Below are 72,089 nucleotides of genomic sequence, written 5' to 3'. Positions count from 1 at the left end.
TTTAAAAAAAAATGATAATGATGTGACAAGCTCTGGAGAGGTCAATAAAAAGTCAAAGGCTTCGGTTATATATATATATATATATAATAACTAATAGCTGAAATGTTTGACTTTTTGTTGACCACTTATTATTGCACCACGTGGCTAAACAAATTTATGTCATATATACAATTAAGAACACCGAACAGTTACCTTTTGAACGAAAAGGTGTCTATTGACTGAAAATGTGTCTATTGATTGAAAAGGTACCTGTTGAACGAAAATGTTCCTACTGAATGAAAATGTGCTTGTTAAAGAGTCATAATCCTTTGAGTATAAATAATGGTTTATATTTATTTAGTAACTTCTTCTCAACTTCTTCCATTTCATCTTTTTTAAAAACACAAGAAACTTATAGGTTAATAGTGAAGAGGTCTAGGAATCAAGTCACACCAACGGTAGCAAAAATAATACTAAACGATTTCTTCATTTGGTAACTTATTCTCTTTAATCTTTTTTAGAAACATAAATTACTGCCACATCTAAAATTAAAATCAATTAAAGGTGTAACTTTTCATTTGGCAAACCATACCAGCCTTATTTTTCCTACTGTTGGTGTACAATGGCACCATTTCATTGGGTAGTTATTAATTTTTGCAGCCCTCCTCAACTAACCACGCAAGAAATTAGTATATAATGTAGGGTTGGAGGCTCTAGGGTTTTGGTACATTATGAGAAGATTAAATTTTTTTTTTATAATATATATGGGACCCATTAATTGAATTGATGATAATATATATATATATATATATTATCTTGAATTTAGCTTCATCCTATCTGATTCTAAAAAAGAAAAAAGTCTCATCCTGTCTAAAAGACTAAACAATTAAAATGGCATTTTACTATTCATTTAACTACTATTATAGTATATATTCATTTATGAGATAAGCAAGAAACTTAAATACTTGAATAGTGAAATGGGTAAAAAATGTTAAATGTGGGACAAGATGAAAAAAAATAAATAAATTAAAAAAAACCAGAAAAATCTAGGGTTTTGGTACATTATGAGAAAATTAAGTATTTTTTTAATATATATGAGAAAAATCCAGGGTTTTGGTATATTATCTTGAATTTAGCCTTATTCTATCTGATTCTTAAAAAGAAAAAAGAAAAATGAAAAAAGTTTCATCCTATCTAAAAGACTAAACAATTAAAAGGGCATTTCACTATTCATTTAACTACTATTATAGTGTATATTCATTTATGAGATAAGCAAGAAACTAAAATACTTGAATAGTGAAATGGGTAAAAAAAGGTAAGGACGGCTCCTTCTTTTTTTCTCTGTTTCAGGAGGGGTCAAACTGTTTTGAAAAATCAGAATACATATCAAAATAGTGGCTCACATTTAACAAAACAAACCCAACTTACAAATAACAATTTTAGGAATACTCACAGATTTTTTGTGCTTTTAAGAAAGATGAATGAGAAGGAGTTGAAAAGAAGTTACCAAATAAATATGAACCATAATTTATACTACTCGAAGGATTATGATCCTTCAATAGACACATTTTCATTTAATATACATATTTTCATTCAATAGGCACATTTTCATTCAAAATAGACACATTTTCATTCAAAATAGACACATTTTCAGTCAATAGACACATTTTTCGTTCAATAGACATTTTTTGGTATATTAAATTTGAATGGTTATGACATTTCAATAGACATCTTTTAGTATATATATTACAATCTATCTTATATATACAACACAAACTAAACTAGAAACACAACATTATGTCTCTTATACCTTTCTAGCAAAAGCTAATAAATAAAACAACATAGTTTTTTTTTTTTCCCTGAAACTTATCCAGTAGCTATTCCCGTGCACGGGTTAATGACTAGTATATATATATATATATACTAGCCTCTGAGCACACACTTACGCATGTGCTTAGAGACCCTTTTATTTTATTTTTTTGTAAAGGTTAATAATTTGCATTTATTATAATTTAGAAATATTTTTTTTATTTTTCAAACAAATAAAAATGATAAACTTTAGAGATCAACAATAGTTTTAATTTCTTTTTTGAAAGTGAAGGAAAAAAAATCATAAATTTTAGGAATTCTCTTTTTGAATTCAAAATGAATTTTTTTATTTGACATTTATGACTCTATTTTTAAATGAAGTTACCCTTCATTAGTGTGAGTATTTTTAAACCATATAAAAGTCCATTTGAAAGAGGTGAATCCTCTTTATATATGTATATATATAAATAGATTAACATTTTTGATAAAATCAAATACTCCATAATAGGTAATTGAAAGAAATTAAGAGAAAGTTTGGTGCTCAAAATTTCGTCAACATGAGAAGTACCTTGGTCTTCCATCTTTGGTTGGTAGAAATAAAAGGAATACTTTTAACGTTATTAAAGAGAATTTGGCAAAAAAATTGGCGGGTTAGAAGGAGAAATTACTTTCAAAGGCTACTAAGGAGATTTTAATTAAAACGGTTGCTTAAGCTATCCCAACATACTCCATGAGTTATTTTAGACTTCTTGATTCCCTGTGTGATGAATTAACTAGTATGATATCTTTTACGGGGACAAAAACATGATGAACAAAAAAAAAAATGGCTTGGTTGAGTTGGGATAAAATGTGTGTACCAAAAGCATGTGGAGGGATGAGATTTAAACAGTTGAAACCTTTCAACCTGGCATTTTTAGCTAGGCAGGGGTGGAGACTCCAAACTAGACATAATTCCCTTGTTTATCAAGTCTTTAAGGCTGAGTATTTCCCTAATTGTGACTTTGTGCATGCTTCTTTGGGAAAGAAACCATCGTATGTGTGGAGAAATATTATGGCTGCTTAAGGGATTGTAAAGAAAGGGCTTTACTGGCGCGTGAGAAATGGTAGGAAAATCCGGATTTGGCAAAGTGATTGGATTCCTAATTCATATTCACATAAAATTATCTCTCCTAGGGTTTTTTTTTTTCCACTAGAATATAAGGTCTATGAGTTTATTGACGATGAAAAGAAATGCTGGGATTTGGAACTATTGAATCAAGCTTTTCTTCCTTTTAAGGCTGAGGAAATTGCTGCAATTTCTTTAAGTATTAGATTACCTGAGGACAAGCAGATCTAGGCAGAAAATTCAAATGGTTTTTTCTCAGTCAGGAGTGCTTACAAGGTGGTTGTGGAGTTAGAGGCTAACATGGAGATAGGTTATTGTTCAAATGGGAGCAATTTGTGTCAGTTTTGGAAAAGATTATGGTCACTCCAAATTCCACACAAGATTAGACACTTTGTTTGGAGAGCAGCCCGTGATATTTTGCCGACAAAATCAAATCTGGTATGTAGGAATGTTTTGGGTGACAATACATGTGAAGAATGTAGGGGAGCTTTAGAATCTTTGTTTCATCTCTTCTGGGAGTGTACTAAAGCTAAGGAAACTTGGTGTTTTTCTTCCCTCTTCCCTCTATTGTCAATGACTCACTTTATAAGTTTTTTTGAATTTCTATGGCACATTCTAATGGATGCTCAATGGGGAATGGATGATTTAGAGCTGGCAATGACAATTGTTTAGGCATTATGGACAAATAGGAATGAAGTGTGTCATGGAAAACAAAGAAAGGTTGGTATGAGTTTACTTGGTGCAAAAATTATTTGGATGAGTACTGGAATGTGTCTTGTTTTTCACCGAAAATTTATGCACAACAAGCATCTTACTACTTGGAAGCAAAGTGGTCTCCACCTAAATACCCTCTTTATAAGATTAGTGTTGATGGTGCAATCTTCTCATCTCAAAAAGTTGCTGGTAATGCTGTGGTAGTCAGGGACCATGAGGGGAATTTCATTGTTGGTTTAAGTAAGAAGATCCATGCTCCTTTGGGTGCTGTTGAAGTTGAAGTTAAAGTTAAGGCATTCAAAGCTGGCATCTTTTTTATGAAGGAAGTGGGCATTAGAGAATTTATATTGGAAGGGGGTTCTGTCATAACAGTTCAAGCTTTAAAAGAAGTGTCACATGCTCCTTCTTCTATTGCTTCTATGATTTATGGATCTCTAATTGAATGTCATGAATTTTGAAATGTTGGTTTCTCACATGTTCGACGACAAGGCAATAGGCTTACTCATTTGTTAGCTAAACATGCTTTAGGCATAGTTGATTTCTTTGCTTGGATTGAAGAGTTTACTTATTTTTTAGAATAAGCTTTTATCCATAATATTTCTGTACCTTTAATTTCATGAATAAAGTTTTAGTCTTTTAATAAAATAAAAAAAAAACAATGTTATCCAAAAAAAAAAAGAAAAGAAAAAAAGAAAAGAAAGAGAAAGAAAGAAAGAAAGAAAACAAGTCCTTCTGTTCAGTGGGCCCCGAGCCACCCTTATCGCTGACATGTATTAATTTCATTGGTAAAAGAAGAAGAAAACGAAAAAGCCAAAAACCCTAATAAAGTAAAGCAAGCAGACTGACTTAACACAGATTAGCGTTGGGCTGGGCGGGTAGAGAATCTAGAGAAAAGAGTAATATGTTAGGGTGCTTAACCCTATTTGTAGCGCCATCTTCCTATTCTTCCCCATTTCTCTCCTTCAACTTCAGCTTCAAATTCAATCGCCTCTCTCACTTTCGCCCCTCTATATCTCTCCCTTCCACTACTGGTACGCTCATTTCTCTTCTCTCTCTCTTAAGAATTTACTTACTTGTGTATTTGTTTTGCCTTTACTTTTTTACCCTCAAATTTATGCCTTCCTGTTAAGTTTCCTAGTATTCACATGAATATACATACAATCTTCGATTTATGTTTTTATTTATTATGTTCATCTCCGTGTGTGTGCGCGCTCTTTAATGTAAAGTTTCATTTTCATGCAAAAATTGAAAGATTTTTGGATTCTATTTACTCCATTTTCATGCAAAAAACAAAAAGATTTTTTTAATTTTTTTTAATTTTAAAAATTGGTAATGGAATTTGTATTAATTTTAATGTTGTTTGATGCGAAACTAGACAGACTTGTTGAGAACAACATCTAGGAGGCTCATTTTGGCAACAAAGAAACGCTCTGTCTCAACAATGGCAAATGTAAGTTAATTCAAATGGTTATTTATTTATTATTAATTTTCTCCCATTTGGGTGCGAAAATAATGTATTATTTTAGTGCCTGCCAAGTGCTTTGCTCATTTTAAGAACGCAGTTGTTTCCTAAAAGTAAAATGGACTCTTACCACAGGAAGAAGAAAATGTGAAGCGAAAGTTAGCGAAACTCTTTGAGGTGGCACTTAAGGTGACGGTGCCCAGTGTTGCGGATGTAGAGCCTTTGGTTGCTGCTTGCACTGGAAAATTTGGAGATTACCAATGGTATCTCACTTGCTTGTGAAATGACATATATGTGAATTGTGGTTATGGGATTTGGTTGGAAGTGTTGTATTATCTATTTTTAGTACCAGCACTAGAAAATATAATAGCAATGCTGGCTTTGGATTCCATAGGAGTTCTTTTTGGATGCTAAACTTGGATTTTGTTCTTTGATGCAGTAACAATGCCATGGGCCTATGGTCTAAAATAAAAGGAAAGGAAACTGAGTTTAAGGGCCCCCCAGCTGTTGGACAGGTGTTGACGTTGACATTCTTTCTATACTTTGTCTATGTTCTACCTTTGTATTAGAACTTATTTGGTAATGGAAGGTTGTGAATTCTGTAGTAAACTTTAAATTGATAGTGTTGGATACTTATCCCCATCTTTTTTGGTATTTGTAGGCCATCATGCGAAACCTCCCACAATCTGACATAATAGAATCCTGTTCTGTAGCTGGGCCAGGATTTGTGAATGTTAAATTATCGAGGAATTGGATGGCTCAGGTGCATGCTTGTTTCTACCTTTTGTTTTTTTAGTGAAGAGACATCTCTATTACTTGTTATAATATATATATATATATATCTTATTTAGAAGGGAAAACAATAAGAAGAGAGAAGGAAGAGAAGGCTTTACGTTATTGCTAAGATGCACGGATACGGATATGGGTATGGGTACAGTGGAACAATGTTTCTTGAAAAACTTGGGGTACCATATGTCGGGGATATGTGTATTAATTACTTATTAAATATATTTTTTATATATTGTTAAGCATTTATTTTTTTATATATTGTTAAGCATATATCAATTTAAAAACAATAACGAATAATAAAATGAATCTATGACGATTAAATGCTGTGTAGAATACAAACCAAGATCCAAAAGAGTAAATAAAACATAATTAGATAAGTATTCAACATTGAAACCAATATATAAAGAATATAAATAAAAATTCTTACAAGTTTGGGCTATCTCTCACTATTGGGGTTGGGTTACAACGGTATCTAATTCGTATCACAGATGCATCCTAGATGTATTGCACTTCAAATTTTTTTTTGATTGGCCATGTATCATAGAGGTATCCAGAATGATACTGGTATGATACGTATTGGATATGAGTACGTGAGTAAAAATGGTGCATCTGTGCATCCTAGTTTATTGTAATTGATATAGCATTTTTGTATGTTTGTTTGACTTCAAATATTCTGATGCAGAGTATTCAAAGAATGCTAATTGATGGCATTGATACATGGGCACCACGACTTCCAGTCAGAAGGGCTGTGGTTGATTTTTCTTCACCTAATATAGCAAAAGAAATGCATGTAGGCCATTTAAGATCTACCATTATTGGGGACACAATAGCCCGTATGCTCGAGTTTTCACATGTTGAAGTTCTTCGGCGAAATCATGTTGGTGACTGGGGAACACAGGTATATGCAGTTTATGAAAACATATGTTTATTGCATAGAAGCTGTTTGAGCTTGATAAGGGCCTTTTGTGTCTTTGCCTGTCTTTGTTACGACCAACGTTTCTTGCTTTATGTATGAACTTGTAATTTTGTTCTTTTTTTCCTCTGTTGAAATCAAATCCATTAGCTTGTAGTTATATACTTCAAACACTAATTGATTTCTTAACAGACAATGGTGGAATTTTTTTTTTCTCTGTCAAGCATTTCCATCATCTAACACATTTTAAAAATTTATCTTCCTAATTGGAGAAAGGCAGCATTTGTGTGCTTTTTTCTTGCTACCTTCATATTGCCACCATAGTCTTATAGCAACATATACCTTTGGAGATAGTTAATAAAATGAGATTCAATGCTCTGATGTTGTATACTTCAGAAACTAAACCACTCATGTTCATTGTGATAGTCTGATGTCATGTTGTTTATAGTTGAAATGATTTGATCATGCATGGGTAAATAGTTGCTTTTGTTCAAAATTGCTTTACAGGTATTAATTATCACGTATTCTATCTTGTAGAGAAATTCTTTTCCTTTTTTCATCAGTACCATTACCATAAGGCTGAAAATTTTCCCATGTGTGTTGCAGTTTGGTATGCTGATTGAATTCCTCTTTGAAAAGTTTTCAAATTGGGAAGATGTTAATGAAGCAGCTATTGGAGATCTACAGGTAAATGAAACTATTAAAGCTGTGGATTGTTGTTGGATCTTTCCTTATTACATCACTAACCTCATGTTGCACTTTGGCCAATGTGTTCTAGCACATATGGCATCTCCCCTCCTTATAAGAACAAGGTGGAGTGTGAGGTTGTGGGTTCAAGACCCATTGGATGTGTGTATAATTACCAATATTAGAATTATTTATTCTATTAGAAGGTGATATTAGGGAGATGGTGAGGTCAGACGGAATTGATTTGTTAGGGAATTTACCTAATCACCTTCAGTTGCAGTTCCTGCAAAGTGAAACTTGGAGTAAGATGTCGTCAAGAAAGAATTTCCTTCATTTTAATATGACTGTATTTTTCACTGTGTGATTCTTATACTTTTGAGTTCTTTTGTTCGTTAGGGCATTTTATAATGAATGATTTTGTGACTCATTTCAAAAATGAAAAATTAAATGATGAAATGTGATTCTAACTTGAATGGTACTTGTTAGGAATTCTATAAAGAATCAAAAAAGAGATTTGACAGTGATCCTGATTTTAAGGAGAGGGCACAGAAGGCAGTGGTTCGCCTCCAGGTTATTTGTTTACTTTTGTAGCTTATGGACTGAGGTTGATCTCTGAGATAATGCAATATCTTAGGTCACTATTAAAATTTTGAATATCTAGGCTTCACATTATATTTGTTGAATTTCTCTTTTACAAATTTGTCATGGCTCAACTTTCTACAGGGTGGGGAACAGAAGTATCGTAAGGCATGGACACAGATTTGTGAAATCAGTCGAAATGAATTTAACAGGGTTTATCAACGCCTTGGAGTTCAGTTAGAGGAAAAGGTATGTGAATGTTCAATATCTTATATTGTTTTTTTTTTTTTTTTTGGATTAAATTTCTACTTATAGTGTTGCAATTCAATAAATTGAAAATGAGGACATAGTAGATTTCATTAAAGTTGCATGAAATGCAGATGGTCCTTGCTGCATATAGACTGCAAAGATCTTTGTTTATAGTGAGGTTTCCTGAAAATTAGGCCACTAACTGATAGTAATACTTACATGTATATATATTTTCTCCCTGACAGGGGGAAAGCTTCTACAATCCATATATTCCTGCGGTTTTGAAGGAATTGACTAGTAAAAATTTAGTTGAGGACAGTCAGGGGGCTCGTGTGATCTTTCTTGAAGGGTTTAATATACCCCTTATTGTTGTGAAGAGTGATGGTGGTTACAATTATGCTTCAACTGATCTAGCAGCTATTTGGTTAGTAGTTTTTGCTACTATTATCTTAGTTTTAATAAAATTTGAAGTTGATGATTCCTTAGTTGGTAGTTTTATGATCATTTAGCTGTTCTCATATTTGCATTTCTTCTGCCTGTTTCCTGTAGACTTTAATTTGCATAATTTACCGAGGCATCTTAAATATTAGTACTGCCAAAAGAATAAAACTGACATTATAGTTTCCATTATCATCTAGTAAAAATTATTACTTCAATGCATGAGTTTTTTTTTTTTTTTTTGATTATTTGTATGCATGTATGTGTTCCAATGTAGTTAATACCATACAGGAGGCTATTTCAGTTTTGTCAGGGAAACAAAATATTTCGATATCAGTTACTGGTATACTGTTTTGGGATCACAACTAATTGTATAGATAGATAAATAAATAAAGATATTTATTTATTTACATGATAATTAGTCAAAAGTGATAGGTCGCAAGTTTGAGTTTGGGAATCAGTCTCTTCAAAATAAATTGGGGCAAAAAGTGGGAGCTTTGTGCATTGGGTATGACCTTTTTATTTATATGTTCATTAGTCAACCCATGAAATTTGTCAAAAATATTCAAAATTTATAAGTCCATATATAATATGCTAATCTATAACTTAAATGTCAGCTCCTTAATCAAAGTAGACAATTGTTGTACTTAGATGATGATGATGATGATACTAATAATAATAATAAAAGCACACCAAGTTGTTTCCATGTTTGGCAGGTGGCAGTGGTACAAAAATTGAATTAAGTTGAATTGTGCAATCAATTCACATTGGTTTCAGGCAGGGGCAGGCACATTCAAAAAAAGACACTAAACAAAAAAAAAAAAAAAAAAAAAAAGGGGGGGGGGGGAGGTTGGGGACGATCAGCCATAAAATTGGTATCGACGGCAGTAATGTTTGCTATTTTTTTCCCCTCTGTCTGTTATATGATATTTTCTCTGGTATTGCTGGAATGAGCCGGTATATGGAATGGCACAAGGCATCTGTGTTTCTGTACTGGCCTAGGTATCTGTACAGCATACAACCTGCTGTTACAGTACGAAATTGACTCCCTTGATGCGTACACTCTTTTCCATAATCATCTAATAATTGTTTAATGCTTCAAGGCTTATGTTTTGGATTTTTTTTAATAGATTTTTGTCTATGCATTTATGATTGTTGAAAGTTCTGATTACAATGTATAGGTATCGTCTTAATGAAGAGAAAGCTGAGTGGATGATATATGTTACTGATGTTGGTCAGCAGCAGCACTTTGATATGGTGTTTAAGGTATGGATTCAAAGTCGGATCTTGTATCCCATTTTATGCTGATTCATGCATGTTGTTTGTCATTGAAATTTTTTTTTAACATCAATGTTCATAACTGGTTATTGAAAACAATTTGAATTAATATACTTACTGTATAAGTCATGGGATAGTACTACTGCAAATTTGCTGTCAGAAGCATAAAACCAGAGATACTTTTGCTTGTATTTCAGGCTGCCAAACGTGCAGGTTGGCTTTCTACTGATGATAATGCATACCCTAAAGCTAGCCATGTGGGTTTTGGTCTTGTTCTTGGAGATGATAAGAAGCGCTTTCGAACTCGCAGCAGTGAAGTGGTTCGGTTAGCTGATTTACTGGATGAAGCCAAGAGTCGCTGTAAAACAACACTTATTGAACGTGGTATGATACTGAATGGCCTGTCTTTTGTTTTATTTGTCTTAAATGTCGTTCTCTCTCTCTGTGTTTCTTATTTTTGTAATTATGTCTATGAGGCAGCTTCTATTTTTCTTCTGTAATACCTAAAACTCTTAATATGTCTTATTTGTTCTTTTTATAACAAGACCATAACTAGGAAGCTTTTAAACTTATGGAATGCTTATTATCTCTCCAATGTTGGGTAGGTAAGGGGGATGAATGGACTGAAGAGGAGCTTGAGCAAACTGCTGAGGCAATAGGTTATGGTGCTGTCAAGTAAGTTATACAGTTATCTACATCAGTACTATACATAATAATCCTATAAATACTAGCAGAATCAGTGCCATTTAGTATTTTTTATATTGGTAATTACTCATTCACCTATTGGATGTTGAATACCCCCACCTTGTTCTTACAAGGAGAGATGTCATTTGATCTAAAACTCACCGGTTGTCTGACCTGTAAGTATCCCCACCATAAGACATCAAATCTCTACATGTATTATGAAGTTAGTGTATCTTGCCAGCTCATGGTTTTATTTTTGTAGTTCATTTCATTACCGAAGTAAAGATTATATCGAGTTTTAATTTCTCTCTGAAATTTCATGATTATCATGATGTCCTGCAGATAATTCCATAAAGTTCGTAATTCTCATTCGGTAGTTTATCAAATGTTTTTTACATTGGGATAGTTTATGTGATGCTTATTCTTATATTTTGTAGCTAGCAGATGGTATTTGTCAGGTAGAAAATACGTTACTGATAGTTTCTTAGTTAGAGTATTACTTTTTGCTCTTCCTGGAAAATTGCCCAACTTATACAACAATTTTCTGTAACACATTGTGATTATGAATTCATGCCTGGCATTTTTATTTTAGTGGCACGAGCATGCATTTTCCTATATTAGTGTTAGTACTCTGATATTTTTCACAATGGTTTTGGCAGGTATGCTGACTTGAAGAACAACAGATTGACCAATTACACGTTTAGTTTTGATCAAATGCTGAACGATAAGGTGCTTTTACCATTCACTGGTATTGTTAGTTTTTTGTCATCTATGTACTCTCTCTATGCATGCTTTAGTGACTGTTGTAGCCAATGGCGGAGCCACGATTTAAATTCAGGGGGAGGCAAAAATTTATAACCAATAGTCTAATATACATATCTCCATACACCCATGGCATACGTAGATTTGTACATATTATGAACAGAAGCATCGCCTATGCACACACATTATATATTTGTACACACACACACACTACTATTTAAGGAGCTTCCCTATTTGGGATGGACATTTTAGTTATCCCAAAATGCCCTTAAATGCAACTTTTGAAAAGGTTTCAACAATAGGGTCAACAAAGTAAACTAATAGTTTTCAAAATCCTAAATTTTAGCCTCTTTTATATCTCCCTTTAAAAAGAAAAGAAAAGAAAAACCCATGTTCAACACTTTCAAATTTCAAACCCACGTTCACCTATGTCATTTCCTTATTCGAGTTTAAATGTCAGTTCTTATCCATAAGGAGTTCTTAGAAAAAACTACCACTCTTCCTTATCTCCTGTGATCCAGTTTTTAAAAAACCTTTCCCACTATCAATTTCGAAGATATTCACAAATTGTCAGACACCACCATTCAACACTCCAATGAAATTAAAGTCAGCAGTTATTCTACAAATCTCAAAGAGATATGCCTAAGGCAGTGTGTGCCAAAGGCAGCATCTTCCTTTCAAGACAACAAAAGGTATTAATCTTTGTTGTCAACTGTTATGCCTCTTGAATCTTATAGTGTTTCTGCGTTCTCTCTCTCAACACCAAAACAGTTCAACACAAACGACCTGAAAAAGACGGGGGATCCTGGAGTCCACAGTAACAGGGCAATCAAGACTCAACTAACAAGATCCTAATATTTCTTGGACGGTGTTGAAAATTACATGGGCAAGCCCAATAATATTTCTTGGTTGGTTGACTCTTGACAGTTATTCATCATGTATGTTTTGAAGATGTTCACGAATATCCACCCCTTTCTTTTAGAAGATGTAATTTTGTTTTGCACTTCCTATCTCTAATGTGTTTGGATTTTGATGGAATGTCACATTGTCATTAGTTTTAAGTATTGTCTTTTGAGAGATTGTAGTTCGCAAATTGTGTACACCTCAAATGGAAAATTATGACATTGAACTAAAAAAAAAAAATGATTGGATAAACACCCAAAAGCTTCTAATTAAAATAGAAATTCTATTCTCTTCGGAAAAAAGAAAGGAATCCCATTACAATCGAATAATCTCCCCACTCCACGTCACAAACTTCCCACTACAAACAAAAACTCTTCCCTGCATCTCACAAATTTCCCACTACGAACAAAAACTCTTCCCTAATAGGCGAACGTCTCACAAATGGGGGTGGTTATATTTTCCAATCAGAAAAATACCTAGGGGTGTAATGAGTGTTATGTGTTTGTGGGTGAAATAATTTATTCATATAGAAATCTCATCACACCCCTAGGATTTTTTGTGATTGGAAAATGGTAACAACCCCAATTTATGATGAAAAAAATGACTAACCTTTACAAAAAAATAGAAGAGCCTTTGAGCATGCTTGTGAATGCGTGCTCAAAGGCTAGTGTGTCTATATATATATATATACACATATGACAAATCTATAGAATGAAATGTCACTCGTGATTATTGAGTGTTATGAGTTTTGTTAAACTCATAAAATGATTACTATTTTTTTTGATAGGTAAGAAAAAGTTTATTAAAGAAACTACAATATGCAGGAAAAGCACATAGTAGTAAAAAGTACAAAAATAGGAAAGAAAAAAACAGAAAACTAGTTACAAAATAGAAGAGAGCTAATGAACAAAGGCATGGAGTCACAAGATGTGAGGCCCCAAACCCGAGAACAATCAAACCAATAACCACAAAAAGAAGCAAGCAACTAATCCTCAAAACTATTCACATCCTCAAGACGATTACGTTCCCTCCATATGCACCACGACAAGCACAACGGCACTAAATTCCAAATGTCTGACGAGTTTTTCCCTAACCAATTTCTCCAACCAAATAGAAAATCAAACACCGTTTTTGGTAAGACCCAAGAAACCCCAAAAGATACGAAACACCATAACTGCGAGCCTTCTTACAATGAATCAACAAATGATCCATGGTCTCCCCACAACATCGACACATGCAAACACTAATCAACAAAATCAAACCCCTTAATTCTTCATATTATCGCTAGTGGGTATCTTATTCCAAGCCGCAATCCAGACAAAAAAAGAAACTCGCCTAGGGGCCTTCACTCCCCAAAAACCTTTCTAAGGGAAAGTGATAGAAGAAGAGCCTTGTAAAGTCTTATAATGTGAAAGTGTCAAAGTTCCCATTCTTCTTCAAAGTCCATCTCAATCAGTCCCCACCTCCCAAAAAACGAAGAAAATCCAGCATAGGACCCACCTCCCAATCATTTGAATCCCGGGTGAACCTTACATCCCAAGTCCTCCTTTCCCCTTCTCTCTGCCTGGATAAGGACAAAGCAACAGAAGCCTCTTTATCAATGGCTAGCTCATACAAAACTGGAAATGTCATTTGAAGAGGTTGATCCCCACACCAACAATCATGCCAGAATTTTACTCTATTCCCCACCCCAATCTCAAACGGAGTATGTTTACTAAAATCCTCCCAACCCATACGAATGTCTCTCCACAAACCACAACCATGAACACCCCTTCCCAACTTAGAAGTTCATCCCCCCATCTTCCCCAAACTTCATAGCTATCCCCCTCCTCCAAAGTTGATTCTCCTCTACCCCAAAGCGCCATAGCCACTTTCCTAATAAAGCTTTATTGAAGTTAGTCAACTTCCTTAAACCATATAGTAAATATTTGTGCATCTAAAACTTAGAGTTTAACTTGAAAACAATACCAATTTATGAAGTTTATTATATAATTATTTCCAATTTTTATTACTTGCATACATTTTTATGAAAAACAATAAGTTACCATATATAGAATTTAAGCTCAAAAAACTTTTGAAAGGTAACAATATTTTTTGTACTTTTTTTTCTCTTGAATTAAAACTTTTGCTTATTATTATTTGTAACTTTTGAACCCTTAAAACATTGATATAATAGAAATTGTTTTATTTATTTATGAAATTGAGATATAGAAAGAGATATCCCTATATATAAACACAAAGAATCTGGCATTGGTGGGGCCAGAGGGGCAATTCTCCTCCCCTCCCCCCCTTGGTTGCAGCTACTGCTTTACTACAGCTACTACTAATATTTGTTTCTAACTTTCCTAAAATTGATGTGAGCAGGGGAATACTGCTGTATACTTGCTGTATGCTCATGCTCGGATCTGTTCAATCATCAGGAAATCTGGTAAAGACATAGAGGAGTTGAAGAGTGTAAGTTCCTACTTCAAACAGTAGTTATAGCTGAATGTTTAATGTTGCACTTGCGTTTTTGTATGCAGCTAAGTTTCAGTAGCCCCTAGTTTGACCTGAATTGGTGTCTTGAGGACTGAATTTTGACTAGAATGGTAAAGCTACTTTTTTATTTAGGATAGATAATTAAACTTGAATTAAAGATCACAAAAGAGGGTTACCTTTCTAGTATACAGGCAATAAACAAGAGAACTCAAACATCATAAATACATCTTTTCTTTTTTTCCAAATGCAATCATGTACTTTAGCTTCATGTTGATAATAAGTTAATTACCGTAATTAAACTAATATTATTTGTTTGGCTTCTAAAAGGCCTTTAACTTTAGGACATGTAAAGGCTTCTGTCTCATCCCTGTAAGCTGTTTTTGGTTTTATGGACCTTTTTTTTTTTTGGAGATTATCCTGGCAGCTTGATAATTCTGGGCGATGAGGCTCAACTAGTCAACTTGTTGAAGTCTAATGTTGTTTTTTGTTTGTTTGAGATAGATGGGGGCAATAGTTTTGGATCACGCAGATGAGCGTGCATTGGGGCTTCATCTGCTACAATTTTCTGAGGTAAGATCTTTTCAGAATTTGTTGCTCTCATGTTTCTTGACCTTGGGATGAATGCAACTTAACTAGCCAGCATGATGCGTGGAGCTGATTGCTGTCTGCCAATTCACTTTTTAGGTTGTTGAGGAGGCCTGCACCAATCTGTTGCCGAATGTGTTGTGTGAATACCTCTATAATTTGTCAGAATTCTTTACGACATTCTATTCCAATTGTCAGGTATGGTTCACGTGTGTTCAGTCTTATGCTTTATGAGTGTGTTTTATTTTGTAGGACAATGAAACAATGATGGATTAGCCATCTTTGCCTCTATTCCACTGTGAGATGAAAGATATATTGGTGGGTTACCCAATTTATGAGATGTCATAAACAAATTCCTATTTCTAGTGGGTTATCCAATTTCTGAGATGCAAGTGAATGTATGGGTTAGTCAAGTTCCTATTTCTGAATTAATTTTGTTATATTGAAACCTTGATTAGGTCGTTGGTTCAGCTGAGGAAACGAGCAGACTCTTGCTATGCGAAGCAACTGCAACTGTGATGAGGAAATGCTTTTATCTCCTCGGGATCGTACCTGTTTACAAGATATGATATTATACAATAACGCGTATAACCCATCTAAAGGGTTCAAAATGTTTCCAATGTGTGCCGACTCATTGAGTACGCTGTACAGATAGCGTTTGGGATGCAAGTTTTGGTGAATTTTGGCCATGCAATGTGATAGTTTCGATATCTAGTTGTTAATTACTTTTTTCTTTATTGTTGACTTTTATTATTTTCTTTTGGCTAAACGTACTTAAGATTGGACTCCTCACGAAAGAAGCAGTCATATGAGAATGTAAGGAGCCCTGGCTGATCTCGTTGTTCCTCGAAAACAAATTCACAAATTCTTACATCTGTGTAGTCGAAAATGCAAAAGCCTTTGCCATTGAACTATTTTAATATCGGATCATATCATATTGGTGAAATTACACTATTGGTCCTTGAAATTTATCTTGTGGGCGTAATTGGTCTTTCAAGTTTTAGAATGAATGCTGTTAGTTATTTTGTTAATTTTCATTAGTGATATTGCTTACATTGCTAACTGAAAAGGGACTTGGTAATTTTTTAATGAAAAAAATTACAAAAATGATTACGCATAAGAAGCAAACTAACTCATCCCAAAATCAAATCTTAATCCTAACTGGTTTCAAATCAAAAAACCGTTAGCTGTTTCCCATCAGTAAATACGTGTCAGTATCATGCAATATGTCTCTCTTAATTAGATGGTGTTAATTAGGCAAGATGATGAAATAAATTTATTATTTTGGCTCGTATATCATGTATTATTAAAGTTCAATCAATTTGAATGCTTTTGATTTTTATAATTTATGGAGAGAGTTTCAAGGGGATATTTGCCCTCTAGCATTATATATAGAAATTATATCGTTAGCAAGCAAGGCTTTGAAATTATCAAGCAAATTAACATCTCGAATCTGTGAGGCTTGAGTTTAGTGAAGAAACTTGAGCCTCATAGGCTTGAGTTTTGATTGTTGATATGGAGATTTTTGCCATGTGGAATTCGAGTGGAATTCGAGTCTTTAAGACTCGAGTTCCATAGAAGAACTCATGGTCTGAAGAATTTGAAGAAAAAAGAACCCATGGTCTGAAGAATTTGAAGAAGACAGACGAGAACTTTGAAGAAGAAGAACCCACGGTTTGTAGAATTCGAAGAAGAAAGAAGAACCATGGGAAGAGAAGAACCCATAGGAAGAAGAAGCCACTGGAAGAGAAGAACCCACAGATGGAGGATAAAGAAGAACAGAGGAAGAAGTAGAACCCACGGAGGAATAAGATGGACAGAGGACAGATCAGGTGAACTTAGGGACTCAAGTTTTAAATGCTCGAGTTCCACATGGATTATTTTCACAAGAGATTGCCACCACATGCAATTCAAGACTTAAAGACTCGAGTTCTATTTTTTAACTTGAGTTTTCGAGTCTCGAGATGCTAGTTTGCTACATAGTTTTGCAAAGATGACAACTAATTAAAATGTTTAAAAAATAAAGGTAAATGCAAAAAAAAAAAAAAAAAAAAAAAAATTATAGTTTCAACTAGATGGGATTAAACCTCAAATCTCTTATTCGACAATAAAATGTTTTATCAACTGAGCTAATTGGAACCCACTAATACATTTGAATATGTATATTATAATATATATTAATTTGATTTATTTAGTTAGTTTTGTTAAATATTAGGGTAAATTGTAAAATATATTCCTAAATTTTGGGGTTGCTTAGATTTTATACTCTAAAGTTTGATTCCTCATTATTGGGAGAAATTATTAAGTCCACTAGGAAGACTGCTAAAATGGTCCTCCCAACCAATAAAATAATATCATCTATGCAGACGTGTGAGTCAATTTTCTAATCAGCACAAGAAATAAAAAAAAAAAAAAAATCATCAAGTGTGTACTTTGCAATTTATCCTAAATATTATTACATAAGTGATGATTACATTTTTCATTAGTTGAATATGTTCCAAATTTAGAATGAATATACCTTTATATATATACCTCCTACAGCCTAAGTTTAAGTAAGGGCAAAACTTGAAGACAACTTGGTAAAAATATATCTAAAAATCTACTTAAAATACCTACAAAATAGGCCAACAACGTGCAATTACAAATTTCAAAAGATCCATTTCTATGTCTTACTCCCACCTAGGCCGAAAAACAAGAGCCTACTCCCCACAAAGTTCTCGCTAAAGCTACCCACATTCAAAATTGTCCTGTCAAATCATCAGTTTTCTTCTAAAAGAAAGAAGTTAGAAAAAAGAAAAAAAAAAGAAAAAAGAAGAAGATAGATCTTCACTTTTGAAAGAAATATGACCATCCTTATTTCCTCCTCATTAGATTAATGGCCACTAGCCTACAATGGTGGTGAGTGTTTTGGTACAATTATTTTAAATTTTTTTTTCCTACAGTTCTTTTAGAAATCTATTTGTTTTACACTATTATCTATTGTGTCATTACTATTTGGGGATTTTCACATAACAAGAGATCTACTTGATGAGGGTATGTTATATTTTGTCAAATTTTCTCAACAACGATGGGTCTCTTATCCTACTAACACACATATCTTTTACCAAACTCCTTTGCATGTCCATTCCATTGGTGAGGTGTTGGCTGTGTAACCATGATTCCATTGTTTGGAATTATTTAATAGTTATCCCAATTGTTGTTGTTGCTATGTTTTCTGATTCAGCCACACAGAACACGCTTGATGATCCACCGAGCAAGGAATGAGACTAGACGGTGGAAGGAGTTGCTTCCTTCAACATTATTCCTAGCAGCACTAAGGTTGTTAAGGTAATTTACTACTTATTGTATTTGTATGAATTGGCCGTATTGATAATGTTGTTTGATGTTGAATGTTGTGCCTGAGGCCTGCCTGATGGTTAAATATTATTATTTTGTGAATTTAGAATCTATTGATTTGTATAGAATTTTTGGGCAGTGATAAAGGGGGAGACGGTAACTCTCATATTCTCACACATTCACATACACTTTCTCTTAGAGAGATGGAGTGAGAGAAAAGGGAAATTTTTTGCTTGCTATTGTTTTTGAAGCGTTCATTTTAATAAGTCAATGGCTTTTTGGTGCACTCTTGATTTGAGCGTTTTGGGTGAGATTGGACCTTTTTTTTTTATTTTTTTTTTTATTGCTATGTGGGATTTGAGTACTCAGATTTTTTGCAAGGGCTTCTATGTGATAGTGGATTTGAGGTGTAAAATACCATTTTGGGTATATTATAAATATATGTTAATTTGATTTATTTAGTTAGTTTTGCTAAATATTAGGGTAAATTGTAAAGTATATTCTTGAAATTTGGGGTTGCTTGGATTTTATACCCTGAAGTTTGGTTCCTCACTATTGGGAGAAATTATTAGGTCTACCAGGAGGACTGCTAAAATGGTTATCCCAACCAATAAAATGATGTCATCTATACAAATGTGTGAGTCAATTTTCTAATCAGCACAAGAAAAAAAAAAATCATCAAATGTGTACTTTGCAATTTACCCTAAATATTATTACATAAGTGATGATTAAATTTTTCAATGGTTGAATATGTTCCAAATCAATGGGGTTAGAAACGCAAAACAAGCTCAATGAAGTAAAGGTTTCTAATCAACATGTTGATGGCCACTTTAGCAAGGAGGCCCAATAATAGGAAGAAGCCCAACAATATGGGAGGGAGTAAAGAAGAATAGTTAGCAAGTTGAGAAGAAAACCATTGAGCCCGAATGACAAGAATAATGGTCTATAGGCTTGTAAACTAGTAAAAGGGTCTCAAAGAAAGCAAGCGAGCCCAAAGGAGCTCGAAGAAAAAAGTAGTAAACCAATGGGCATTATGAGAAAAGAAAAGTAAGCAAAAATGGGCCGAAGGAGCCCAAAGGAAGAAACTAAGCAAATGGGGTTGGTGGGAAAGCCTATAAACCCCGAAAGTAAAGGATATGGTAATTTGGGCCATGGAAGCCTGAAAGACTTAGCAAAAACCCATGAGAATGAAGGATTGGAATGAGCCAAGGATGCCCGAGGAAATGAAATGGGCCTAGGATACCCAAAGCAATGAAATGGGCCAAGGAAGCCCAAAACAGCGTGAGTACAAGCCCAACGATAGTACTGGGCTACTGGAACTGGGCAGAAGGAAAGTGTACAACAGGCTCAAAGGAGGCCCAGCAAGCATAAGTTAAATAATAACACGGCAGAAACAATGGGATGGCATGGCAGAAGTGTCAATCGACCCACAAAGAGGGTAAGGGTTGGATTGAAGAAGGAAAGGCCAATGCCCAAGCAAGACCCAGCCTAGGGAGGAGGCAAGATATAAAGAATGAAAGCCTAGTAACTTATCCATGCCACAAGAGGTCAAGAATGAGTAGTAGAACGTGCAGCAAAGACCAGACAAGCCCCTAGGTCATGACGAATGCATGAACAACAAGCAAGCCATGGATGCACATGGAAGTGGAGCACGCATAAGGCTCAGGCACCACCCACTTATACCCAGCCAATACAAGAGTGGTGGGCCATGGGTCAAAGGTAAGAAAATGTATGGTCTAGCGGTGGGGAGAAGGGGAAAGCGTATTCTGGGGTTCCCGCTCAAGCTCTTTTGAGGGAAATGTTCTGCTGGGATGACATACCACCCAAAAGAGGGAAAGATGAGCTGGAATTACTAGATGCAGGGGGATAGTAAGAGAGAATTCCCACCCTTATCCGGATGGGAATGCCACGGAGAGTAAGAAAACAAAACAAAACTCGTTTGTCTAGGAATGGAGTGTGGCATGTCCAGCACAGGTAAATGGTGATGGCTGGGTAGTCGATAGACCAATGGGTGGTCTGGGCAGGACACCTATACCAAGACAAAAGTAGTTAAGGGGTAAAACAGTAAAAAAAAACCCATCACGATAGGTAGTATAAAAAGGGCCTTAGCTGTGCATAGTAGGGAGAACGAAAGAGAACAGAGAACAGGTTAGATAAAACAAGAGAAAAAGAAGTAAGAAAAGGATTGAAAGATAAGAGGGAAAACAAGAAACTTAGAAAAGAAAAAGGAATTAGAAAGGAAAAACAGAGAGTGAGCAAGAGTGTGATAGTGAACATGTACCAATAGGCTATTCTCTTCTCTCCCTCTAAAAGCCTGCTCTCTAGTGAGGATTAAGGAATTTGACGATAATCCATCTAGGTCCATTCTCTCAAAGTGGGCAATTTTTGTGACAGGACTTCCTTGTGAGATTGCCCGCATTGAAGAGTGGTTCCCTTCCTGGGCTTGACTCCGTTGAGAAATCAAGCACGGCGGACTAATCTTTCTTCCTTTTATTTTATTGATCAAGTATTAATATTATTTCTTTTTCTTTTTATCATTGTTATTAACTCATTTCTGCTGCATTTATATCACTGCATTATTTCCTCCTTCACTAAGATCATGATTTAACTTTTCCCGTTTTCTGGTTGACAGTAAGCATATTCTTCTTATTTTTGTCATATTACACCCGCCTGTCATAACTTTTTTGTAATAACATCCTCTATCGTGGGCACGTGTCCAAAGTTCCAGTGTAAAGGGGTTTTAGCTTGTGCACAAGCTGGCTTGGGGTGTGTTGCAATCAAGCCGGTCCTAACTCTCCTACCCTAAAGCCATTGGGCCATAACGTGACAGGAAACAGCCTAGCCTAGAGTTGCAAAAAAGGCCCACCACAAAACACAACTAATTTCTAATGATAAAAGGATGAAATTCCACATTGGAAAGACTATACAGGTAATTGGAGATGAAAACCACAAAACTAAACTCTTGGATAGATGAAAATCGGTTTCCGGAGGCACACACAAGTAATTTAAGGGAAAATACAAGTACACACCCATATGGTTTTTTTGTTGTTGTTGTTGAACAAGAAGAAGAAGATCTTAGATTAGTTTCGGGAATTGCTGTATGATATCCAACAGGTTGTCTGTGGGGAAGCATACATACACATACAAAATACGTTACACACTTGATAGAAATTTTAAATAATTTATAGTGGATATTAATAATACAAGGATAAAAAAATTGGTAGCATGTGAGGTTTATTAATGCAGAGAATTGGATAAACGTTGAACAATTTATTTATTTATTTATTTATTTATTTTTTTGAGATAGAAACTTTGAACAGTTTATTGTTTATTAAAAGTGTTTCTTTCTTATAACGCTTTAGTTTATCCCCAATTTGTCATTATCGACACCTTATGGCCTAAATTTATCAGCTTTCCCATACTACTAGGAAAGGGGATAAGGCCTAAATTTGAAGGCATCCATATCCGAGTCATCATCTGCGCTACCATGCCTCGTAAAGCAATGACATATTATTTGTATATTATTTCAACATGCATTTCAAGGCATAGTTTATTAAAAAAAAAAAAAAGAGAGAAATAAAAAAAAATGAGCCAAGGATACTCAAGAAGAAAGAAATGGGACAAAGGAGCCCACGAGCAATGTAATGGGTTAAGAAGGCTCAAAGTAGCATGAATATAAATCCAATGACCACATTGAGTCATTGAGAGAAGAATAGGTAGAAGACCCAAAGAGGCCCAGCAAGCACAGGTCAAATAACACCACGGCAGGAATGACAAAGTGGTATAGCAGGAATGGCAACATGACTACGGAATGAGCAAAGAATGGGCTAAAAGAGGAAAAAAACCCACGATCAAGCAAGGCCCAGCCCTTGAAAGGAGTAAGCCAATAAAGAATAAAAGATCAGAAAATAATTCACGCCATAAGAGGTCAAGGATAAGCGGCAGAATGCACAAATGAGCCTTCAAACCATGGCAAACGTATGAGCAGCAGATAAGTTTTCAACGTACACAGGAAGTGGAGCACGCACAAGGCCCAGACACTACCAACCTATACGCAACCAATACAAGAGTGGTGGATCATGGGCCAGAGGTAAGAGAGGATATGGTCTGATATGGGGAGAAGGGAAAACCTATTCTGGAGTTTCCGCTCATATTCTTTTGGGGTGATGTTCTGCTGGGATGACATACCACCCAAAAGAAGGTTGGATGAATTGGAACCACTAGGTGCATGCCTTAAGGGATAGTAAGAGAGAATGTCACGATAAGCAAGCAAACAAAATAGCATTTTTTGTCTAGTAATGGGGAATGGCACAGCCAGCATAGGTAAATGGTAGTGGCTGAACAACTGACAAACTAGTGGGTGGTCGAGAGGAACACCCTAAACCAGACAAAAGTGGTAAAAGACTAAAATGGCAAAAAACAGTCACGACAGGCAATATATAAAGGGTCCTTGCTATGGATAGTAACACAACCACAACCATGGCAACCTCTAGAGGAGAATCACTCCACTACCATCACCATAACACCACACGAGCAAGCATTGAGAAAGAAAGAAAGGAGTGGGAAAGAATCAAAGTAACAAAAAACAGAGAGAAAAGAGAAAGAAAAGAAGTAAGGAGTGTAGAACGGCAGACATACACCAATAGGCCAATCCCTTCTCTCCCTCTAAAAGCCTACCCTCTGTTGAATATAAAGAACTCATTTGGGCACAAGCCATTCAGGCCCGTTCCCTCAAAGTGGATAATTTCTATGGCAGGATTATCTTGTGAGGTTATCCACATTGAGGAAGTGGTTCCCTCCTTGGCCTTAGCCCTGTAACACAATTGAACACGACAAACTGATCTTTTACTTCTTTGATTTTACCACTTATTGCTATTGTTTCTTCTCTTGTCTTTGCAATTTCACCTATAACGTGCTCTTTCTACCTGTTTTTAATTAAGAATCTCTTACTTATTTTGCCTAACAGTAACATACTTCCGTTATCATTGTTTTATTACATTTATCTGCCATAACTCTTTTGTAGCAACTTCGCATGCCATGGACATGTGACTAAAGTTTTGGTAAACATGACATAATTTGTGCACAAGCCGGACCAAGGTGAGTTGCAATTGGACCGGCCCCAACTCTCCTATCTAGAACACTCGGGCCAGTGCAGTAGGAGGCGATCTAGTCCAAAATCACAGAAGGCCCACTACAATAGCCATCCAAACAGTTGAAAAATCATTTTCCAACAAACTATATTTTAGTAATCCTATATTTTTGGATTGTTCAATATTTTTAGAACAAATAAATATATAATAAATCTTACAATTAAATGATTCTCCTCATAGGGTAGGATTTATAATTTACCGCATAACAAATTTTAACATGGAGGACCATTGACATAAAATTCTGTAAAATTATTATTTTAAATCCTATATTTTAGGAATAGTTTCAAATTAAACCCTATAATTTTAAAAATTTTAAACTAAACGCTAAAATGTGTAACAATTTTAAAATTCAATTTGAAACTAGCAAACTATGAGGTTTGATTTGTAATTGTCTTAATTTTCAGAGTTTAATTTGTATTATTCCTAAAATATAGGATTTAAAAATAATTTATCCTAAATTATTTTTTATTAGTAAATTTTTTTTAAATGGATTACCGTCCGTGGAATTCGAGCAAGGAAGTCGACCCTCGTTGACATAAATTTTATCCTTCAAAAAACTTGAAATATCATATAGTTCTTTTATACTTTCATTACTTACATACTATTAAATTAATATATTATTATTAAAAATTTATTATTAGACAATGATTCATAATTTACAAGATGAAAGATAGTTATCAAAAATCTTGTCATCCTAAAAAAAAAAAATCATGTCCTTCAAGAGATGCGTATTATCAATTCAAATGTTTTGTTATCCTTTTTTTGAAGGTATTGATTGCTTACATATAGCCTAATTAATGACCATTGAAACATAAGAAATGTTATGTCTATAATATTTTTACAACATTTTCACAAAAAATTCTAAGTGACAAGTTGTTCTGGTTGTTATTGTTGGGCAAAAAAGTAATCTTAGTGGTATGTTCAAATTTGAACTAATAATAATTAACCACCTATAATTTATTGTGAAATATTGTGGATGTAACACTTATCTTGAAATATTCTTAATGTTAATCCTTTTTCTATTTACTATTTAGAGATAAGATAATGTGATGTTTACTCTGCTTCTGGTGGGGCCAAAATAGGATTTTTTTCCCTTTCATTGAAACTTGTTTTTAAAAAAATTGAGTTTTAAAACAAGTGCATATTTCTAAATAGTTTCAAAACAGAGGTATTTTGCTAGAACTATTGGGCGAAAGGGGTACTTTGCCATTTTGGCCCTTTTGGTGGTCATTTTACCATCAACCCCACTAGACTAGATGATTATTAAGATAAATCAACACACATGCACAATGATTATTATGATTTGATTTAATTACTCATTACGATCACTCTGATATTTAATTAAATTGATCCTTGCTATTGGTATTATACTATTACTAAGGACAATTTTTTTTTTTTTTTTGAGAAAAAAGTAAGGAAAAAGTAGAAAGAAATATAACAAGAAGAAAGCCAATAAAAAAAAATGTACCAACACCAAAGGCATCGAATTAAAAGTTGTGTAAAGGACATCTAAGGATTTGTAATTTTGTGCTCACTTCAAAAATAAGGATAAAGAAGACAACATAAACTCCTCTTGGACTGTATCTTGCTAAGGTGAAGTTAACATGGTTAATTGGCGGAAAAATATACTCATATCCACACAAAAAAAAATAAATTGATTATCCCTAGACGTTATCTGNATTGTCTTCAAGAGATGCGTATTATCAATTCAAATGTTTTGTTATCCTTTTTTTGAAGGTATTGATTGCTTACATATAGCCTAATTAATGACCATTGAAACATAAGAAATGTTATGTCTATAATATTTTTACAACATTTTCACAAAAAATTCTAAGTGACAAGTTGTTCTGGTTGTTATTGTTGGGCAAAAAAGTAATCTTAGTGGTATGTTCAAATTTGAACTAATAATAATTAACCACCTATAATTTATTGTGAAATATTGTGGATGTAACACTTATCTTGAAATATTCTTAATGTTAATCCTTTTTCTATTTACTATTTAGAGATAAGATAATGTGATGTTTACTCTGCTTCTGGTGGGGCCAAAATAGGATTTTTTCCCTTTCATTGAAACTTGTTTTTAAAAAAATTGAGTTTTAAAACAAGTGCATATTTCTAAATAGTTTCAAAACAGAGGTATTTTGCTAGAACTATTGGGCGAAAGGGGTACTTTGCCATTTGGGCCCTTTTGGTGGTCATTTTACCATCAACCCCACTAGACTAGATGATTATTAAGATAAATCAACACACATGCACAATGATTATTATGATTTGATTTAATTACTCATTACGATCACTCTGATATTTAATTAAATTGATCCTTGCTATTGGTATTATACTATTACTAAGGACAATTTTTTTTTTTTTTTTGAGAAAAAAGTAAGGAAAAAGTAGAAAGAAATATAACAAGAAGAAAGCCAATAAAAAAAAATGTACCAACACCAAAGGCATCGAATTAAAAGTTGTGTAAAGGACATCTAAGGATTTGTAATTTTGTGCTCACTTCAAAAATAAGGATAAAGAAGACAACATAAACTCCTCTTGGACTGTATCTTGCTAAGGTGAAGTTAACATGGTTAATTGGCGGAAAAATATACTCATATCCACACAAAAAAAAATTAATTGATTATCCCTAGACGTTATCTGAAGGTTTCTAATTTCTGTCAAATCTAGAGAATTGTTCGTCCTTGGCAAAAAGAACTGCCTTGGATACCTAGCGTGTTTTTTTTTTTTTTTTTAATAATCTTTCCTTGTGCATCTTTGGCCCATTTTCTAACTCTACATTCTCATGGGATTTTACTAACTCTTTTGGACTTCTCTGTCCCAATTATCTTATTCTTCATCCTTGGGGCTCATGAGCTTTCCACTAACCCTTTACTTTCTTGCTTCATTACCTTGGGCTTGCTATGGCCCATTCTCACTTTTCTACATCTCATAATGCCCATGGGTTTACTACTTCTCTCTTTGGACTCCTTTAGGCCCATTTGCTTTCCTCAAGGCCCATTTATTTACTTTATGGGCCTATAATCCATTGTTCATGTCATTCGGGCTTAATTATTTTTTCTATTAATCCACTAACTCTACTCTGCCCATATTGTTGGGCTACCTCCTACTACTGGGCTTCCAAAACGAGCATCAACAGCTATTTTTGAGCCAAAATAAATGTAAAACTTGCATGTCAAATCTAAGTTAGGATGTATTCTTCTACGTGAAGATATCAATGTTATGTGATCACTTGCCCAAAACTATTAAGGAATGATAGAGAAATTGACTTTTTAAATGGTGAAAATTGTTAAGTCCCACATAAAGGAATTGGATTTTAGATGGATTTATATATAAGTTGGCTACCAGGTTAGACCCAAAAGAAACCTCACTTTAATTGAAAAAAAAGGGGGAAGGATTTATCTAATGGGCCTTCCATCACACGTATGCATGCACTGCTCTCACCCAGTTGAGGCAAGCCGGGCTGGGTTGGCATAGGCGTAGGTGCACATGTGTGTGGAGTGGACTGAGTCCATCTAAAATTATTTATTTATTTTATTTAATTTGTGTATGCTTGTTTTGTGTTTTTAGAACAAAGAGAAATAATGTCTATTCGCTATTGCAACTTTTTTGACTTGGTGCAACTATGCAAGTGTGTTTATTAATAAGAGCTCCTCATTTCATTCAATCACTTTTTTTTTTTGGGCATTTATGCACAGAGTCACATTCAGAGAGAGGGAGATACAGTTTCATTCGTTGTGTATAGAGATTGTATTACTTCTTTAACTTTTTGTTGATCATTACAACTAAGATATAGACGTCCATGAGTCTTAAAGAGATAGTGTCAAACATTGGCCTAAATCAAATTTGCATTTATCATTCTACATTAAATAGGTTCTAAATTATTTTTTGCATTATATCCAACATAGTTTGGCCAAATTTATGTTCCGTTTGGATTAAGGGGGGAAGGAGGGGGAGTGGAGGGAAGTAGAATAGAGTTAACTGAAAATAGGCTAATTTTAGGTCAAATCTACTGTACTCTATTCTAATTCTTCTCCCTCCCCCTCAATTCAAACAGACCATTATGCCAAAGGATCCTCCATGTTAAAAATAGTGAGATTGTAAATTATAAATCCTACCCTACAAGCAGAGTCATTTAATTGTAAGATTTACATAATTATATTTATTTGTTATAACAATTTTGAACAGAATGAGGTTGGTATGAAAGAGAATGAAGATAAGAAGGTTGACTAATGACTAGGGTACAAGTCATGATCTTGAATGATGATAGGTGTGGGGGCCTTTTCACGATAATGGGTCGAAACTCGTATGCTACACTAAGGCCTATGAGTTAGTGGGTAAGAGAGTCGAGATTGGCCTCGTGGGATTATACTACAAGCTAGCTTGTGCGCAAGCCAGGCATGCCTAATACTTAGACGACACAAGAATGATATGGCAAGTTAGATGCAGCAGATGTAGTCACAGCAGAATAACTGTTACAATGAGCACAACAAAAGATACTACAGTAAAGCAACCCTTATAATAAAGGGCCAAAATTGGGAATTAACTTTGATTTTCAAACAATATAATTAGTAGGCACTGTTACAAAACTATATTTTTTATTAACATCTCAAGTCTATGAGACTCAATTTTGGGCTATTAATCGAGTCTTTGAGGGTCGGTTTTCATGTTTTGATTAGGTTTGAGGTGGAAATTTGTCCACCTAGAAATCGAGTCTTAGAAACTCGATTTATATATCGACGCTCAAATACGCGATTTGTTCTATAAAACGTTCAAATTGAAAAGATGAAATTTACGCAAGTGTTGGAGTACAAAACACAAACACAGATCAGCCACCATCAAATACAAGCACAAACCAGCCACTATCAAATACAACCCACAAATTCGAGCATTAATCCAACAACTCAGCATAAATCCAACCAAATCCACCCCCAACAACCACCTAAAATCCAAATTAAAAAAAAATAAAAACCCTAAAACCCATTAGATCAGAGAGAGAAAGAATTCGAGGAGAGAAAGCTCACCTCACCTGGGTCGTGCGACTTAGGTCGCGCTGCCTTGGTCGCGTGGCCTGGATTTAATGCAGTGGTGCGGTGGTAGCGAGGTCTGGCTAGATTAGGTGGGTTCTTTAGTTTTTGGTCTGATGAGAAGGTGGGATGAATGGTTTGTAGTGTAAGGAGGCTGAATATGTAAGGAGGCTAAATATGTAGGGTGGACTTATAAATCGAGTCTTAGAGACTCGATTTCCAGGTGGTCACCACGTGGAAAAAATGCCACATCAGACATGATCAGACCATGGAAATCGAGTATTTGAGACTCAATTTATAGGCCCAAAACCGAGTCTCTTAGACTTGAGATATTCGTAAAAATATAGTTTGAAAATAGTGCTTACTAATTATATTGTTTGAAAATCAGTGTTAATTCCCAATTTTGGCCTATAATAAAGTATAACAAAAGGAACTATGGTGAGACAACTAATACCATGAATAAAATAAAAAATAATACAGCAAAACAACTGATACAACAAATAGAATAAGGGATGTCACAGCAGAATAGTTAATAATGTGAAACACTACAGCAGAATGAATAAAAACGGGAATATCAAATGAACTAAAATATGCAGTAACTGGGGAATAACTACAATTCTAAGCAAATGTAATAGCGTTAGCTCACTCTCCCAATCCTGGGCCGAGTCATTCAGTAGGAATGGGTCCAAGGATGGAACCAAACGCCGACATGGGTAACCTCGCAACAAGTTTCTACCATTGAAGTTACTCGTGTTGTAGAAAAGGCCTAAATGGTTTTGGGTTTCGATTTATAGAGTTTCAAAGGGTAGGAATGTCAAGAGGGAGAGAAAAGAAGGTCTACTAATGTATGCCTCTATTTCTACCATGTTTTCTCTCTTCCATTTTTACCACTTCGTTTTCTTTTCTTTTGTTCTTTGATTTTTAGCTTTTTTCTTACTATCCTCTTCGTGGATTCCTCCTCCCTCTTCATGGCTACCTCCCTTCCTTTTATTTTGCTTGATTCCATAGGATTTTTCATTTTTTGTCCCTAAGACTTCACCAACTGTTTTTAGTTTTTTATGGGCATATCTCCAGGATTACCCACTAACCTATTGGTTGCCTGGCTACTACATCTACTCTAAGTGTGCTTGCTGCACCACTCTTCATTCCAAGACAAAACTCCTTGTTTTGTCTCTCCCCCTCCCCTTTCTGCCTTACCTGGATGGATAAGGATTGGAGGCTCTCTCTCTGCTTACCCCTATGGCATGCATCAAGTGGCCCCAGCCCCTTGCTTGCCTCTTTTGGGTGAAATGCTATCCCAACAAGGCATTTTCCCTAAAAGGAGCCTCAGCAGGAACCCTAAAATAGACCACTTTTCTCTCCATCATCAAACCAAACCCTTTGAATCCCTTGACTGAGGGCCCACCTCTCCTGTATTGGTTGGGTACAAGTAGGTGGTGCTCCGGCCCTTGTGTGAGTTTCACTATCCTTTGCATTTGTCTTCTTTTACTTCCATGCCATTTCTGTTGTTCTTGCCTTGTCTAATTCTACTGCGTGTCCTAGGTTTGTGCTTATTCTCAATGGTGTGAAGAGCGTGGGTTCTTGGGCTTGTACTGCCTCCTTTTATTCCTTCATGGGCTTGGACATTGGCTTGGCAGAAGCTCTTGCTTGTCTAACCCATTGGGCTTCTATTTCTGTTGCTCATTTTTTTGCCATGCCCATGGGCCTACTAAATGTCATTCCTGCCATGTTGGCTCATTGGATTTATTACCTCTTCCCGAGGGCTCATACGGTCCATTTACTTTACTTTTACCGCTTGTTGTGCCTATGGGCCTACTGGTTGTCATTCTTGCCATGTTGGCCCATTGGGTTTATTACCTATTTTCTTGGGTTTTCATAGCCCATTTACTTTACTTTTTCATCTTATTGTGCCCGTGGGCCTGTTGGCTGTCATTCTTGCCGTGTTGGCCCATTGGGTTTATTACCTATTTTCTTGGGATTCTACAGCTCATTTACTTTACTTTTCACTCTTCCACTTTCATTTTTCTCTCACCTTCTTCTATTGTTAGGCTTCTTCTGTCATTGTGCTTTTTGTCAAAAATGGGCATCAACAATAGACATTCAAACTCTCACCACAAACTTTTACAAGTAGCCCACAACTTCCTTATTCTTTATCATTTCCCTTTTTTTCTTTTTTCTTTTTTTTTCAAAGAACATTGAGGTTTAAGATTCTTGTGTAATCTTATCCATGCTCAGCTAGGACAATGACTTTTTTTTTTTTTTTTTGGTTGGATGAATGGACATTGACTCTTTTCGATTCATTTAACAATTTAACTTTGACACCCACAGAATTGAACTCCACGGCTTTATGACATTCATTCCTGTCTCAGCATCTTGTTTTCTGTAAGCACGTTCCCAATCCTATAATGGGTATTTGAAAAAGAAAATGACAGTTTCGAAAATTTTAATTCATTTATTTTTTTTAATAGGGACGGTATAGAATTTGGTTGATAAAAAGAATAAATAGTAAGATGTAAAATCACGGAAATGGGTTATAAAAACATAATTAAATACATTAAATGTGGGGTGACTATAATAACCTCACCTGATTTGGCCTGAATTCATCTTGCCTATTTGTGGTTTGAAAAGTGTCATTTTGTCCTCCTGAAGTGCCCTCCGTTTGTCTTTCATAATTCACCCTTGTTAAAAATTGAGTTAAATATGTATTTTTGCTTCCTTTCGTGTCTTTGTCTCAACAACCACAACAACAACAACAAAAGAGAAAAGAAAAGAAAATGAGATCTAAAAGTTGGGGTTTGTAAAAGTTAAGAACAATATAACCGATATCTCATTTCCATCTCTTCCCCCAACACGTTGAAATTCAAACTTTAAACCCTATAAATGATGTTCAAGGATCGCTTCCTAGATGAAATCTGTCTCTTCAATTCCCACAGATCTAACTCCAACTCTAACTCACCTTGATCCTTTGCTTCACTTCCAACTCCCCTATCTGATCCTATAAGAAAAAGCCCAAATCCAAAGATAATCCTCTCTCCACCACCACCACCACCACCAGCAGTTTTGCTTTTCGGCAAGCACATGTCAAAGACAGAACTAAGAAGAAAGATAATTCTAATTCCAAAGGCAAAGACTCTAACCTCTCTGTCAAAGTCAAATTCAACGTTGGGCTCCAAGACAAAAACGGAGTAAATCTACTATTATTTATGTAGATATTTTTTTCCTATCACTTAGAAGTGCTTTTTCAAGCACTGCACTGCACTGCAAAATGACTTGTAATTGAGATTTATTAAATTTGTTGTAGCAGCCACGGCTCAAGGAATTTGATCGAGGGGTCATTAACGAACTTAAATTAAACAAATTTTAATAAAAAAGAGAACTTGAATATATTATGTTATTGAAAAGAAAAAAAAACCCTTCAAATACATGAAGTTCTACAATTTCATCCTATGAGTTTTCATATTTTGAAATCGTCACATGATAGTTTATTATCAATTGTCATTATCTATTATCAATGTAGATGTGATCATTTTATTTTGTTAAATTTGTATAACATTTTTATTTTTATGTAGTTGTTATTATTTTTTTATAAATTGTTGACCTTATATTAATTATTGACTCACATAACCACACTCATCTATACAGAAATAATACATTTAACAATCACTGAATTTACTATTTTTTTTCTTGAATCACTAGTTTTATAACAAAAAGTTATTATAACACGATAACAATATAAATGTGTAACAAACACACACACACACTCACATATATACAATATAAATTTATAATAAAGAGAGACATTCAAAACTCACATTTTACTCTTAGAGTTGGAGATACATAGAAAGTCAAATAGATAATAGAGATGAGATGAGATTCATGAGAGAAAGGGAGAGTGATTTGTGTTGTTAATTAGTTTTGGGATGAGCTGATCTATGTTGTTTGATTTTAAGTATCGTGTGTAAGTTGAACTTAACCCATAATATATTTATATGTATGTATGTATATTAAATATATTTTGATCTCCTAAAATGAAAATTTGAAAATCTTGACCCTAATATTTTTAAGTCCAATTTAAATAAGCTTGAATATGATTTTCTTAACAATATCTTGGTCTTTTTACAAAAAAAAAAAAAAAAAAAAAAAAATCCAATAGCCAAAGTAAGTTTTTTGATCTTAAGGTTATACTACAAATGTTAGGCTATTTTGTAGTGGTATTCTGGTTATGTAATGTATTATAAGCTTGTTTAAAAAATTCTATAAATTACTTTCGTGTTTGTGTGTTCTAATAAGTATTACTGTTTTTCAAAAAAAATAAGGATGTTATCCCACATCGGTTGTGTGTGTTAGAGTTTAGTACTTATAATTCTAAGCTACTACTACAAAGGTTAGACCCTTTTGTAGTGGTACTTTGGTTATGTAATGTATAATTTTTCTCAAAAAAAAAAAAAAATCTTAAACCTCGTAAAAAGCCCACGTAGATCTTAACAAATTTGAAATATAAAAAATTAAAAAAAAAAAAAAAAACCAATAAGAGAGAAAGACAATTATAAAACTTTCATGTATTTGTTATAAAATCTTAGAGCCGAGACTAGGTGGGGCCACCGCTCTAGTGGCTAGAGCTGTTGATTCGACAGATGGGAGCACCAATTTTGATGGTTTGTACTTTAAAATTTTTGTCACTCCAAACACTTTGAAGATGTTTGTGACATAAATGGTAAAACAAACAAATTATACTAAACATTGAATTGTCAAGGTAATGGTATAATGGTCACTGATTCAAACATTGAATCATTAATTCAATGGTTGATATGATATTAAATCTATGCAAGCGCCAAAGATCAAAATAAATAAAATATCATAAATGTAATATTAAAAAACCAGATGGTTTGAATAAAACTGTGCAATTAGGCATTTTTCTAAAAATCTTTGGTTTTCTTTTTCAGGGTTTAATTGGTTTTTTTTAGTAACTTTGATATTTCTTTAATACCAATTTGGAATTTTGTACGATACCATTACTATGATTCTAATAACTATGTTACACACCTTGACTTTACAACCATTTGCTCCAGGCTCAATTTTACAAGCAAGGGTAGTATATATATGAGATGGCATTGAGTGTTAAGCACCCCCACACCCCCCCCCCCCCCCCCTCTCTCTCTCTCTCTCCCCAATACTGATATAAAATCCAAATTATACCTGAATTCAATTTTCGAAAAGATGTGTGTCCCATATTTTGGTGAAGGTAGATCTGTTCAATTCACTTATATTATCCATTGCGATCCTTGTATAATTATATTTATTTTTACTTTAATACTTTTTGTTAGCTTTCTTATATATTTCAGGCTCATAATTTTTTTTTTTATTTATAAATAATTATAATAATGACATAAAAATTATTTAGTTCTGGATTTCTTAATAAAAGACTACTCTTGACTCCAACCCATTAAGTTGTTGTCTTATCCGACGTATTTTAATAGTTTATGATATTGTATATCTAAATTTCAATGCCATATAGATATAGTAGTATATAGTTGAGATCTCATCTAGCATATATAATATATATATATATATATGAGATAATTGCAATAAACCCACATGTGGTTTGGTCCGAATTCACATTGCCTACTTATGGTTTGAAAAGTGTCACTTTGCTTATTTGAGATTTGCTCTGTTTGTTTTCGATAACTCAACTTTGTTAAAAATAGGGTAAATTTGTATTTTTGCTCCCTTTTATGTCTCTTTCCTCCCAAAAAAAAAAACATATAAAACAAAAAGAAAATAAGATCTAAAAATTAGGGTTTTGTAAATATTAAGAACAACCATAATCTATATCCCACTTCAACGTGTGGGAGAAGATGAATACCACTCAAATTTATTGGTCAAGCTCTTTCTCTCTCACGTTGACATAGAAACAGAACAAAGCAAATCTGAAACTATGCTTCAAATCTGACATTTTGTTCTAGCTTAGAAGCAACCTTTTCTTTGAAAAGCATTCCCAATCACATAGATCTATAAGAAAAATTTACAGAAAAGAGGATCAAATAATTCAATTGGGCTCACTATCGACTTTAAGCTTACTACAATTTTGTTGCGCTTGTAATCATATTCAAAGAAACTCCTTTGACAAGTTTCTTATCCCCAAGGAATTTTGTCAAACACTTCATAGGCACGAGGGAAGTTCGTCAAACATAGCTACGACCAAGGGCGGTTGCACTTGTATTTCAGGGGTTCAAATGAACCCCTAACTTCAAAAAAAAAAATATATATATATATATATAATATTTATTAATTTAATTACCTTTAAAAATATTTTTGCACAATTTGACTTAAAATCAAACAACATAGATCAGNTTCCTTGTTTGGGTTTCATTATTTTGCATATTAAAATATTCTCATACAAATTCTTAAATTATCTAAAATACCTATATCTTTTAATTAAATAATTTTAAATTAAAAAATACAAATTGCTAGGGCCTGTGCTAGGTTCAACCTAGGAGTGACCTAGCAAAAACTTCAATTTTAAAATTGTAATATATATATATATATATTTATATATACTATTAATTCTTTGTTTAGGTTTCATCATTTTGCATACTAAAATATCCTCATACAAAGTCTTAAATTCTCTAAAATACCTATATCTTTTAGTTAAATAATTTTAATTAAAAAACACAAACTGGTTAAAAGATTAATTTACTATTTTTAAAAAGTTCTTAAGTTTTAAACTTTCAAACTTTTATCAATTCTCACATAGAGAAAGATCCTTAAAAATTAGGACATTAAACATTATTTTACTAAATCCAAATAAAAAATAAAAAAGAGTTTAATCACACATGCAAAGCGCATTTTAAACCTCATAAAAAGCTCATGTAGATCTTAACAAATTTGAAATAAATCAATCAAAGAATCAGGAAAAAAAAAAAAAAAACCCAACAAGAGAGAAAGACAATTGTAAAATTTCATTTATGTGTATAAAATCCTGGAGCTGAGACTAGGTGAGGCCACCGCTCTAGTGGTTAGAGCTGTTGATTCGACGAATGGGAGGCACCAATTTTGGTGGCTCTTTGCTCATCTAATGGTCAAGTGACTAGTCTAGTGGGTGGGGCTAGAGCCTGTGCTAGTAGGTTCAACCTAAGAGTGACCTGGCAAAAACTTTAATTTTAAAATTGATATATATATATATATATATTATTAATAACATGATTTCTCGTTTGGGTTTTATCATCTTATGTACTAAAATATCCGCACATAAATTCTTAAACTCTCTAAAATACCTTTATCTTTTAGTTAAATAATTTTAAATTTATAAACACAAACAAGTTAAAAGAGTAATTTACTAATTTTAAAAAGTTCCTAAGTTTTAGGCTTTAAAACTTTTATTAATTCTCATGTAGAGAAAGATCCTTAAAAATAAGTACACTAAGCATTATTTTACTAAATCCAAAATAAAAAATAAAAAAAGAGCCTAATCACACATGCTAAGCACGTGTAATGAGTCTAGTGTGTGTGTGTGTGTGTGGGGGGGGGTTAGGGTCAAGTTACACCTGGTGTAACTTTAAGTAATATTACACTACTTAATATTTTTGAATTTTATGGGAATTTTGACAAATCTACCGTTAGATTATATTATCTATGTATATTCTCCATGCTTGCAAAATTTCAAAGTAATAAAAAATTAATAGTTATGTCATCAATTAGTTGTTTAAATTCAAGTTTTTGTAGTTTAAAATAATGTATAAAAGATAAGTTTACAGATCGAATGATAAATAACATCCAATTGACATGAATGTTAAGAACATATAGAATATATAATTCAACGGTGGGATTTTTAAAATATGAATTCTATAACAAGTTATTAGGTGGGGTAACATTGTTTAGAGTTATATCGTGTGTAAGTTGAACTTAACCCATAATATATTTATATGTATGTATGTATATTAAATATATTTTGATCTCCTAAAATGAAAATTTGAAAATCTTGACCCTAATATTTTTAAGTCCAATTTAAATAAGCTTGAATATGATTTTCTTAACAATATCTTGGTCTTTTTACACACAAAAAAAAAAAAAAAAAAAAAAAATCCCAATAGCCAAAGTAAGTTTTTTGATCTTAAGGTTATTACTACAAATGTTAGGCTATTTTGTAGTGGTATTCTGGTTATGTAATGTATTATAAGCTTGTTTAAAAAATTCTATATATTACTTTCGTGTTTGTGTGTTCTAATAAGTATTACTGTTTTTTCAAAAAAAATAGGATGTTTATCCCACATCGGTTGTGTGTGTTAGAGTTTCAGTACTTATAATTCTAAGCTACTACTACAAAGGTTAGACCCTTTTGTAGTGGTACTTTGGTTATGTAATGTAATATGTTTTCTCAAAAAAAAAAAAAAATCTTAAACCTCGTAAAAAGCCCACGTAGATCTTAACAAATTTGAAATAAAAAAAATTAAAAAAAAAAAAAAAAAAAACCAATAAGAGAGAAAGACAATTATAAAACTTTCATGTATTTGTGTATAAAATCTTAGAGCCGAGACTAGGTGGGGCCACCGCTCTAGTGGCTAGAGCTGTTGATTCGACAGATGGGAGGCACCAATTTTGATGGTTTGTACTTTAAAATTTTTGTCACTCCAAACACTTTGAAGATGTTTGTGACATAAATGGTAAAACAAACAAATTATACTAAACATTGAATTGTCAAGGTAATGGTATAATGGTCACTGATTCAAACATTGAATCATTAATTCAATGGTTGATATGATATTAAATCTATGCAAGCGCCAAAGATCAAAATAAATAAAATATCATAAATGTAATATTAAAAAACCAGATGGTTTGAATAAAACTGTGCAATTAGGCATTTTTCTAAAAATCTTTGGTTTTCTTTTTCAGGGTTTAATTGGTTTTTTTTAGTAACTTTGATATTTCTTTAATACCAATTTGGAATTTTGTACGATACCATTACTATGATTCTAATAACTATGTTACACACCTTGACTTTACAACCATTTGCTCCAGGCTCAATTTTACAAGCAAGGGAGTATATATATGAGATGGCATTGAGTGTTAAGCACCCCCCACACCCCCCCCCCCCTTCGCTTCCAATTAATAGTATATATAAATATATATATACACACATATATATATATATATACACACACACACATATATATATATATATACAATTTTAAAATTGAAGTTTTGCCAGGTCACTTCTAGGTTGAACCTTCTAGAACAGGCCCTAGCCCCACCCACCTACCTGGTCACTTAACCATTAGATGAGTGAAGAGCCATTATGTGGTTTTGTAAAATGTTTTACCAATTTTTTTTTTTATAAAACGTTTAACAAAATTTTACAAAAGATTTTATAGTGAACCGAAAACATATTTAAGGTTGATTGAATTTTGCAAGGAAACAAACTTAGTAAAATACTAAAAGTGTATATAGTTTATGGGGGTCATATTAGATGCCAATAACTAGACTGAACAAAACCAGCAATTCATTAGCTTTAAGGTCACGTTTGAGATAAGCTTATTTTTGCTATTATTTATAAGTCTTATTGCATTTTTTAGTATTATTTATGAGTCCCACTATACTATTTTCACTAATTTTTAGTTTTATCTATAATACTTTCAACAAAAAAATTTTAGTTTCAACTAAATTAGTTATTTCCAAACAGACCCTAAGTCAACTTCCCATCCTAAATTTCATCACAAACAAGCTTTGCTGGTCTAGATACGTTGCAACCCAGTGAAAATTTTCAAGAAAGCAACAAAACACATAAATGAACAAAATACAGAATCAACAAGCTCATTTTTCCACCTACAGCTTTAATGGGGCGCAGACTATCATCATTAGAACTTGTCCGTTATAAATTCTAAGACTACATACCAGTAGCAGGTCTGGTGCGTATGATATCCAGACAAACATTATCTTATACGTAAAGTGAATTCTATAGAATAACAGATCTTATGCTCAATTGTTGCATGAAAATCCATAAAATGTTTGACCAAGACTGATGACTGATACACAAGTTATAACATTTTACACTCAAAATATGACATGACAGGGAAAATTATCGAGGGAAATTTACAGGAGGTTCCAAGCTACCTACAAGAATCCCGAAATCAATGTCTTTATCTTCGAACTTTTTGATAAAAGGGTGACTCTGGAAACAAAAAAAGAGTTAGCTATGAAGATTCTGACCAATACAACATGAATTTCTGAAATCCATACAGGCATACACCAAGTTACTTACCAAAAGGTCCAACGATGATGATCTATCTTGGGGATTCTTTTGTATGCTGCAATTGCAATTGGAAACAAGATCAGCACATAAATCATGAACTGAAAACTATAAAATGGAAGAGTAAAGCATTCCTAATTGTGTCAATCCAAGTGAAAATGTTATATTACTTGGAAGACAGTGTTGGCAGGCAATATTTCAGCTCTAATTTTCCAGTGTCAGAAGATATAGATACTACATGCAGAAAATAATCTTGTTATTTAGACTGATTTTCCAAGTGATTGTAGGGGCATCTTTTTGAGCAATCGAGATCAAAGTAGAAAGCATATGTTGGAAACAATACAAGGACAGCTAATTGAAATTCTCTCAAAAATTAATACATCAAAATTGTAACTTCTTGTTATCTACGTAAATAACTTCAAGCTAATCTTTTGAAATGATACCCTATAGAAGCAAGTATGAGCTGTTTCATTTGAAAAGTTAAAAAGCTCAGTAACTCAATATAGGGTATTCTTTTTTTTTTTGAGAAGTCAATATAGGGTATTCAATGCAATACAAAATGGCTTAAAATATTAAAAAGTTGTGGCTTAACATATACATAATTTTTAGACAGGAGAAGGCTGTTATCAGGTAGCCATGAGGACATTAGATATCTCCATTCATGCTAGCATAAGTTCTCTCTCACAATAACATTATAGCTATAATGATAACACAGCTCCTCATACTTCTCAAGCAAAATCAATTTCTTGAACAGTCATCCCACAAGCAGCTTCAACAGGGCCTCTCTAACATTTGAATAAGTAGAATGAATAGGTGGGATTAGGCTACTCAAGAACCAAACATCAACTTTAACTTACTAGGTACACAACTTGGGGTAAAAAATATATACCTATAAAGGCTCTAAAACAATGAAATCATTTACACCTAAAGGCTGACAAAGTCAAAACTGCAACACACCAAACTAACAAAATAGAATATCACATGAACACATATAGTTCATTACCAGGCTGACACAAATGAACAGAATTCTGGGGAGAACTGATCTGATGGAGCTGAAGGTGGTGGGCTTTCCACAATTGCCTCCAAAAGCTCATAAAAGCTTGGCCAGCTTTGCTGATCTTCAGATTGCATATAAGGAAACCGTCCTATTGCACACTCAAGTACTACCATGCCCAAACTCCAAATATCACTACTATAATCATAAGTGCTCCCACTGATTCTCTCTGGCTAAAACACAAATTAAAAGCATTAGAAAAAACTTGAAATTTTTTTTTTTTTTTTTGGAGGGGGGGTGGGGGTGTTGTGGGGGGGAGATAATGAATAATCATCCCACCAGAATATGCTTTATGTGGGATTGAAATGAGAAAACAATACGCTTTAAGCACTAAAACAAGAGCTTGCATCATAATAAATAAATAAAAATTGGAGCAATGAATTAGGGTGTTATAGAAGGTAAGAAACTCCACCTACCGACATGTAGTTATAGGTTCCCACAAATGTATCCCTTTGACCCATAGAGCTAGCTAGCACTGCACTCACACCAAAATCAGTAATCTTCACCTCCCCTTTGTGGTTTACCAGCAAATTGGATGGTTTGATGTCCCTATGTATTACATGTCTTTCATGGTGCAAGTACACAAGACCCAGTAAAACCTGGATTATAAATGTAGATATTTAGTCATATGACAAGACTTTCTTCAAATGTTGCAGACTTATCAATCTTAACGTAGTCTTAAAGCAAGAGGAAATTAGCTCAAAGACCTGCTTGCAGACAACAGCAAGATATGGTTCAAGAACCGTTTTAACTTGTCTGATCACATCTGCTAGGGATCCACGATCCATGTATTCCAACACAAGGGAAATAGCTCCATTGTGATAGAAAGAATGATAGCAAACTACAACATTTGAACATTGAGATGCTTGATTTATTTTCAGCTCCTGCACAATCTGCTTACGTATATCCTCTTGTATGTTCATTTGGATGACCTGTTATAAAAAAGTACCTTCTGGTTAACACAAAGACAACTGCCTAGATCAGAAGTGCTAATATCTAGATCATTTGAGATCTTAGTATATGTAATGTAACACTGAACTCAACATAGAAGAAGCCACAATTGCAAATACATTGAGAGAAGATGTCAAAGCAAGTTTCCGAATAAGATGTTAGCCTCAATTGTCCAAAATTATAGATAAAACTAAGAAATGATGCCATAACAAATATAGAGGATTGTAATTTCAATAAGAGGTTACCAAGAAGTTGACAAGCCAGCACCATAAATAATTAGAGAAGCAGGCCAACAGATTTCCAGTTCTGCCAATCTGTAGTTTTGTACATAGTCACTTGTTTTGTTCTTACCCCATGTCTCCACTAATTCAATTTTGATAAGTTCCCATAACTATTTAAACTTCAATCCCTGCTATTTAAACTAGCAAGTAGTAATTACTAATTACGCAGGCCATCCTCTCCCTTACCACACATTTCCATGCTTTTCCTACTGTATTTTCATCCATAGCACATACCTCTTATATGACTAAAGACAGAATCACCTGTCACCTTCGCACTTGACTTCTCCAAGAATGTATATAGTCATTCCCCCTATATATATTATTTTTTAGAATTCCCCCTATAAGCATTCAGACCTTAAAAAGAATTCATATACTCTCAATGAAATTAAAAGTTTTAACATCATTTTCATTACTTCATGTGACATGTAACCATATAAAGTTTTGAGTTGAAAGTTAAAATTATATGATAATTGATAAACTACTACTTGTCCTAAAAGCTTAAGTTGTTAAAAAATGGTAAATTTAATCATTTAACCACTATTCTAACAATAATAATTAATATATTATTATATATAGGCAAGTACAAGAATTGGTTTTGCTGGAACCATGACCTTCAAGGCAAATAATTTTCCAACCCATTTATGGCGAACAAGCTGAACTACACCGCCACTTCCCTTTCCGATGACTTTAATAGTCTCAAGATCTTCCAATGAGAATTCGATATCTAGCTCCTTACTGTCAGAAGGCTGTCCAAACACAACAAGAAAAGCTAATTTTATGAGGGCTCAAGTATATTATAGATAAACAAAAGAGGTGGGGGGGAGGGGGGGGGGGGGGGGGGGGGGGGGGGGGGGGTAGACGATGAAGGATAAGTGTTGTATGAAAATGAACAATAACAGCCAAGCCTTAATCCCAAAGAATACAAGAAATAAGACAACACCAATACAAAGCATGAAGGTGAAGAGGATGTGCAATAAGTCCCAATGGAATAAGAAGCCAAGTTGTTTGAAATAGGTATGATGACATCTATCATCAGAGGCATGGCACTTGAAAATGTTGGACTTATGTCTTTTAATTAGGAGATGGGTTGACTAGTCACTAGACATCAAATTTGGAACTTTCAGAAGTCTCCAAGAAGCATACCAAAAAAGGATTAGTGAACTAGTAGTATCAATTTAATTTACAGTACTGTTGTATAATTTAGACCTCATTAAAAGACTCATTAGCACTTTGACCTCATCAAGAGACTCATTATCACTGCAGAACTCCTCCAAATTTCGATAATTTTTATTCACACAGATTGAAAGTAAAATATATCATATATTACTGATAAAAACTAAAACAAGCACATATGATTCAGCCAAAACACAAGTGCCCACAAGACAGGAACCGAATCAAGATATACTTACACGGGACACCTTTTCTTCAGAGATGAGCCGCAACCCTTTCTGGTTTAAGAAAAAATCTCCATCATGAAATGTGCCACTTGCAGTCCTGAAAATTTACCTTATTTAATCAAGAAATTTTTTTTTCTTAAACTTGCTTTTCAGTGTATCCAGGAAAAAAGTAAAATTAAATTAATCCTATTGTTTTTTCAATTCTTTTAAATCCCAACTTGAAATTTTTTATTTAAAAAAAAAAAATCCAATAAGAACAATTATAGGGAAAAGGGTTAATAAGTTTCTTTGCTCCCAAATATGAAATTAAAATTTTACACTTTACCCCACAATCAGTGAGCTGATGATCAAAATCAAAAAGCTAAAGATACAAACTTCCAAATTCTTAGCTGTTTTTTTTAATACATTTTAACGGTAAGCAAAGAGAATCAAAGAAGCAAAGAAAGAATGATAAGCAATTACAAAGATCGATGGTTTAGAAGTAAGAAAGATGAATTAGAAAAAAAGAAAAGAAAAAAAGATGGAATTGAAAAAAGAGGAATAGGGAAACGTACAAGAAGGAAGTGATAGGGGTTTCTTGAGCAGGCACGGAGAGCTTGAGTTGATTCAATGGCGTCTTAGTCTTCATGATAAGGGTTTTCGTATTTGTTTTGCGAATATATTCTAACTGGTTCTAGGGTTTCAGAAGAAGCAGACTCAGTCTTTCTTTAGAGAGAGAGACTGAGAATATAGTATTTGTGATTTGTTATTAAAAGACTAATAAAAGTGGACACTAAAGGAAAATTCAAACGAAGAAGACCGCGCAAATAAATATAACATTTTGGTTTTAATCCATTATTTTACATTCAATACACTTTCTTAAGAAATATGTTAGAACCATTTTCCCTCTTTCACATGTGTGTTTATTTCTCAAAAAAAAAATTAGATACAATAATTTAGGTATTGTTACTTAAATTCTTCCTTTAAAATTCTATCATGAGTCTACTTAACTAAAAAAATACACTTCTTTTTTCATGAGAAAAATTTACATAGCAGAATCTTAAAAAGAGAATCTAAAGAACAACACTTAAGTACTGTATCTAAGTCTTGTTTTTTCTCAAATTACTCTCTGCTTTATTCATCCTGTTGCACTTGACATTCGTTTAAAAAACCAGTATTTTTTACTTTTTAATTTATTTTTGTTACTATTTATAAGTTTTATTGCACTTTTTGATATTTTCATAGGTCTCACCAGCTATATTTTAGTTTTAACTATAGTACTTTCACCAATTTTTTTTTTTCAGTTTTAACTAAATAAATTATTTTCAAAACAGACTGTCTTCAAGCTTTTCGCAAATGGGGGATGTAGACTTGAGACTTAAGACTTAAAACTACCAACCAAATTTTGCATTTTTGCATCAAACTCATTTTATTTATTTTATCTTCAAAAAATTGCATTATATATATATATATATATATATATTTTTTTTGGGTTCATTCCATCACATTAAAATAATATGTTTTCTACTTACATCTAGCAAATATAAAAGAGGAAGAATGTTAGAGGAGAGAGGGGAATAAAAAAAGAAGATTTTCATTTGCATGAAGATGTAGTGTTATGCAAATATACATCACACTATAGCATGTTGCAAATCAAAAATGCATTCCCAGATGTGGAGCCATAAATTTAGCAATATGGCTCCACAAAAAGCTATTTTATTTATCTTACCTTCCCACTTTACAAAATACCGAACATCAATAGTTTTATTTTAGCTTTCAACACAATAAAATAATATAAACAACATAATAAAATAATATATCTATTATAATAAAATAATATATTTAAAATATAATAGTGTAAACACACTTTTTTTTTTTTTTAACCTATGAGCTATAGTGCATAGCCACTTTTAGCTGTGCAGTGTAGCAATGGTGCCAAATTATTTGGCTTTACCTCCACCAATGTAGTCATAAATTTGTATTTGGTGGTGCTAAAAATAACTATATAGCTTTTTAGTACCACCAATACTATTTTTTTTTTTTTGAGAAGCAAACTGAAATAGATTTTATTTATATGCAAAATTAGCCACCTTCGGCTAGAAGTACAGGTAAAATGTGGGAGGGAACCTCCTCCATCCAAATCACTAAGTCGCTCACATGTCTAGCATGTCGAGCAAGGCTATGAGCTACAGAATTCCCTTTTCTATTAATATGAGAAAATCTGACAGTAGGAAAAGAGTCTGCATGTATTTTAATCTCTTCAATGAGATTACCATAGGAAGCTAGGGACTGCTCCTCCGCTAGAATAGCTTTGGTGATGATCTCCGAGTCTCCCTCAAGTATTATGGAATTAAGGTTAAGCTCCTTTGCAAGCAATATGGCTCTTCTTGCTGCTGCTGCTTCCACGTCTGCCACTGTCTGAGGGAGAGGAATTTTTTCTGACAAGGATGCAAGCACCCTGCCCTCATTGTCACGTATTACAGCCCCCAAACCTGCACAGTTGGATTCCCGAAACACAGCACCATCATAGTTTATCTTCATGAAAGGGGCACGTGGAGGGGACCAGGTCGCAGCTGTGTGCACCGAAGCCATTTGGGTCGTTGGCTTCACTGATTGTACCCGGTTGTAGTCCAGCAGCTGTTGTTGAGCACAGGGCATGATGTTGCCGAGCGGGGTAGCAGAAAGACCCAATCTGACCTGGTTTCTTCGATGCCACAGCTGCCAAACAATCATGGCAAACAAATCCAAGTCAAGACCAGCCTCTTCCATATGCAGTAAGAGCTTTTGGATGTCATCCCAGTGTGCTCTGTTTCTGAAGTTCCAAACCGTATCAGCATCCCAGACTTCATTCAAACACGGACACATCCACAAAGCATGAACCACGTCCTCTGAACATGATTTGCACTGATCACACACATCTTCCTGTAGCACCTGCCGTTTGAGTAAGTTTGTTTTAACAGGAATGGCATTTTTTGCAGCCCTCCACATAAAGTTTCGGACTTTTGGTGGTACCGAGAGCCTCCAAATAAGCTTCCATAACTTCTGTGATGGTTCAGGATTATTGTTTGGAGAGTCCAAATCGTCTTTTTCCTTTGACAGTAGATAGTAGCCTGATTTAACCGAGTAAGTACCGGATTGAGTATGAGGCCATATCAATCTATCTCTAGTTGCGTTATCACCAAGTGTAATGCCCTGTATCAGTTGAACCTCCTCCGACTTGAACAAAGCTTTTAACAAATCCCCATCCCACTTTCTAGTTTGGTCATTAATCAAGGAGCTTACCCTCACTTCTGGAAAATCAATCCCATTGGATTGCTGACCCTTGGTGTGAGAATAGATGGCAGCCAGGCATCACCCCAAATGCTAATATCCTTCCCATTACCCACCCTCCATCGCCCTCCTTTTTTCAACACCTCCCTTCCCTTCAAGATGCTACGCCAAGCATACGACCAATACTAAGTGGTTTTCTTTTGTGCATTTTTGTGAATGGTGTTATCCATTTTGCATTTTTTGGGTTTTGCATGGTCCAATGTGATGGCAAAAATGTTCCAAATTTCCACCCTACTTGACCTACCCTATCCTGCCCCAACTTGAACAAGATTTTTTGTCTCATCTCATCCCATCTCTTCTCACTTCTTGCTTGCCCTAAGTATGTATATATTATTCAATATTTATATATAAATTAATCTTCTATATACATATTATATTTATAATAAAAGTTTTAGGCAAAATACATTGTTGGTCCTAAAATCCTTATCCTTTTAAACAATTTTAGTCTATGAAAATTTTGAAATGATTGTTTTTAGTCCCTAAAAACCTTTTAAGTGATCACTTTTGGTCATTTCATCAACATCCATTAAATCTCTCCAACAAAACAATGATGTCATCAAACTAAAAATTGACACATCATTACTATATTAGACATGTTATTGTTGGGGTTTATGCCCTAAAATTTAATTTATTGGCATGTCATAAATAATTACTTTGTTTAATTATATAAGACTATTTGCAAATGAACTAATGGGACATTATCATAGTTCATGAGATACATTGTATGTGATTTAGTCACAAAAGATATAAATCATAAGTTCCTTGTAAACTTAAAATGTAGTTCATAATCAGTGATGAAATTGAGCATTTCATCTGCGAAGACTATAACACATCAACTAAGATGATTTGTCTTGATCATAGAAATGGAGACTTCTAGTTGATGTGTTGATGTGTCTTAAGAGTTAAGACATATTGAACTGAACCGCTGTGAGATTAATTATTCAATCAACAACTATCACCTGAATAATTAATCTCACGACTTCTAATTTCATAGATTCTCAATCTTGAGAGGATAGTGAACCCGATCATGAAATGTAGGTTACTTTGATATATCAGGAGTGAGATCTAATATTCACGGTCAAAACTTTAGTATATTAGGTAACCACACGTAGTATTAAGGGAACACATATTCTCAAGATGGAATCCATAATCTCTTTTTATAGAGACACAAAATGTTCCCTTGAAATAAGTTTAATGGGAACTGGTTATTTAGGACGCCCACTTTAGTAAAGAGTTAGTAAAGCTTATATTTATTGAATAACTAAAAGATTAAACTAGTACTCAAAGATAAAATAGTTGTTTACAAAGTGACAGTTTATTATAACTTTGTTCATTATAGATATTTCATGGAGGGGTCAAATGATATTATTAGAGTCTTTGGATATAATTTATTAATAAAGCCTAGAGTGCAATTATGTTTATATAGTAGTATTAAATATAATTAATGGTAACTTTGCACTTATCAAAAATTGATAGAAAGCCCAAGGCTCATTGGAGTTAGAGTCTTATTTGTTCCTTTTGGTCCCATCTCAAGCCACAAACTAAAACCCAATTGGATAGGCCCAAAAGGCTAACCCAATTAGATAATTAGTTTTTATTTAATAAGAGTTATTAAATAAAGTAACTACCAAGGTAGTTAGAATGTATGTATGATGAAAAGAAAAAAAAAAAACAGTTTTTCTCCATAACGAGTAGAAGAAGGATTTTTCTTTGAGAATTAATGTACAATAAAACTGATTGAGAAACCACACTCTTGGGCACCATGTAGAATTGAGATGAAGATTAAAGGTATTTTCAAGTCCTGTTTTTTAATTTCATAGCATCAAGGTACGCTTTCAATTCTTTATTCTAGAATTTAAGGTTACATGTTATCTCTCATGAATGAAGTAGATCCGTGATTGTTACTTCCGCTGTGTGTTTTGTATGAGATACAAAACTAGATTTTCCAATAGTTATTAGGTGCTAAACTTTAAGATTTTGAGGGATTAAAAGCAATCATTTCAAACTTCATGGACCAAAGATAACAATGGGCTAGAGTTTAGGCACCAATTTTTTTTTTTAATACAAAATACATATTAAATTATTATTCCCCCCTAAACATGGGGCAGTAAGGTTTTTTTTTTTTTTTTTTTTTTTTTTTTAAATTAAAGAAAAAGTGTGAGTTAGGTGTATATTTTTTTTCCCAATCTTAAGAAGGACTAAAATATTAGAGTTATATTAGTATATTACAAGTTTTATTACATAGGTCCTACAAATTGATATGTCACAAATGAAGTAATTCAATACTCATTTATTCTTTCGTTGAAGTGCCACCTCATTGCCACATCAATTTGTAAGCTTTTTTTTGTAGTAACATTTATAATAAGTTTAGCATTTTCTCCACACAAAAAAGAAAAAAAAAAGAATTAATAGAAATACAACATAGTCACCATTAAGTGTATGAAAAATGTAAAAGCTAATACAAATTGAGGAAAAAAATTTACAAATTGATGTGATAGGAATATAATTGGTGTTACTTAAATAATATAACAAAATGAATGTTTGAATAACTTTTCTTTTATTGGTGATATATCAGTTTGTAAAACTTATATAGTAATTATCATATGCTCATTTTAGGTGAATTAGTCATATTAATAAGTAAGAATTAATAATAGATTTGAAATTGAGTAAAAATAAATAAATATTATTTAAGTGATATTTAAATGTAAAAAGACCCCTATAAAATTCTCGCCTTAGGCCTTAAACAATCTTGGGTCGGCCCTACCAAAACACTCATCTTTTTCTCTATCAAAACTAGTACCATAATCCCTTTCTCTTTTTTTAGCCCCATCTCATCATTGTTGAAACCATCTCATTAGGGTTGGCAAAAAAAAGCCTCCATCATGCTTTGACTTGACTTGCTTCGCTCTCGCTTATTACGAGTTTTGCTTGCCCAAAAGTGGGGATGAGGCACGATGGTTCTACCTAGTCCAGTCATGTTATTCCTACTCTCTTGTTATAATCAATACTAAAAAACCAAATGCTAATAAGAATTAAAAAAGAAAAAAAAAGGAGAGATTTTCAAGGTTTTAAGGACAAATTGAGGTTTAACTAGATGATGGACTACTATGGCATCACAAATAATAACTGATGACGTAAGAATTTGTAAAATTAATTAAGACCTCGAACACTTGCAAAAAGAAAAAGATAAGAATTGAAGAAAGTCAGAAAAAGATTTTAAAAAATAATAATTTTTTTGTTTACTAAGAGATTTCTTAATTAATATGCTTACATACCTTTGTGTGGTGTAAAACCCCCTCTTTTATAGGCTTTGAAATGGGGTCCCTAATTCAGTGCCCCATTATGAGTCCTTTTTTTCTTTGCCATCAAGGACCTTCCTTCTTTGGTAGAATTCAACCCTAGGAACCATGCTATGAAATTCAACATTTCCCTAACTTGAGTAATTCTTGGTACAAATAAATAATTAAGAGTATACAAGTCCCAACTCTCACGTAGTAAAAAGAGTGAAAATGTTATAGAAATAAAGGTTTGGCTTACCTCCAGTACTTTTTTAACTAGAGGTGTTCCTTTGTTTTAAATACACAATAGTAAGTGGTTGTGAGTTTTAATCTTCACCTTTTATTTAATTAGTGGGTGATGTGGCAGTTTCTTATTAAAACAAAAGAAAATTCCAGTTAAAAAAGTACTAGAGGTAAGCCGAACCCTAGAAAGAAACGTTGCAAATCACGAATTGAAAATGATGAAGGAAGATGTTATAAGTCTTCCTCCATAAATAAGAGAGGGGTTTTAACGATAAGTATTATTCATCTCATATTGGAAAACTAAAGGAGGATGTTAGGAGTATATTTAGTAACTATTTTTCCCCTTTATTTTTTGTTTCTAAAAGCAAATTTTTTTTAATTAAAAAACTTGTTTGGCAATCCAAAATGAACAGAAAATAAAAACTATTTTCAAAACTCAATTTGTGAAGCAAATTGAAAATAGGCAAAATACTATTTTTAATTTCCCGTTTTCAAAACCGATGAAAACACGCACCTGATTTAATGAGTTAGTGTCAGAGATCAAATCCTAGTAACAACGTATTTCAGTATTTAAAAAACAAAAAAAATTCTTCAGAAAAACTCTTTTTTTATTTCAATTAACCAAACATGTTTTTGATTTAAAAAATACAAGAAAATTGTTTTTTTTTTTCTTTCTATTTCCAAAAACAAGTTTTTGAAAATAAAAAAACAAAAAATGTTACCAAACATAACCTAGACTTCTTTCTTTGTAAGATTTTTTGTTCCCGCAAGGCGAAAATTATTCGCTTGGTGAATGAAGGTGCTTAACCTCTTTTTGGATTTGGCCAAACACTTTTTCTTGCTCGCACCACAAGTATTTTAATTATTGAATGCATGTGCTTCTGAACTAGTCTTGAATGTTTCTATATGGTCTAGGGAATCCTTCGTACCATCATACGTTTCTAGTGATGGGAGATGGAATTTCAGTGGTAAAGGGCACTCCAAAACTTTGGCGGTGAAAGAATAGTTAGTCCTCCTTATCATGATATCCAAATCTTTGGACACCTTTCCCTTCATCACATTCTTCAAGTCTTTCATCTCTTTTCTCATCTCCCTTATCAAATCATCTTTGGTGTGGTCAAGGCTGTGTTATCCTTTCAATGCTCTTTCTCCCATTGCTACCCTCCAGACTGCGTTCGTCTTCATTGTGACGTTGATCTTGTCTTCTGGGTGGGGTGAGGTTACCTTCTTGTAATACCCGCTGTCTCAATTCCTGGTTATGTCGGCTTAGTTCATCTACATTGGCAACCAAAGTTTGAATTTGTAATGCCATTTGCGTCATGTTAGGCTGATTTGATGTGTCTAATTCCATTTTGTTGCTTGAGGATGTTGGTAGAGCAACCATTTTTTGTAAAAAGAGAAATCAGTCATCCCCACAAACAGCACCAAGCTGATGAAGCCAAATCCATCAATCAAGTTCCTCATCGGTCTCGATAGGCGATCAACCTCCTTGCCTGTAAAGAAATAAAAACAATAATCCATTGACACATTGGTGTGGTGTTTGCCAAGGACCCTTTGAAGCTTAAGTTAGGCTAAATCTCGAGAGGAGATTGTTGTGAATTAAGCAATTGCAATTGTTTGAGTAAGAACATACCATTCTTCTTTGTCCTTGGTGGTTTATATAGGATCTTTGGATAAACGTTTCTAGTTCGAGATCCTTTTTGTCTTTAATGACTGTTGTAATGTCTGCGTCATTTATGCCCAATAGAAAAGTCCTCAATGGTCTTATTTCCGTTGATTCATTGTGGGTGGCCTTCAATTCGGTAATAGTTGTCATTACTACTAGACATGGCAAAACGGGTCAGAATTTTCTGACCTGACCCATTTGACCCACGACCTGTTTGACTTGCAACCCGATTGACCTGTTTAAAAATGACCCGTTTTGACATGCGACCAAATTGACTTGACCCGACCCGAACCTGACCCAACCGGCCCGTTTTGCCACGTCTACCAACATTGAGTAGATTGAGATTGAGGTGTAATTCTTATAAAATATTTACTTTTTCTTCTTCACTTAATATGTTATGTACTTCATTATAGTTTGTCATTCTTTACTTGTCACATTCATTTTCTCTTCCTACTTTAAACAAATCGAAGATTATACCAAGATTAGCTCCTGGAAAGCTAGAACAAGAGTTGCACCAAATTTGGGTATCAAGTGTTTAGTGGTAATTGGTAAGTGGTAATAGTATCACCAGTGAGAATCTAATCACAGTTAAGGAACTCAGAAACAATTGACAAATTGCATCTATTTCCAAAAAAAAAAAAAAAAAAAAAAAAAAAAAAAAAACTTGTTTGAAAAATACAGGTCAACTCGACTCATCTCTGCGACTCGACTCAACCGCAACCCGATTGACCCGACCCGAACTGCCCATTTTGCCATGTCTAATTACTACTAGACGACGGTATTTCCTAGGCTCATCATATACATTTGTTATTCCATCTCCAAAAAAAAAAATGTCATTGCAATTGTGTTTTTAAAATTTGTAAAACTAGTATGTAACCCATGCTTATGCATATGAATGATAAATTGAAGTGATGCTATTGATGTTAGCTTAGGTTATTAAACATATAAGACAATAGTTTGACTAGGACATTTAGAGGTACTAAAATGGTTTTTCCTTACAATTTTCATGATATTAGTTATGCCAAGTTTCTCATTACATTATTATTATGTATATAATTTTGAAAGCCATTATTGGATACTACATATACAATATTAATTTACAATTATTGTACGTGAAATTTTACTAAATACAATACAAAATATAAAGAATATATGTACAATAGTATCTCTTAAATTGAATGGGGATAGGTGCTTGTGATCGTTTAGCTCAATTACAAATTTTTAGGTTCAAGATCTTTGCATGCAAAATGTATGAATAGAAATAGTATAAAAAATATGTTGATTAATTTAGAGAAAAAATAACAGCAAAAATCTAAAAAATTTAATTTTCATAAAAATCTAACAAAAGCAAAATCCAATTTTGATTCTAATTGAATTTTCTCTGATGTTTAATATATATATATATATATATAAAGTTATAAATTTGAATTATTTTTAGTTATAGAAAAAATGGCTCATAAATATAAAATTATTCAAGCTCTCTTTTCCTCTAATTTTATATATAAAGCTAGATATGATTAGGTTTATTTTATTTTATTTTTATTTATTTATTTTATGGTTTATTTATATTGGACTCATCGTTTTCTACCTCGATTTAACTCACTTGGCACAAAAATTAAAAAAAAAAACTTAGATTAGATTATACACGTGGAGTAAAATTAAATTATAATTGAAATTCAATTTTTACGCTAAATTAATTCACTTGCCATAAAAATTTAAAAGTTTAGATTAGATAGGACATGTGACGCAAAATTAAACTCTAATTGAGTTTCAATTTAAAATTTAATTGGATTTTCTATCAGCTTTAAATAGATCGTAAGTTGGTTCAATTTGGATCTTTGCATGTGTCAGAATCACTACTATGGTAAACTATTACTCTTAAATCTTTTTTTATTTTTTGTTGTTGTTGTTGTTGTTAAGAAAATAGAAAGCCTAAATTGTGTTAAACATCCATAGTTGCATGAAAAATGGGCGAGAATTATTAATCTCGATCGATTTTTGAATTTTTTTTTGGATGAGAGTCTGAATCGAGTGTTACCAGTGTGTATTTTTCTTATATATGTATATATATATATATATATTAATTGAACTAACTAAATTTTTCTAGGTGCAATAAGACATTTATAAAAAAACTGCATGTATTAAAGTGTTGGGCTTTTTACATGATGTTGTTGGGAGTGACCTACTAAAATCTGATGCAGTTCTGGCATCCCCTGAAAGCTATGGAGCTAGCTAAGTTAACCCAAGCCCAAGCATTCCCTAAACGCAAATGCATACTACACAAGCCCAATGCACCCAATCCAAATGAACAAAAATAACAAAAAGGCCCAAAACCAGTTACTTGAAAATGTAAATGCGATTTTGGTAAAATTGTTTAAACAATAATTTTTAATATTTAAATAATATTATACGTATTTTTATATATATTTTTTATTTATATATTTTTACAAAATAACGACACTAGAAATCTTTTACCTAAATTTTTATTTATTTTATATTGACATAAGCTTTTATTTATTTTATACTTGTGACATTGATAGGATAGGAGGAACAAGGGAGAGAGAGATTTTAAGTGACCATTTGGTAATGTTATTTATATTTTTAAAAAAATATATATAGATAAAAAAATATATAATTTTTTTTTATAAAAAATATATAAAAAATTTATATAATATATTAATATTATTTAAAAACTAAAAATACTTGCTTCAACAAAGTTATTCAACAGCCCTAAACATTTTTATATCACTAGTCACTCCTAGTAGCCAGTAGGCGTGGACCGTTGACAGTACAAGCGGGTTTGTCTGTGTCGTGAGTCGTGAGTGACCGTGAGAGAGAGAATATGTGTACAGTAGTGGAAAACAGAACAGACATCCTAATAAAAAGTTTTGCGGAACCGAGGCGTTTAACTAAACTAAAGTTCATAAACCAATCTGAAGTCCGGTCCCAATGCTGACAGACACACCCTCCTGAGTTTCTGACACAAACCACAACCAACAAAAAGGAAGCCTTCCCCCTATATACATACATTAATCACCCTTTAAGCTTCTTTTAAAGCTTTTAAAGCAACTTCACTGTTTTACACTCTTTTCTTTTACACTAGTAACTACTAAACAGAAAAAGAGCCGTTACCCTCCTCTCTAGATTCTTTATAAGAAGATATAAGAACGTTACTAATCACTTCTGTAGAAGAAGAAGAAGAAGAAGAAGAAGCATTGTTAGCTTGAAAGACCTAATGGCCAGGGGGTTCAGGCTTATCTTTGCAGCTTCACTTTTGCTTATGCTTTTAGGTCCGTGCTTTATTCTCTATTCTAGATTCTTCTTCTGCATTTCTCTTCTTGGGGTTTAAATTTAATTAATGCTTGTTTTGTTTGCTCTTTGAAATGTTTCAGCTGTGTGTTTTTTTTTTTTGGATGCTTTGTTTAGATCTTGATTCTCTTTAATGGGACTAATCTCCGCTTCTCAATAACAACTTGGTCTTCCTTATTATTAGAGCAAATCTGCATTTTGAACAGTGTTTGTGCAAAATGTCGGTGTTTTTGTTCTTTCTGGCTGTTGTAATGACGTCTTTGTTGAGAAAAAGGCTTGGTTCAGCTCACTAATCAATGACTATCATTATCTTAAAACTTTTTTTCTGGGTATCTTTAGTAACCTATTGTTATAATAGCCTATTAACCTTGGTATAGCTGTCTTTATTTACATACTATATATTTTTGGGGCAAAATATTAATAACTTCTTTTGGGTCTACAGGGTTGTGCTATATTCATCGTTTTCTTTTATACTTTTGCAATTTTGTAGGGTGGGTGTGGGTTACAGCTAGATTGCAATTGTTGAGTTTGGGTACCCCTTATAAATTGTCCGTGAACAGTATGACATACTTATATATAATATAAAGCAGTGTGATTATCAGCTTTCTTTATTGTTGGACTATGTGCACACATGATATTTGCATGGCTTTTGAACTTGTTTCAACTCTCAGAAAATCCACGAGTTAATTTTACTGCTTTTGAATCAAACAGAAGTTAAGCTTCAATTAGTCCAAGTTTAGAACTCTGAACGTATTTAGTTTAAGTGCTTGAGAAGCTCCGTTACTAATGCACCATACCATATGTGTTCTTTTGATGATTATAGTAGGTGGCAGAGTAGTTCCGAACTTATGACCTTGTTAAATTTTTAGCATCCCAAATTCCCAACAATGGGGTTCAGTAGTCTGTAAGACCGCTGTCCTTTGTGGGGCTCGAATGGTGTGTCTCTAAGGATGCATAAGTCTACATACTCAACTTTTTCAATACCGTTAAGGTAGCAAATTGTTAGTAGTAGATAATGAAGTAGTGTTAGTGCTGGACTTATTCATTTGAAACTTGCTGTGTTCATAGCATTACTCTTATGGATAAGGACTGCATGTAAGTCATTTGTTCTGTCCTGTGTCATATGGGATGGTCGAAACATGAGGTCATGTTAACTCACATTCTTAAGTGTTATTATCATTTAAAATGAATTGTTACCCTTTAATTTACTGTGTTGTTTGTGCACTTTAATACGTTTGTTAAAAAGAAGTGACTTTTAATCGATAAAAAGCTTCTATATCTCCCATTGTTTAAGTGGATCATGATGGCCGCAGTTGCTGGTTATTCTCTTTGTTTGAAATGCATCAGCAGTTTATTTCAGGATTGTGAATTTAATCAATTTCTGTGACAGATCTATGCAGGGGAAGCACAATTGGAGTTTGCTATGGAAGAAATGCTGATGACATCCCTACACCTGATAAAGTGGCCCAGCTGGTTCAACTTCATAACATAAAATATGTTAGGATTTATGATTCCAATATTCAGGTTCTCAAGGCCTTCTCAAACACTGGAGTTGAACTTATGATTGGAATTACAAATTCAGACTTATTGCCTTTCTCCCAGTTCCAATCAAATGCAGACACATGGCTGAAGAACAGCATCCTTCCTTACTATCCTGCCACTAAGATCACATACATAACTGTCGGTGCTGAAGTCACAGAAAGCCCCAATAATGTCTCTGCCTTAGTGGTACCTGCCATGAATAATGTCCTCGCAGCCCTTAGAAAAGTTGGTCTACACAAGAAGATCAAAGTTTCAAGTACCCATTCCCTTGGAGTTTTATCCCGATCATTCCCACCCTCTGCTGGGGCTTTTAATAGTAGCGACGCATTCTTCCTGAGGCCCATGCTGGAATTTTTGGCTGAGAACCAGTCACCTTTCATGATTGATATTTATCCTTACTATGCTTACAGAGACTCTCCAAACAATGTGTCTCTAGACTATGCTCTATTTGAGTCATCTTCAGAAGTTATTGATCCAAACACTGGTTTGCTGTACACAAACATGTTTGATGCCCAGATTGATGCTCTTTATTTTGCGCTGATGGCTCTAAATTTCAGAACAATTAAAGTCATGGTCACTGAAACGGGCTGGCCTTCCAAAGGATCACCTAAGGAGTCAGCTGCAACTCCTGATTATGCTCAGACCTATAATTCCAATCTGATTCGGCATGTCATTAACAACACTGGTACTCCTGCAAAGCCTGGACAGGAGCTTGATGTGTATGTCTTTTCTTTGTTCAATGAAAATAGAAAGCCAGGGTTGGAATCTGAGAGGAACTGGGGCTTATTTTATCCTGACCAGACAAGTGTCTATAGCCTGGATTTCACTGGAAAAGGTGCTGCTGTAATGACTACAGAGTCAAACGTTACCAGTTCAAATGGAACAACATGGTGCATAGCTTCAAGTAAGGCTTCTGAAAAGGACTTGCAGAATGCCTTGGACTGGGCTTGTGGTCCTGGGAATGTGGACTGCACTGCTATTCAGCCTAGTCAGCCTTGTTATGAGCCAGATACTACAATCTCTCATGCATCATATGCCTTCAACAGTTATTACCAGCAAAATGGGGCTACTGATATTGCCTGCAGCTTTGGAGGGAATGGAGTTAAAGTTGATAAGAACCCAAGTGAGTACTATTAGGATCCAACCTATTTTCATATCTCAAAATCTATTTTTCCCTTCTTTTTTGAGGGACAAGAAATTTTACCTGTCTCTAGCACATCCAGTCATCTGCTTAACAGATGCAGCTAATTTTCTGAAAAGCATATTTATGTGTTTGACATGGCCTTTGCTTGTAACTTGAACTTCCTTCAGCTTGCAAATGCCCTGGCAAAGTAATTTGAATAGGATTTATAAAATTGACAAGCTGCTTAAGATGATTTTATCAGTTTGACCTGATGAATTTGTTGAAGTGTCTGAGCTGCTTAACAATCTAGTTTTGTGTAAGATTAACTGTGCAATATATTTCTAGACTCACTAAACAATTATTTGTTTTTTGACCGTGCAGGCTATGATAGTTGCTTGTATTTAACAGCAGGGTAAGTTCAATATTTGACATGACCTTCTTTTCTTTAATCACTTCATGTATCAAACACACTCTTATGATTCATTTTTGACATGAGGTCCTGTTGGCAATTTACACAGGAGCAACAAAACTGTGGCAAGCAATACAACGGCAATTTCTTCAACTTCTTCTTCCTCCTCTACAAAGAATGAATTTTCAACATGGATCTTTGTTAGTCTTCATGTGACTGTCCTCTCACTCCTCTTGAATATTGGCCATGCCTGGTAAGTTTGATCTTTCGGAACTATAAAGATTTTGCCATGGAAATGAGAAGTACCGGTGGTGGTGCTAGTGATGCAAGGACAGGTAAATAGTTTGAAAATTTTTCCCCAAATGCATGAGGAAGAATGTAATTGTTAGATTGATCCTCCCCGTGTAGTTTTGTATGATAGTGAAACGTGTTAAGAATATGGCAAGCAAGACAACGCCATTTGTGGGATATTAAAATATATATGCTTTTTTGCATGCTTGAGAGCTCAAATTTGTGCCATGAGTTTGTTGTAGCTTTTGAACTTTTATCATTGCAAATCATAGTGAAAAGTGAATGTACAAGTATGCTGTGTGAGATATCTTGTATGATTTTAAGGTCATCTTTTGAACTTCACCTGAAATTTAAGAACAAAGAATAAGTAGGTGGCAATTAGGAAATGTCAAAGTTTACCAAATATTTGTGGAGATGCGAACAACAGAACATAGAAACATAAAAGAACTCCATATCAGATTTACGGGTACAATACCCAAAATTAGGTTACAAAGTTGCTGTTTTTGGGCATGCATAGACAGAGACTTAAATTATTTTTGTAAGAAGAAGAAACATTGTCAATTTTTTTTTTTTTTTAAGGGCTAAGAAAGAATTTCAAACTTAATGCATGATGGTTGAGCATAGACAGAGCACGGTGATTGAATCGTAGATCTCATATTTGACACAACGAGAGACCTTATTTATTGAGCTAACTTGAACCCATAAAAAAAAAAAAACATTATCAATTATTCAGCTAATAAGAATCCATAATTAAATTATACAGTATTTGCTAGGCCTATTAATAGCAATTGGTGAAAAAACTAACAAACCTCTAATCTAGAAAACTCAAGTATTTATTTCTTCTCTTAGCAATTAGCCAATGTCTTTGACCAGTGAAGCTGTAGCAGTCATAATGAAAATGGTCAACGGATCAAGCAAAAGAAATGATCTGTCCAGATTCTCTCCTCCAGAGGAAGGAGACAGAATTTTTTTTTTTTTGAGGAAAAAAAAGCTCATACTGGTATCATTGCCCAGGCCCACTTAAATCCGAATTCTATAACGTGAAACTACCGAAACTGTTCGGGACTATTCATGTGGGTACAACATTAAAAACTAAAGCTTCATGACTCAACCACGACTCTCAGACTTAAAAGGGTGGGCGAGGGTTCCAGATTCATAATCATTAATCAACATGGGCTTTCTTACTTTAATAATATGGGTCGTTAAATCAGCAGATTTTACGTAATTACCTTTTTTTAGGCTGAGTGATTTTTAGAAATATCATTATAGTCAATGAACAATTATGCTAGTTCTCTGTTATGGTCAATGCACAAGTGTTATCGTTAAATTAAATAAAGTTTCTTCAGTCAAAGCAAATCATTAATTGTAAATAATCCCCTTTCTAAAGGACAACATTGTGCGCAGTCAAATCATACCAACTCTGTCATTCTCACAAAAAAAAAAAAAAAAAAAAAAAAAANTTCTATTCTCCCCCTATTGATGTCAGGGCATTCTCAGCATTCATATACTTCTACGCCTTCAAGAGCATCTCTGTCATCGTCTTAGGAGGATTCTTTGCCAGGGAGACCACGAATTCTCTGGACTTCAATCCAGCCTTGAAGGTTGTTAATTGCACTTTGTCATCTGCTTCATCCACCTCCAAAGTTCCTCAGGTGAAACGTATTACATATGATCTCAAGGTTTCCTTTTCTCCTTGATTGATGGTAAGCAAATGGTCAACTGGTCTTTTTGGACTTTGCCTGTCGACAAAATGACGAAGGAAGGAACTGGCTAACTGCTTGAAGTTATCAATGGACGATGTCGGTAGTTTAGTAAACCATTCTCTGGCTGCCCCTTTGAGGGTAGTTGGAAAAGAGCGGCATAGTATTTCGTTAGGGGGCTGTTGGAGACCTAAAGTCGTCTTGAAAGTGTTGAGGTGATCAAAAGGATCCTTCAATTTGTCAAATAGCTCGAGCTGGGGCAGACGAAATTTTAAGGGTACTAGGCATTCCTGGACCGCTAGGGTGAAGGGTGAGTCTGTCTTCTGGACCATTCTATTCAAACTCCAATCTGTTTTCTCTTTAATAGCGCTTCTTAGCTCGTCCATCTATTTTCTCATTTCCCTAAGGAGATTTGAGTTTACCCCTTTTGGAGTGTTCAGTCGTTTTCTCTGGCTGTCTCCTTCATCACCTCTATTGGTCTCCAAGTGATTATCTTCTCGTTGTAGTCATTGCCTCATCTCTTGGTCCTGCCTAGTAAGCTCTTCCATAATGGCTACGAGCGTCTGAATTTGTAGAGCTAATGTTGCTGGATCTTGGTTAGCGTTGGATTCCATTTGGACTTATAAGTTGAATAGAAAAGTACTTTTGAATTAAGTTCGAAAAGCGTTCCCACAGACGGCGCCAAACTGATGATGCTTGGATTATCAGTCAAAATGATCGACCAAAGTGGGGTTGTCCACAGCCAACCTGATCCTGAAAAATGGATGGTAAAAGGAAGAAGTGTGGGTCACCGATGTAGTGCCTGCCACAAAGCCTCCGATGCTAAAGTTAGAAAGACTAGAATGAGAAGAGAGGTATTAGAATATCAGTGTGTGTGAACTAGAGTTTTTTGGTACCTTTGGTCAAGTTTTATGGGTAGGTATATATAGGTGCTTACTTCCTCCTTTTAGCCGTTGGTGCTACCTTAATGGTGATTTCATTCCCGTACAATAATGTCTCTATAGGATATTAATGGTGAGATATCTCCCCAATGGTATGAGAGCTCATCATTATTTTATAACGCTTCATTAATGATCGAGGACGGATGGATTCGTCCTAGCCTGATGATCACCACTGGTTGGACGGATCTTGAAATTACTCACGTCCATTACTTTTTCTATGGACAATGATATGATCGGGACTATCACACATCAAACAAAGAAAAATATTACAGATGAAGTGTTAGACATGTTATCCTTCATGAGGATTCAATAAAGACAACATGAATTCAAAAAGAAGGCATGCCCATGATCCTCTTCATATTGCAGACGAGTGTGAATTGCACATTGGCTTAAAGAAAATCCAACATGATTTGGTTTAGGACCTTCTTGTTGGAGGCAATATCAACATTAGGAAATGGTAAACTCTTAATCTTAAAGGATTTGAGGAAAAAGGGGAGATTTATAATAGGTGCAGTTTTATGTGATTTTCATAACTTTTCTTCAACCACCACATAGGCCCCATTGGTTGGAAGAATTCGATACCAACCATTGTTGTTAACTCCATCAAATGCCAAAATCATTAGTCAGTTTGGTTAAATTCCAAGTAGTCGGCTTTTGTTAAACTCATAATTATAACCGTCTAACTCGGGGTCGAGTTTGGGTTAACCTGCCAGTCGACCCAACCACGACAAGTCTAGGATTGTGGAACCCACCATCGACCATGAGGAATACAAGTCATCACCACCAGAGACCGATTGTTCCAGTAGTAGGATCAGTCAAGACCACTTAAAGGTTGGTGGCATTGGTGTGTGGTGACAACACTTCCAAACTTTGGTGTAGGCTCGTTGCATTTGATTGTTATCTCCCTAAATCTGGCTGTGACATTCCCAGATTTGGTAGAGATCTCACCATATCCAGTGGGATGTCGCTATATCTATGAAAAACGAAAATATCGAAGGACGAGAACAGAGACTTAAAGGCGGTTTTGGTTGGATTGGTCGAAGATGAATTGCATAAGAGTAGAAGCACCATTCAACTGATCTAATTGGTTTCTGGATTTGAAGACCTATCATCCAATTGATTGATTGGATAAGTTGGTTTCCAGTTCGGCTCACCTCGATTTGGACAATATAGTTGGGTCCAAGTCTTGGATACACTACATATGACTATGAGTATATATAGACATATGTATGTCAATTATAAATTTTGTCCCTTTAGAGCACCTCCAGCAGATTCATCAAATTTTTGTACTGTTTGAAGAATGAATAGTGACTTTTACCTTTATCTACCAACTTTTTCAAATACACTTTCAACAAATTCTCTATCTCATTTAAATATTATTTCTTCATTCATTATTTATTCTTTTTTTAATAACTACACATCAGACTTGATGGGCTATTGTTCATTGGCAAATTTTTTTTTTTTCAGATATAGAGAAGCTGCTGGAGCATGAACAGTAGCATATAAAACATGAACAGTAGCATATATTCTTTATATTTTGGCTATGCATATTCTGTTGGAGATGATCTTAACATAAATCCTAGCTTTGCCATTATATCGATCAGTATTAATGTTTATGTAGGTACAATAAAACTAATTCAAATTGTTGAATTTTTTATTAAAAAAAACTTATATATCATGTTATTTAGGGCACGTTTGGTACACTATAATGATTATTACATGAGAATAGGAATAAGTATTACAAGGAATACATTAAGTTGGAATGTAATAAGTATTACTATTCATTAGTTTGGTGACCATTTAGGAATAAAATCCTGAATATGCATTCACAATTTAGTATAGTATAAAAAAAAGTGTAATTAAATCATTTTTAAATCAAATTTCCTAAAAATACACTTATTTTAGGGTGTTCAAAATAGAGCTAATAATTAACAATAAGGAAAATCTATTTTCTTTCCTTTTGAAGATGTGGCAATTAATGGCTTTTTAGGAAATTTAAAAAAAAAAATTATTACATAAGGTGAAGGAATAAATAATCAGTACTTTTGATAAGGAATAATTATTCCCCATTTTGAAGAATAACTATTCATAAGGAATAACTATTCATTATAATAAAAACATAACCAAACAACTGAATAGTTATGCCATACAGTGTCTATTACAGTCTACCAAACGTGCCCTTAAGTTACTAGATTGTAATAATGTACTTAGACTTATATATGGGTTTATAAAAATGTGGATTTCAATTATAGGTTTATAAACATATAAATAAGTACATACAAAATATATATGTGTGTGTGAGGTATATAAATAGTGGTAATCTGAAAAACTGTACACCGATATTAACTGATACTGAAATATTCTATTTCTCTTCTAGTACGGTGTGGGCTACCTTGGGTTGGTATCAATCAATGCTTGAATAGTTGTTGGTATAAAAAGAGTATCCCACACTTTTCTTTTCTTTTTTTTTTTCTTTTCTTTTTTTTTTTTTCCTGAGAATAAGGTTGTGATTTTCATTAAAGAAAAGACAAATTGGCTTGAAATGCAATGCAATTTGAAGGTATGGAGGAACATCCTCCATTCACACTAGATTGAGAGATTTGCGACATTAATTAGTAGCATATTTAGTAAGGTTATGGATTACAGAATTGCATTAATGTCATATATGTGAAAAACTAAGAGAACTATAAAAAAAAGAAGTTAGAACATAGCATAAAATATCTTGCATCCCCCCCCCCCCCCAAAACAAAAAAAAGAAAAAAAACAAAGAGTTGTTCCATCAACACTCAAAAAGGGAAAATGGTTAAAGTGTGTGTCTTTAGCAATTAGTTTATTTCTTAAAAAAAATAAAAAGAAAAAAGGGGGGGGGGGGGGGGGAAGAACAAACAGGAAAGGGTTTACATCAAACGAATTATAATTCTTATTCTTCTTGAGAGAGGTACTAAATGAGGGTATTTTTATCACTCTATTGAATATTCAATGAATTTTCGTTAGTTGTGATAATGTACTATAATTGTAGATATCCAGCTGTTTTCAAGGAATTCACATTGCCATGGAGACGAAGTTTAATGGAAATATCAAATATGGATGCATATGATCATTTGAATTCTTGGAATTATGTGTCACCACCAAACAAGAATATAGGCAAAAGGGGATTCCCACAAATTCTGAAAGAGACCTATAACTATTTCTTTTTTCTTTTTTCTTTTTTTAGCAAATGACTATTTCTTTCTTTGGTTATTAAGATAAGATAAAGTGACAGAAATTTTTGTATATGAATTTTGCCCAAGTTTTGTGTATGAAAAGTATTTCAAGAACATTTGTCAAGTTGGCATTCTTAGAAAGTGCTTTACAACAAACTATGTACTTTTCTAAATTATCTGTTTGATTAAATAAAAATTCCCCTTTATACCCAAAAAAAAAAAAAAAAAGAGAGAAAAAAAGAAGAAGAAAAGAAGATAAAGCTGTCTTACCAATGACCATGCATCCTGCCTATGGACATTCTGCCCTGATTTGTGTGAATGACCATCTAGCCCAATAAAATTCTGCTCCAATCTGTGAATTAATGAGATTATATTCTCCAATTTCACTTAGGGGGGAAAGATCGAAGGCCGTGTTTTTACCTTTTATTTTTATTTTTTTGAGAAGGGTCTTTTTACTTTTTTTTTTTTTTTTTGAGAAAGAATTTCTGAATTTATTTGTTGTATACCTTGAGTGATACAGTAAGATTTTCGTTCATCTATGTGAAAGTGATAATCAATAATTCAATAGGACACTATATAGGGAGAGACAGCTATTTCAGCTTCTTGCTGAAGTCAGAGAGCTCAAGAAGATGAATCCTTGGAATGGTAGCCGCTTCCTCTCTCTTTTTCTGAGTTGTACCCCCAATCCCCTAGATATAAATTCCACCCCTCTAGAAGGGTCTTTTTACTCGATTCCATTCCACCACAACATACCAAATATAAACTAAATTACCAATTTAATGAAGTTTAAGGAAAAAAAAAGGCACTACCTAACCTTAGCTTTTTTAAAAAAAAAAAAAAAGTTACCTAACCTTAATTTAGTTTAAAATCACAACAACTGATAACATTATTCTAATTTCTAAGATATTTTCTCGCAAAAAACATAATTTCTAATACATTAAAAAGTTATTTATCGTTATAAAAAATTATAAAAATATATTTTTATAATAAAAATATATATTAAAAGGTCTGAACTTCGTCAATATCTATGTAATTCAGTGGGCTCTACTTTATTAAGAGAACTGAAGATCAAATCCCTCTTCACATTAATATAATTATCAAATTGTTAAAATAAAGTCTTAACTTTCAAAAATAATGTTTTCGGTTTTTTTTTTTAGAATATTAAGTATTTTTAACACGTATATGAAGAGAGGGGAGAAATTTTTTTAAGAAAAATTTACAGTAATGTATATTCAAAATAACCAACTCTTAAATAAACAGTACATATTTTAAATCTCTTTAATTTATACTTATTTTTTAATATGGAGTTAACTTACTGTCCTCTATAAAATAAAAATAAAAAAGAAATTTTTTTTATATTTATCCACTAAAAATAATGTTTCGGTAAGAGGACCACCACTAATAAATCAGTCAATAAAGATAGACTTGACAGCACTCACTACTCCCTGTTGGCTTTTCAACCAGGATAATATCACCTTATGTTTTTGAAAATGTTAACTAATTTGATATAAAACATAATATTTTTCACAATAAATTTTAATTAATACGCTATTATTAGTTATTATAGGTGGGTAAAAAAAAAAATTAAGTGGTGAATTCAAATGTGGGTTTCAGTTAGCTTAATTGGTAAAGTTTTTGATAATTATATAAGAGATCTGAGATTTAATCACGACCTACACAAAAAACTGAATAATGTCTTGATATGATGATCTACACAAAAAACTAAATAGTGTCTTGATCTGATGATAAAGAGTTATTATCAGAGCCGACACTATAAGTTGAAACTCTCTAAAAAAAAGTGGTGGATTTAAATTAAAATAAGCAACAACTTATCATTTATAATTTGTTGTGAAACTGTTGTGGAAGCAAAACTTTTTATTTGGTATTACTAAAAGTAACTACTTCCATTTGCAATTATTATGTGATGTTGGATATAATTATGGATGGTGCCAAGAAAACAACATTTAACAACTTTAATAAACTAAGAAAACCAAAAATCTTATAATTTATCGAGAAAAATTAGGGTTTACAGTCATCTCCCATATTGTTGAAATTATCAAAAAGAAAAACAGTTATACTAATACTTATCTTAGTTTTTGATAATACGAAAACAAAATGACAAGGAAAGAAACTTTTTTTTTTTTGGGTGACAAAAACAAGGAAAGAAGCTTCAAAAATACAAGGACAGCAATTGTGTACTCGTTTCCTCCTCATATAAGAGCAGTGTCTCCTTGTAAAGAGGTATATGAAATATGAACCTCAACTTTATGCAAATAATGGGTGTAATTTAAAGATAATAAAATTTTACTATCATTATAATATTTAAATGGTATATATATTTTTTAAAGAAAATTTTCCAATGGCTTGTTAAACAGATTAACTGAGGAATGGGATGTGCCGCATTATCCGTTTTCCATTTATAGTCACAATATATGCAAAATATTTAAATGGTATATATATTTTTTAAAGAAAATTTTCCAATGGCTTGTTAAACAGATTAACTGAGGAATGGGATGTGCCGCATTATCCGTTTTCCATTTATAGTCACAATATATGCAATCTTTTAATGGATCATCCATTATGGATGGCATTTGAAAATGACCTTCCAATATTGAATTGTGATCAACAAAAAGGCCCACCTAGCTATTATTTGGAGGAGTTGTTGACGAGATGGAGAGTCTTTTGACTAAATATTGCTAAATTTAAAACATATTTGCATTATAGGTACTGTTACAAGTTATTTAGGGGAATGAGGAGAGAGATTGAATTTCGGCAACAGTGTTGCCGAAATTCAAGAAAAAGTAGGAGAGAGAATGTGAAAAAGGGAGGAGAGAGAAAAGCTTGAATTTCGGCAACAATGTTGCCGTAATTCATCTGCCCAATTTTCCTCTACCTGCCCGGATGTGTGAGTGTGAGAAGTGCAATGAGTGAGTGCCAAAAAAAAAAAAAGTAATTGTGGCAATAGTATTACCGAAAATGGTAAGGAAAAAAAAAAGTGAATGCCAAAATCTGGGGAAGAATTAAAAAAAAATATAATGTGCTACGTACACAATATTTTTACAATAAATCACAGGTAACTAGTTATTATTAGTTCAAATTTAAATTTGATATTGAGATTACTATTTTAATTTAACAATAACAACAAGTAACAACCTGATACTTAGAATTTGTTGTAAAAATTGTGTGCACTTATCATTTCTTTAAAAAAAAAAAAAAGTGTAATGGATTTGTCGAAAATGGGAAAAAAAAAAAATAAAAACTTTTTTTCTCAATTGTGGGAGAAAAAAATTTCCCCCACAAATTTCGGCAATGCCATTGCCGTAATTGAAAAAAAAAAACTTTTTCCTAATTGTGGCACTTGTACTGCCGAAATTGGGGGGAAATTTTTTTTCCCCACAATTTCGGCATTGCCATTGCCACAATTGGGAAAAAGTTTTTTTTTTTTTTTTAAATTGCGGCAATGACATTGCCGAAATTGTGGGGAAAAAAGTTTTTATTTTTATTTTTTCCCATTTTCGGCAAATCCATTACACTTTTTTTTTTTTTTTTTAAGAAATGATAAGTGCACACAATTTTTACAACAAATTCTAAGTATCAGGTTGTTACTTGCTGTTATTGTTAAATTAAAATAGTAATCTCAATGTCAAATTTAAATTTGAACTAATAATAACTTGTTACCTGTGATTTATTGTGAAAATATTATGTACGTAGCACATTATATTTTTTTTTAATTCTTTCCCAAATTTTGGAATTCACTTTTTTTTTCTCTACCATTTTCGGCAATACCATTGCCATAATTACTTTTTTTTTTTTTGGCACTCACTCATTGCACTTCTCACACTCACACATTCGGGCAGGCAGAGGAAAATTGGGCAAATGAATTACGGCAACACTGTTGCCGAAATTCAAGCTTTTCTCTCTCCTCCCTTTTTCACATTCTCTCTCATACTTTTTCTTGAATTTCAGCAATCTCTCCTCCCTTTTTCACATTCTCTCTCCTACTTTTTCTTGAATTTCAGCAATACTGTTGCCGAAATTCAATCTTTTTTCTCATTCCCCTAAATTACTTGTAACAGTACCTATAAAGCAAATATGTTTTAAATTTAGCAATATTTAGCCAAAAGACTCTGAGATGGAACCAGTAATAAAGATTACTATATATATATATATATATGGTTATAGTTTCTTCGTATAGAGCAATTAATGATGATGGGTTGCTCTCACTCTGTTCCTATCATTATTTAAAGCGTAACGAGGATAGAAGACGACAGAGCAATAGGAGAAAGTGAGACGGACACAGTCAGACAGTTTTTGTTTGCTAATGTCCTGCGTAATATTTAATTACTAGGTGTAATATCGCGGCAATATATGATGAAATTTAATTAAAAAAAGACTTTTTTTTTTTATATATAAAATGTGAAATTTTGATAATTATGATAGTTAATTTTTTTATCAGAAGAATAATTATGGTAGTTATTAATAGATATTTAATTTTAAGATAAATATAATAGTGGGTAAAGTCTCTGATCTTGAATAAGAGATCTAGAGTTTAATTATTGGTTATGCTAAAAACTGTTATCTTGGTCTGATGATGAAGAGTTATCATTAGAAGCAGAAGCGAACACTATAGATTGAAACTTAATATTCTAACTATCATCAAGAGAACTCAATATTCTAATGTAAGCTTTAAAAAACTATTATTAAGAGCGGATGCCATAGATTAAAACTCAATATTCTAATATAAGGTTTAAATATAGAATAAAGTTTAAACTCAATTAAAAATATTATATTATTTAGGTAAAAAATTATTATATTATAATAATGACATTTAAAATTATAAGGCATCCAAAACTTTTGTGACATAATATTTAGTGGTCAACTTAAAGTTAAAAAACTTTAATTTATACATGTACTAGTTGGCGACAAAAAATTAAATAATTAAACTCATTTTTAAAAAATTTGGCCATATAATTTTAATTGGAGTAATATTTTAAACTTTAGATATATATATATATATATATACACTAGTTAAAGGCCCGTGCATTGCACGATTTTATCATAATCTTATAATATATATTTTATTTGAAAAACAATAACAAAATAAATAATTATTCTAAAGAAATGAATAATGAGTTTTTAATTGCTACGCCACATGGTCCATGCATGCATCATGAATTGAGCTATTGCTTCATATGTATCAAGGTTTTTGTTTGGAATTTCTACTGATGGTGAAATGAAATCAAAATATGTGCATGGGCAATCCTCTTTTTAGAAATTCAATAGTGTACAAAACTACATAGAACAAACAATATATTTTTAATTATTTGTAAATAAAAATATTAATTGTGATAAATTTTTTTAATATAATTACTATAATTAACATGTAATCATGCAAAAATTGTCATTTTGAAATTTGAAGGCTTTTTATTTGATCATATTTAGTTTTTCATCATACCTACAAGGCTGCATCTCCCAAACTACTGTCCTTATAGTGTCTTTTATCAATTGATCCAATTTTATTTTGAAGACTCTAGTCTTGATTGATATTAGGTATGTCTTTAGGGTTTTTGCTAGGTATTTCACATCTTTGCTAATTTGCAACAGCATTAGCATCCTGGTTTATTGAAGTATTCATCAAGAAGATTAATTTTATTTGGAAACAAATTTATTATAAGATAAATGTGCACAATTGAAGCAGATCGATACAAATTTATTATGTAAAATAAATGTATGACTATATTGATTACCTTCAATTGTTCATTGCTTATATGATCTGTTCGCAAGAATAGTGTTTTTTTGTCTTTTGTTGGTTGAATCTACATATCTTGATAGTCATAAATTTAATAGTATGCATATTTGAAAGACAAATCAAGTGTAGCAAAAAAAAAAAACAAAAAACAAAAAACAAAAAAATTGCTTGTGATGGTGGTTATGTCTTCCATGTCAAACCACTTCTAGGAGAGGGAGTGAAAGTTTTATTTATTTATTTATTTTCATTTTTTCAAACCGAGAGAGGGACATCATTTAAAAAAGAAATCTAGGTTAAATCCTCTCCAGGTTTTTTACCGGTTTGGTTTTCTTGGGTCATCATATCATTTTGTTATTTATTTTTCTACTGCTTTGCATGATATGGTTGTTTTGTTTTAACCTAGATTTGAATAATAAACTTAAGTATTAACTTGGTTAATTAATTAGGTTAAACAATCTAGTTTACAGGGATCTAAAAAACAAACACTATGCTATCATCATTTAAATGGATGTAAAGCTCTCTAAGGAGAGAGTCTATTTTTGGGGTTAAAATTTTATATTGTCATTACTGTCATATTATTTTAAATTTAAAATTACGTGACAATGGATATATTTTTTTATTTATAACATTTGATCAAAATTATGAAATGAGTCCATTTCAAATGTACATTACCCTAATACATCATATCATATAGACTATAGAGGCTTGGGACCTTCTAATTCAACCATGAAAATTGTGAAGCAATTAAACCATTTCAAAGATCTTTAGATTTTATTTTAGCAAAAGAAGGAAGCAGTTGTACATCAATTAAATCTTTCTTGTTTTGAATGTTGGAAGATCCTTGGGGAGTTCATTACGCTCTTTATTTTGTACTTAATTTCTTTTATTGCATTCTTGTTTAAATGAAATAAAATAAAAACAAACCAACAAACTGGGTCAACAAAGTGCAAAGAAATCAAAGCTGTTAACCCCAACCCCAGCCTCCCAAAAATTGATTTCATTGAGTTTGGTAATTACAAGTCCTACAACCATTAATTCATCATCATTGCATATTCTTGTTAAGTAACTTTTCATTTGATGCTGATAGTTTAAACAGGTTGAAGAACTATATTTAAAATATATTTTACCCAAGAAAAAAAATATAACTTCAGAAACTCCGAAGGATTGAAGTGCTACTATATACAATTTTTTTATGCAAATGCATTGTACATTATGCCTTCGATTTAATCAAGAACATTATTTCTAAATTATAAATGCTATATTGAATTCATCAAACATACTATATATTTGTCTTTTTTTAACCATAATCAGGATCTTATCTTATATTATCGTTATTCCACTAGATGATAGGTATTAATATTGGAGTTACTAAAGATTGTACTAGAAGAAACTTGACCCGGTGAACAAATAGTCCCCAAATCCTTTATGTTTCATTTTCTTTGAACATAAATTAGTGTTCAAATGGATACATATGTTCCCTTATTAGCCAACACTTATACAAATCAATTCTTCTAGAGACTCCTATTACAGTACTACTTCCCATCAATAATGATAGTGTTGGGCAGTGGATTGTCAAATATAAAGTAAAAATAATAATGCCTTTAAAGTCGATGGCAGCATAGAGATAAATCAGAAGATTAATAATGCAAGGCCAAGAGCAGAAGAAACTTTTGAATTGCAGCGACCAGCTAGTCGTTCATTAGCTTTGAGTTCTATGATGGAGAGTGGTCATTGTTGGACTCCAAAATAGAAAGGTTGACAAAGTGGATTCCTGTTATTATATTCATAATTGTGCATAGAAAGTGGATTCCTTTAATTATATTCCAGGTATTTAGGATTTCTTTTGGGACCAAGATAAAGGCTTGAATGAAAAAAATTGTGGTATTAAGGAGCATAGTTGTCAAAACGTGAATTCTATTATGAATGGATTTTTTTACTTTTTTTTTAATTTTTTTTTATCGTATATCATAAGATACACAAACATATAATAAAATTTATAATTTAAAAAAAATTATAGATATACATATATAAAACTTATATTGATTATAACTTCGGAATATATTCAATTAATGACTAATTTGATTATCACTTATGTAAAAATATTTAATAAAACTAACTAAATAAATAAAATTAACATATGTTTATATCATACACATTCAAATTGATTAAGTTCAAAAGTAATAATACATGACATATGAGCCAAAATTGATTTCTTTTCATCATATTCATCATCTTGCATAATCAACTCCATTTAAGTCAATATTATCATCTTGTTCATCATCATCAACATTTATTATATCTTCTTGTTCTTTTATTTAATAATTTTTTCTTTATATTTCTTCTTGGCAGTCTAACTTCTTAGACTTGTAACAAAAACAAAAATAAATATATTGTCATATAATACCTTATTTATATTATAGAAAAGAAATTTGCAAATATAAAGGGGGGAAAAAATCATGGACAAGTTATC

The 72,089-nt window shown here is 33.1% G+C and overlaps 3 protein-coding genes across 4 annotated transcripts; 2 read left to right on the top strand and 1 right to left on the bottom strand.

Moving 5' to 3' along the window:
• The first annotated feature begins 4,445 nt into the window (after positions 1 to 4,445).
• Positions 4,446 to 16,385, top strand: LOC111995043 (arginine--tRNA ligase, chloroplastic/mitochondrial). Of its 2 annotated transcripts, none has more exons than XM_024026932.2 (18): positions 4,446 to 4,638; positions 4,987 to 5,057; positions 5,205 to 5,332; positions 5,509 to 5,584; positions 5,731 to 5,832; positions 6,541 to 6,756; positions 7,378 to 7,458; positions 7,945 to 8,028; positions 8,182 to 8,286; positions 8,532 to 8,710; positions 9,906 to 9,990; positions 10,200 to 10,386; positions 10,608 to 10,677; positions 11,346 to 11,415; positions 14,716 to 14,805; positions 15,331 to 15,399; positions 15,514 to 15,612; positions 15,873 to 16,385. In XM_024026932.2, exons 1-18 carry the CDS (start codon positions 4,509 to 4,511, stop codon positions 15,981 to 15,983), a joined length of 1,953 nt encoding a protein of 650 aa, XP_023882700.2. In that variant the 5' UTR covers positions 4,446 to 4,508; the 3' UTR covers positions 15,984 to 16,385. The 2 variants fall into 2 exon arrangements, with proteins under 2 accessions (XP_023882700.2, XP_023882701.1); XM_024026933.2 differs by having other exon boundaries at positions 4,523 to 4,638; positions 4,983 to 5,057.
• Positions 16,386 to 38,821: 22,436 nt separating this feature from the next.
• LOC111995051 (mitogen-activated protein kinase kinase 6) lies at positions 38,822 to 43,637 on the bottom strand. Its single transcript, XM_024026943.2, has 8 exons — positions 43,411 to 43,637; positions 42,869 to 42,953; positions 42,071 to 42,205; positions 40,935 to 41,159; positions 40,644 to 40,826; positions 40,177 to 40,400; positions 39,186 to 39,231; positions 38,822 to 39,095 (listed from the first exon to the last, which is right to left on the bottom strand). Exons 1-8 carry the CDS (start codon positions 43,482 to 43,484, stop codon positions 39,003 to 39,005), a joined length of 1,065 nt encoding a protein of 354 aa, XP_023882711.1. The 5' UTR covers positions 43,485 to 43,637; the 3' UTR covers positions 38,822 to 39,002.
• Positions 43,638 to 54,257: 10,620 nt separating this feature from the next.
• Positions 54,258 to 58,319, top strand: LOC111995093 (glucan endo-1,3-beta-glucosidase 13). Its single transcript, XM_024026989.2, has 4 exons — positions 54,258 to 54,642; positions 56,052 to 57,326; positions 57,708 to 57,738; positions 57,845 to 58,319. Exons 1-4 carry the CDS (start codon positions 54,588 to 54,590, stop codon positions 57,990 to 57,992), a joined length of 1,509 nt encoding a protein of 502 aa, XP_023882757.1. The 5' UTR covers positions 54,258 to 54,587; the 3' UTR covers positions 57,993 to 58,319.
• The last annotated feature ends 13,770 nt before the right edge of the window (positions 58,320 to 72,089 follow it).

The sequence above is a fragment of the Quercus suber genome, unplaced genomic scaffold (assembly GCF_002906115.3).
Source record: "Quercus suber isolate HL8 unplaced genomic scaffold, Cork oak 2.0 scaffold_8, whole genome shotgun sequence".
NCBI classification, from domain to species: Eukaryota; Viridiplantae; Streptophyta; class Magnoliopsida; order Fagales; family Fagaceae; genus Quercus; species Quercus suber.
The sequence above is the reverse complement of the archived record's forward strand: the minus strand, read 5'-3'. Positions and strand labels throughout refer to the sequence as shown.

Coding starts and splice junctions, on each gene's coding strand:
- LOC111995051 (XM_024026943.2), bottom strand. CDS start 43,484: ATGAAGACTAAGACGCCATTGAATCAACTCAAGCTCTCCGTGCCTGCT. Junction 42,954..43,410: donor ACCCCTATCACTTCCTTCTT/GTACGTTTCCCT, acceptor GTAAATTTTCAG/GACTGCAAGTGGCACATTTC. Junction 39,232..40,176: donor TGTTCATTTGTGTCAGCCTG/GTAATGAACTAT, acceptor TTGCAATTGCAG/CATACAAAAGAATCCCCAAG.
- LOC111995093 (XM_024026989.2), top strand. CDS start 54,588: ATGGCCAGGGGGTTCAGGCTTATCTTTGCAGCTTCACTTTTGCTTATG. Junction 57,327..57,707: donor TAAAGTTGATAAGAACCCAA/GTGAGTACTATT, acceptor TTGACCGTGCAG/GCTATGATAGTTGCTTGTAT. Junction 57,739..57,844: donor TGCTTGTATTTAACAGCAGG/GTAAGTTCAATA, acceptor CAATTTACACAG/GAGCAACAAAACTGTGGCAA.
- LOC111995043 (XM_024026932.2), top strand. CDS start 4,509: ATGTTAGGGTGCTTAACCCTATTTGTAGCGCCATCTTCCTATTCTTCC. Junction 11,416..14,715: donor ATCAAATGCTGAACGATAAG/GTGCTTTTACCA, acceptor TGATGTGAGCAG/GGGAATACTGCTGTATACTT. Junction 14,806..15,330: donor ACATAGAGGAGTTGAAGAGT/GTAAGTTCCTAC, acceptor TGTTTGAGATAG/ATGGGGGCAATAGTTTTGGA.